This window comes from Camellia sinensis, chromosome 1 (genome assembly GCF_055761805.1).
Source record: "Camellia sinensis isolate YWXY chromosome 1, ASM5576180v1, whole genome shotgun sequence".
Classification (NCBI taxonomy): Eukaryota; Viridiplantae; Streptophyta; class Magnoliopsida; order Ericales; family Theaceae; genus Camellia; species Camellia sinensis.
In genome coordinates, this window is record NC_138961.1 from 221414033 (window position 1) to 221486121 (window position 72089).

Below are 72089 nucleotides of genomic sequence, written 5' to 3' on the forward strand. Positions count from 1 at the left end.
ATCATTGCCTCAGTTTGCGTGCCCGCGTGCACACATTTCGAGACACACATCATTTTCTCAGTTTGCGTGCCCGTGTTCACGCACTCCGAGGCATTTCATTTTCATAGCATTCTGCATTTTCTCGGTTTGCGTGCCTGCGTGCACGCATTTCGAGGCATCTCATTTCATAGCATTGTGTACGTTAGGATTGTATCTTAGTTGAATTTCATGCATATCATGCATATTGCATCGTGTCCGGAATAGGAGTTAGCCCAGGCACGGGAAACGAGGTACATTTCGTACTCCAAGTGACGGAATGTGTCTCAAATTCCCCAGTCACCGACACTCCGGATTATCCATGATGGAGTTAGGTTTTAGCTGTAGTTTCATGTGCATTCATCCTATATTGAGTTGTGCATTTCGACTCCTCGGCCATCATGCCTCGGTATGCGTGATTGGTGCCACGAGGATCGAGACATGCATATATTTGTGCAAATACATTGCTATGCCCCTTTCCTGCTCTCTGTTGCAGCAAAACCAGGAATCAGCAACTTTCCGGGACTTGGCACGCTTTTCAAGAATAACAGGTGTAAACAGAGGCTAATTGGGGCATTCCGGTGGATTTCCGTGCAAGACAGTCCGGACATGCATCATCCACCAGAAGCAAGGCAGTCCCTGGCTTGCACGCCAGTTTTATTTGCTTTCTAGTTAATTCATTAATTAATTAGAATTCTGTAATATTTTGGACTGTAATATTCTTTTATTTTGGGGACTGTAATATTTGGACTGTATTACTTATTCGGACCCTCCGAGTGAGGGCACAACTGTAATAAGTGTGGGTGAGTGTGATGTATGTCTTCCAACCCCACGTCTTTCTCCCTTTTATTTATCCGCTTTTGATGGTTAGATTAGGGCATATTTCAATTAGCATACAGTATGACAGCATGTTTGCATCATTCATCTGTATTGCATGCATCGGGCTCGGTGCATCATACTAACTGCATTGTACTTTCAATTCCAAGTTGAATACATGTTAGTTGTAGCATTTCATATGCCATCTTAGAATAGCCGAGCCTACTATAGTTGCATTTTGCATGTGTTGCATTAAGCATTTTTGTATACTTAGGATCATGCATGATTTCTAATGTAGTTTCTGTTTTTGGCTTGGAGTACTCTGTAAGCTTTATGCTTTAGCATCCTTGCATGCGTGTGAGTGAATGCCATGATAGCATGCTTACCATGAGGTTATGTGCTTATCTGATATATCTGCCTGAATGCCTGTGGGTGAAGGTTGGGTTATCTGAATTGGAATGAATCATCAAAATGTTTCAAGCCTACCTGCGGGTAGCAAACCATTTTCAAAAACAAACATGAAATGTTTTGTTCCAATTCGGGCGACCCGGTCTATACTTATATGCCGTGAGCATCACATAGTAACCTAGGCTAATAACCGGAATAAGAACTCACAATGTTTTCAAAAATTGATATCATGGTTAGTAGAGGCCGGTCTATGACCGGGCGAGCGGGGGTGCTCACGAAGTGACCTTCCCCAATCGTACCCAAGTTCCCGAGTCGAGGCAACTTTGGTGATGACGGACACGTGGCCTTTTGGCACCGAGTCAGGGTTTCCTAAATTTCCCAAAATAAAATATTTAGGTGGCGACTCTGTATCTGGCAAAGCAGTCCATGTTTGACACTTCTTTCAAAAAATCAGTTTTCCTAAAACGATTTGCCGGATTTGGACTCTTTGGTTCAGATTTAGAACCGTGACTGCGAAAGTCGAGTCCGAGCTGTAGCGAGGTCCCCCGCGGGCTTGTTACACTTACGTGAAGAAGTGTGAACAATCCCAAAGGTTCGCACCTTTGATACATCAGCCAGCTGCTGACCTAAACCCAGTGTCCAGCTCTTGGCCGTTCGCCCAATGGGGCATGGATCTGGTTGGAAAACTTCCCCAGGCAACTGGGCAGAGAAAATACTTGTTGATGGCAACATGTTACTTTACAAAGTGGATAGAGGCAGAACCTCTTGCCAAAATCCGAGGTGTGGACGTCAAGAACTTTATATGGAAAAACATCATCACCAGATTTGGGATTCCAAGAGCAATAGTTGCCGACAACGGAACACAGTTTGACAGCAAACTCATCAAAAACTTTTGTGCCAAATTTAAGATCAAGAACTACTTTTCAACACCAAGTTTTCCCCAGAGTAATGGCCAAGCAGAAGCATCCAACAAAGTAATTTTGGATGGAATAAAGAAGAGGCTGCAGGAAGCAAAAGGAAAGTGGGTAGACGAGTTGCCCAACGTGCTTTGGGCATATCGGACTACGCCGAGAAGATCAATAGGGGAATCCCCCTTTGCCATGGCTTATGGCACAGAAGCTGTCATCCCATTAGAGATCGGCATCCCAGGGATCAGGACCTAGGGAGTAGAGAATGGCACTAACGACATAGTCTTAGCCCGAGATCTGGACCTTTTGGAAGAACGAAGAGAAAAGGCTGCAATTCAGCTAGCAATATACCAGCAACAGCTTGCTAGAGCTTACAACAAAAAGGTCAATCCAAGAGATTTTCAAGTCGGTGACTTAGTCTTGAGAAAAGTCGTCGGCAACAAAAAGGATCCAAGAGAGGGCAAGCTTGGCCCAAACTGGGAAGGACCCTACAGAATTACTTCGGTATTGGGCAATGGAGCCTATCGGCTTGAAGATAACGAAGGCAAAGCACTACCAAGACCTTGGAACACTTGTAATTTGAAATTCTTCTATCATTAGATGTGCAGTATTTTTTGCCGATGTCTTTAATAAAGTTTTCTCAAAAGTTCTTTCAAACACATATGGCTGATAAAATTACATACTGATGTTTTCGGAGACATAAATAATAAGAACCCAAGTAGAACTTAAGTTCATATTGGGGGCAGAAAGAAAAAGAATGTGTTTATCACTTGTTGAAATTTGTAGCAATTTACAAGTTGGTCAAACCAAGATAATGTTTAAAACTGAAATTAGACCGAGATGATGCTTAACCAAAGAGAAGCCGAGGTGATTCCTTGTCTCCACTTGTTGAAATTTGTAGCAATTCAGTCAAGCTGATTCCTTGTCTCCACTTGTTGAAATTTGTAGCAATTTACAAGTTGGAGTCAAGCTGATTCCTTGTCTCCACTTGTTAAAATTTGTAGCAATTTACAAGTTGGAGTCAAGCTGATTCCTTGTTTTCACTTGTTGAAATTTGTAGCAATTTACAAGTCGGAGTCAAGCTGATTCCTTAATTCACTTTGTTGAAATTTGTAGCAATTTACAAGTTGGAATTAAGCTGATTTCTTAATTCACTTGTTGAAATTTGTAGCAATTTACAAGTTGGAATTAAGCTGATTCCTTACCTTCACTTGTTGAAATTTGTAGCAATTTACAAGTTGAAGATAAGCCGAGATTACTGTTTCCTTTCACTTGTTGAAATTTGCAGCAATTTACAAGTCGAAGTGAAGCCGAGGATATTGTTAAACATTTGTAGCACTCTACAGGTTGGTTAAACCAAAAAGGATGCTTAACACTTGTTAAAATTTGTAGCAATTTACAAGATAATGTTAAACCGACATATGATCATCTGTTGAAATTTGCAGCAATTTGCAGGTTGAGGTAAAAGCTAAGTATGTTGTTTAAATACTTGTTATAACTTACGAACAGTTTACAGTATATGATTAACACTTGTTGAAATTTGTATCAATTTACAAGTAGGTTAGACCGAGATCACTGTTTAAATACTTGTTAAAACCTAAAAAGTTCGAAACATTAACATTGAGTAACATATGTTTTACACTTGTTAGAAATTATGAAAAGCTTTCAGGTCAGTATCTTGCCGAAGTATTGAACCCCGAGAAGATTGCACAAAGGAAGCAAAATGGAAAGGCACGCAAAAAATTCTAAGTATAGAACTATGCAGAAGCAATCAACAGAAAAATACAAAGATTGAAACGTCTATAGAAAAAGCAGTTGCAATTACATATTGAAGAAGGCACTACGGCCTACTAGACGTAAATTGTTTTTACAGGAAAAGGCACTTCGGCCATACAAAGAAACTCATATTGACCACAAAAGAAGACAAGCACAAAATAGGGAAGATTATGATTATTCGGCTTCAGAAATGCTTCAGGACTGGACCTCGTCCGATTCTCGAAGAACTACCTCGGCCGATTCCTGAGGAACTACTTCGGCAACCTTTTCCGCTTCAATCTCGGCATCAATTTCAGCCAGCGTTTTGTCCAGATTTCTTTCAGCCAATAGAAGGTCGGATGACAGTTGCCCGATGGCAACTTCCTTGGGTACCTCCCCAACCTCATCACCCTCCCCATCCAAGGTTAAATCCATAACTTGCTCAGCAGGAGGAGGGGACTTGGCTTCAGCAGCATCTTTGGGTTTCCTCACCAAGGCCTCATCATCATTTTTCTCTTCATCCTCATCCTCGACATCAGCCTCAGTCTCTAATTCATCTTCAACCTGATTTGGAGGAGGAAATGGTAAAGGAATGGCATCGGCATTACGAAAGGGCGAGTCAACAGGGAGATCAAGCTTTTTTATCAGGGACATCCAACCTAGGAAAAATCCCCTGTTGCATGCCTACCTGACTTGAAGTTTATAATCCTCTGTGACGTCGGCCATACCCTGGGCATAAGCCTTTTCATCAGGCTCTTTGACTTCGGCCTCCTTGGTGGCCAGAGCCTGCTGGAGCTCCTTCTCAGCCTGGGCCTTTTTTACTTCGGCCTCTTTCTTCTCAGCTTCAGCTACTTTTCGGATAGCCTCAGTAGACTCCGCTTTCTCTTCGGCCATCTGCTGGGCCTTAGTAGCAGCCTCGGCCTGATCCTCCAGTTTTTTCATCTTTGATTCAAGAGATTTAACCTCCTTCTTCAGGGAAGACGCTTCCCTCTTCATATCAACCAATCTTTGCCGATTTTCAAAAGATTGCATTGAAAATGAATGGGCGCGCTGAATGGCCTGAAAGAAAGCAGAAGTACTACAGAATCTTCTAAAAGTGAAACCGAAGGAAAAGTTACAAGTTCAAAGCAGGAATACTTACTTGAACGGAATGCTGGAGCATTAGCGCGTAGTTCTCATATTCGCTAAGCCCAGCATTTCGCTCCAGATCCTTTGGAAGGAGAAGAGCAGTGCTGAGGGCAACACCAACATTAATATCGTCGGCACTTTCACTTGACATGATAGGCCTATCCTCTAAAGTTAATTGTGGGGCCCAGGGGATGTCGGATTTCTTGGACCCGGAAGTGGTAGCTGAAGCAGACCTTGGCCTCTTTGACTGTGTGGACCCCGAGGGTTGGGTCTCAGCGGATCTTTTTGTGGAAGCAGAGGCAGCCTTTTTGCTCTCAGCCAGTTGAGAGATAGGCAAAGCATCCTCAGCCTCGGCGTCAGTAGCCTTGGCTTTGGGCTGAGCCTTTTTAATTCTCTTCGGCTTTGGTGGGGGCATAGACTGGGTTGGTACAACATCAGCATCAGTCGGTAGATCGGCTAGAAGATTTTGGGCAACTGGCTTTGCACGACCCATTTCAGCAGTTTTAACAAGGCGTCGGCGACGTTTCCTTTTAGGTATTGGGATCAAGTATGGGGTCGAAGTAGATGACAGATCGGCTGGATCAGAAGTGGATCCTTCGTCTGCTCGTGATATGGAAGCAATGGAAGGAGTTGTGGCAGAAGGTGGAGAAAGACTCTTTTTCTTCCTTTTTGGGACGTCGGGTAAAGTGGATTTATATGTCGAAATGAAGTTCAGCAACAAGGGAGCCTTGCGCTTATGGATTGGAAAACCAAGAAGCTTCTTTAAGTCTTTCCCAGGGAAGAAGGATTGACGGAATTTTTTTGGTGGTTGATGAAGATCTGCAGGACAAGCAAACAGACATTAGAAACAGACAAAATTTTGAAAAACTTAAATAAAAACAACTAAGTGTTGGCACTGGGCTCTTACCCTTGCCCTCTTTAATTGTTCGAGGAAGAGGGTAGAGATGGACATCTTCATCTGGGCCAAATTCCCAAATTCCCGAAGCGATAACAAAGTCATCCCCAGCCCCCTTATTAGAGTCTGGGAGGTCGGCTACAATTTTGAACTCGGTAGACCTCGGCTTAAGGTAATAAACAAAGCCTCTTTCCTTCAGGTTGAGGGGGCACATTGTATAACAGTACTGAAGGTCGGCCAGGGTGATCCTAAGATTCTCTTGCCTAGCTAAAACTATAATACCGTTAATCACCCTATAGGAGTTGATAGTAAGTTGCATGGGGTTCAGCTTGTAGAAATAAAGAACTTCACGAAACAGGGGATTAAGTGGAAGCCGAAGTCCACATTCAGTAAAGGCTACTATAGGAAAGGGCATCGTATGGTCTGTGGGCATGATGGTATCATCATCCCCAGCTAGCTTAAGGTGAACATCGGCTGGGATAGAGAATTCCTGCCTAAAGTATTCGAGTTTTGTTGGGGTATTTACCCTATGCCTCCACATACCCATTACGTCAACCTAAACAAAGAAGAATGTGTTTCAGAAGATGGGCGTTTAAAGAAGGGTTGCAAGAACCTCGGCAAAGACCTAGGAAATGGCTGATAAGGCTTGTTTCAGTTTTCCCTAAAAAATTGAAGGTTCTACACACAAATCCCAAGCCAAAGAACTATAAAGGTCAAGATCGAAGGCACAGATCTGGAACAGATACGAAAAAACAAGAAAACAAAGGAGAAGTTTCAGATTCAAGAACAAAGATGGGCTATCAGAAACATGAAGAATACAAGGGGTTAAAGGTCAAGAATTATGGCAAGAAAAGTGTTGAAACAGTGCAAGTGTTCAAAATATAAGTGAAATCATGAATAGACACATCCAGATAACAGTTCAGTGGATCCAAGGTTTGAACAAAGCAGTAATGGTAAAAGCATATAAAAGAGATTGGGTGTAAAGGGAACAGGACCTTACCAGAACAAATGAAGTCGGAAAGAACGACGCCGAGAAATGGTAACGATTGCAGGCACGACGAGACGGAGGAAACTTCACTAAGGTGAAGGGACAAAGAATCGCAGAACTTCGAGTTAAAACAATGGCGGATTTCAGAAAGTTAGAGAGAGAGAGCTATAAAAACGAATGTGTAAAGCAAAGGGAAAAAGATGGAAAGAAAAGTTTTATCAAAACTTGAAACGGCGGTAAAAATAGGGCATTTATTACGCCTGGAGCAACGCACGCGTCAGACGGCGCAGACGAATGACAGGCAGCTTTCAGGCGCGTCACAGACACGCTCCAATGAAGACAAAGCATGTGAAAGGAACGGTTAGACGTGCATGACAGCTCATGCGCGTGATGGAGTACATTTGAATTCTTGTTCTCAGAAGCGAATACATCGGCTTGGAAAAGAATTATCTCGGCCAAACAGTTTCTTAGCCACTGTGCAAAAAGAAATATCGATATAGGTTCCATCACCTCAGAATGCCGAGGTAATAGAACCTAGGGGGCAGTTGTGGGAATATATTTCTTGGATACCAACACGTGGCATGATGAAGCCGACATATAAGCCAAAGTGTCACATATCATGGTAGTTACGCCGAGGTGATCTCGGGGTTGCCGAGATTATCTCCGAGGATATCGGAATCCGAGATAAGCGGAGAAATGGATAAGGGGCAAGAGTCCTAAAGAGAAGAAAAGACTTAGCCAAGATAAGGATAAACCTCTTAGGGAGTTTATCTTTATCTCTTGAAGAATCCAAAGTCAGTATTGAATTGGAGTCCATAGAAGTCAGGCTTCTAGTGGGATTAGGATTGAGTAAACTATAAAAGAGAGGCACCCCCATGGGTCTAAGGTACACAATTCTATATTCAAGCTTGTGAGTTTAACACTTGATTATCTTTGAGAGATATACTGACTTGATCGTCGGAGTGCCCCGGGTGGAAGAGCCACCGCCGGAGCCTTTTTCTTTCTGTTACAGGTTACTGAAGCCATCTATTCTGGCTGTGCTCTCCAGCTGGTTACTAAGCGAGCAGTGTGGTCGGAAAATCACCCACACACATGGCATGCCAGAGAAAATTTCCATTCCATAATATGAAAATGCCAAAGAAATTTACAGACAACCAGAGAGAGTTAAACATGTTAGACACACACAAGGGAGAAAAGTGATGTGGCTAGAGAAAATTATAAATGCCAAAGAAACATAGACATAGACAAGAGAGTAAAATTACATATATATGTAAAATGTAGCCAGAGAAAATTCAAAAAAGAAACATAAATCTAACAAGCACAAAAAATGAAAATGATACATGCCAGAGAAAATTAAACATGGAAAGCTAGAGAAAATTTCCATTCCATAATATGAAAATGCCAGAGAAATTTACAGACAACCAGAGAAAATTAAACAAGACAGACACACACAAGGGAGAAAAGTGATGTGACCAGAGAAAATTATAAATGCTAGAGAAACATAGACACAAACAAGAGAATAAAATTACATATAGATGTAAAACATAACCAGAGAAAATTCAAGAAAGAAACATAAATCTAGCAAGCATAGAAAATGAAAATGACACAGAAAATTACACTTGCCAGAGAAAATTAAACATGGCAAGCTAGAGAAATTTATAGAGTAGAGAAATTTGAATGAATTATATTTGAAAATTACATAGAGAAATACAGAGAAATTAACCATGCTAGAGAAAATAAGGGAATAAACAGAAACAAATGGAGAATAAATATGCCAGAGAAAATTCAAAGAAGAAACATAGATCAAGCCAATACCAGAGAAATCTATAGACAAAATCACACAACATCTTTAAGAATAAGTTCAAAACTTAGAGAAATAACATTTTTCAAATTTATGTAGCTTTTTATTACGAAATTGAAATCCTAATTAATGGAAGGCTAATATAATATGCAATTAACTATGTTTCCAGAGAAAAACTCGTTGGATTGTAGAAAACTTACTAGAGTGATGATGAAACCCTAAGTACGAACTGATATGCCCTGAGATGAAAATGAATTGAGATGACGATGAACAGTGAAAACGGGTCAAAGAAATTTGTAAAGAAGGAATGGAAAAGATTTTGGTAAAAGATAATGAAACCATAATGTCAATAGTGAAGATGATTGTGAAACCCTAATTCTCCTGTTCTCTTACTCGTGAAGATGGTTGGATGTTTGGAATGGAACGGAGTCATCGGAATCTAATGGAGTGTTCTCAGTTGATTTGTAAAGGGTGTTTTGGTCCAAGAAAGAATTAAAAATGCGCGCGTTCTAGTTGAGGGACTTGATGTCTCATCCATTTTTTTGGTGTCCTTTATTTTCTAAATTACTATTATTGGGAACTTTAAAAAAATTTTCCATGATTTTATATGATATATATATATATATATATATAATTATAAGATTGTAAAATAAATACTCTTAATTAAATTAAAATATCAACTATATAAAAAAAAATTCGACAATGACTAACCAAGAAAAAATCATACAACAACATCTAAATCCAAAAAGAAAAAATAATGAAAACATCCAAACGGTAGATACATCTTAGTGTGTGAAGTGATTAATCATTTGTAATATAATATCAAAACATAAAAGAAATTATTATTCAACAATTGAAAAAGTAACTCAATTAGTAAATTTAAACTTTAGAGGTTCTTCCAGAGTGGCCCTGTTTGGTAGAGCTGTGGGAAAGTGCTTATAACTTATGTCTTAATAGCTTATACCTTATAACTATGAAAATAAGCTAATTTCTGACTTATAAAAAGCTATAAGCTGCATTGTTAAGTTAAACCAAGCACATCAAAATAGCTTAAATTAAGCTGAAAGCTGAAATAAGCTGGAAAAAAGCTGTACCAAACAGGGCCAGTATCTTTGTTGTGCAAATTTTTCCTCTTGTGAGTTGTAATTATATAAAATAATGTAGCAAAGGAAGTATAATTTTATACATAGAATCACTATAAAATTTAAACAACAAATTCATAATATATAATTAATATTGAATATAGAATAATGCATGAGAAAATAAGAACAAAAAAAGTAATTTCACATTAAAAAAAATTCTAATACCCTTGAAAGAATTAAAAAGAAAAACGTGGGGTTTGTGAATTATCTCAATTTATCATGAAAAATATATGGAAAAGAAATATTTATTGTTCATATAAAATAAACAAAGTTAAAATAATTTAAATAAAGTTTAAGTTTGTACAGAACTTATATATAATTAAGAAAATACACACTGACGTGACTTTTTTTTAAAAAAAATACTCTTATAATGTGCCACTTAAACATGAGAAAAATACTACTTTTAATAATATATATATATATATATATATGATATTTTTTAAACACTAAATTATGTAATCGATATCAAAGCATGATTGCAGCCCTCAAGATAAAATGAAAACTTTTTTCACTCATTTTGAAAATTTTAAAAATTTGTCGTTATTTTTTCATCATTTGTCTAGCTCTATCTGTCCGAGCCGCTCAACTTTCTCTGTGAGAATAACCACATTTTTTTCACAAGGAATTCATCTCTAGCGAGCCCAACAATCCTGCATGATCTAGTTTGTCCATTAGTTATCTAATCTAATCCAGTTATGACAAATAAAAGATCATCATCATCATCATCATCTTGGCATTGTAATGGCTAAATCTATCAGTTTGACAAGGAAGATCAGGCAATTTCCATTAGTTCCAAGATTTACAGTTGTTCTGAGCCTAATACCACCACTTTGAACAATATAAAGAAGTGGTAAAAGTTGAACAGAGATCCAATAACTAGAAGATACATATATAGAGCACATCAGATGATACAAGGCAATTTCAGGCACTAGAGGCCAGTCCAATATGTCAGTGAAAAAACAACAAAAACCCAGCAGGTATGAAAGTCTGTAAACCAGTTGTGAAATATTTCCCATTTTCATCTCCTTTTCTTTCTTTTGAAAATAAAAAGGGATGAAACAAAATAAATCCAACAGGTCCTGCAATTGAATACAAATCTGACTACAACTTTACAGTGGGAACACATTCTTGTGCTTCATTGCTCAAATGGCACTACGGTCATGTCACTACACCAAACCTCCCCAAGTGGAAACAGTGCATACGAGCTCATGCTATACAAGATGAGGAGTGCTGTGCCATGTTTGCAACAGTGGAAAGGATTAAGAAGTGTCTTAACAGCTTCTTATCAGGCATTTTTATTGCCAAGACAACAGAGAGAAGAAACCAGTAATTGAGGGCACTGTATGGTCATATGATATTATTGAGCTTTAGCAACGGACCGGCTAGACACACCATGCAACAACTTGACAAACCCAAGGAAACTTAGCTTCCCATCCGTGTGCCTAATCCAGTCATGAAGAACAGCGTGAACGGGAACAGATGGGCCAACACCTAGTTCCTGATACAATTTCCAAAATACCATTTGACAGTCTAAGTTTGTGTCTGTTGACATGATGAACTCAAAAAACTTCATCTGTAATATAGCATGAACATTACAGTAATGCATGTAAAATGTATGCTCTGTTTGTTTCGGCTGAAAATGTTTTATGTACAAAATGTTTAATTTTGTTTGATTGCATCCTTGAAACTAATGTACTAGTCGTTGTAGTAGTGGTGGTGGAGGTGATGGAGGTGGTGGCAGTGCCGTGGTGGTGGTGTGGTAGAGGTGACAATGGCTGTGTTAGTGTGATGGCATTAGTAAAGACTTTAGTCCAAAAATATTTTCCAACCTTCTAAAAGTGAAAAACATTTTATGTCCAAATAAGCTTGTTTTTTTTGTTGACTATCATTTTCATTTACCGTTGCACCAAAAGCCAGAAAATGTTTTCTGGCCAAACACAGTGGTAATGTATACAATACTTAGGTCTTGCATTAATTGAGAGAATGATTAAAAAAATGGTGCCCAGGAACATGAACCAACTTACAGAAGCCAGTTCCTCAATGACAATAGCCCTGTTTCCATCCATCTCAAAGAGTTCATAAGCTTGACGAGCATGTTGCTCCCATCGATCAAGAGACTCAAGCTGATAGACACTTAATGAAGCCGCACAGAATTCTTCAAAGTTCATCTTTCTGTATTGAAGTGCATTAAGCTGTCACAAAAGAAGAGAGAACAATTTCACTCCAAAAATTAGAACACCATAGAGAAAACAATTGTTGATTGCACATCCACCATCACAGTCAAAGCACATACTGATGTAAGAAATTCAAGGACGTGAGACTCCTTCATAGCATCTGTTGCACTTTTCGTCAAGGCCTGACCAAATAAAAAATATTTTGGAGCAACATATACATTAAATACAGCAAATAAACAGTTTTCCTTCAACCAACCACTTTAATATTCCTTTTTTTTTTTTTTAGTACTCTTTCCAAAAAACAAAAAAGAAACCAACCGCTTTAACATTGTCCAAGCTTATGGTGCCACTTTCGTTTGGTTCCAATAGCACAAACTGCTCCTTCAAATAACTTAGCTCATACACTGTCAATGTTTTGGCCAAAGCCTGTCACATAACATGAGGAAAAAAAAAAAATAATAAAATTGGGAAACGAACTATTAGAATGTTTACAAGAAGAAAATAACATGTCAAATGGAAAACAAAAATTGAATAGAAAACAAAACAAATGCAAATTAAGCATCACCAGAAAATAATGTCAAAACATAACTTCAAGGGAGCATAATTTCCGATGGTCATTAGAACTACATCTCACGATCCAACTGGGGGTATTTTTGCAATCAGATTACTTTCATTTAAGTGTTACTGTAAGTTTATAACCAATCATTGCATAATAATACTTCAGGACCTTGTGGTAATATTTAAAGTGCTTGAGCATGAAATTTAAGTGTCCTTCGCAGATTTAACTTCTTTGATATAAAAGCAATTAATGCCTAGTATCAAAAGAATCAATTCAACAATGATTTCCAACAAATTCTAAGACAACATGGCAGTTTAATCACTAACAAATTACCTACCTGACAATAATTGAATGAAAAACCGTTTGTTTCAGAATTTAGATTGCAATCAAGAAGAGGAGAAAAAAAAAATGCACCACTTAGATTGTTCAGGTCGGAAGGATAATTCCGTTGTCATGATAGACTACTATGTATGAAGCTGCCAATAAAAAATAAAAAGACTACTAAGAAGATTACAAAACTAATGTGCATCCAGTGGACCTGAATCTCTCTTCTATAACTAAATATAGTAAGGTATTTAAAACACATAAAATCACATAGAAGTAGATAGATTCTCAAGACAGCTGTTGTACCCTTTACACTGTTTTCAAGCAACTTCTTGTTGCAATTACAAAAGGCAAAGCTAATGAAAAGAATTTATTTCAGTTACTAGGCACATGAATTCAAGCAGAAACAGGAACTGTAGCAGCATATACATACCCGCAAAGCAGCTTTTCGAAGAGCGGATGAACGCATATAAGCCTTCATGAGTCTGAAGATTAGTAAATCCAGGGGCACTTTTATGTCATTGTTATTTTTAATCCACGGATGACCTACAAAAAATGATTTTTAAGTAGTGCTTCAGGAATATAACTAGGAACTTTTGACGGGTTGAGACACTGACTCAAGGCTTGTGCAGCTGTCATTCTTTTCCGTGGGTCCTTGTTCAATAAGCGCTTTATAAAGTCTTTTGCCCCAGAAGATAGAGAAGGCCAAGGTGGTTCATCAAAACTTGGATCCGCTTTTAGAACGGCCCGAAAGATCCCAGATTCAGTTCGAGCCCAAAATGGACGGCTGCCACACAATAGAATATATGCTATAACACCTATACTCCAGACATCAGCCTCTGTACTGTAAGACCTATGCAGCACTTCTGGTGCAACATAGTATGCGCTGCCAACGATGTCATTAAGCCTCTCATCTGCAAACAAGTTGGAAGGTTAAAAACAATCAACTATTTAAGCCATGCCAAACGAATACACAGCAGTGCTACAAACATAATAAGGAAGTAAGGACAAACCCGGCTTCACAAAATCTGACAACCCAAAATCTATGGCCTTTAATTGCGAGTCTTCATCCTTAGATGCAAACAAGAAGTTCTGATCCAGATACCAAAAAAGATGAATGCAAATTCCAAAAACGTTAAAAGAAAGTGTCACCATTATTATAAATACTGCTAAAATAGGTGTCTTAGTCAATAATTAACATCATGTGTGCAAATCTTTTTTAGCACACATTTGCAATTTTAAACACTGGAACAATTATGAGGAAGAACTGTCATCAATGTTATCAATTATCACCAAACACTCATTTTTTCCATAATAATAAATAAATAAAAAGAGGAAGGAAGGAAAGAAGGAAAGAAGGAAAGAAGGAAGGGGGGGAGATCTCCCCAAAAAAACAAATCATTTCACCTTGCTCTGGCTAAAAAAACTCAAGCAAATGACTAACGCATGACACAATCAAGCAGGTTTTAATCTAATGCCAGTAAAATAAACTTGAGAATATCTCCCACCTCTGGCTTAAGATCCCTGTGCACCACTCCCTGGAGATGGCAAAAAGAAACAACATTCAATATTTGAATCAGAACAACCTTTGCATCATCTTCTGTGTATTTGCCACCCCTGCAGAATAAAAGAAACAACTGTGCATATGTTATTTAACTACTGGCCAGTTGAAGCATCTCAAAATTCTCCTTTTTTTATCCACCATAGCATCAATATTAAGAAGATGCGAAAACAAAATATTTCAGAATAGCAAAAGATACCTTGACAGTATTCTATCCAAAAGCTCCCCACCTTCACATAACCTAAAGAATGTAATTCATCAAAGCATGTTAGAAATAAACTTTGGTACAAGCAAGCAGTGCACAACTTTAGTTAATATAAGCACAAATTCAGTTAGCAGTAAGAAGATTATTTCCATAGTCATTAAAATAAAGCTGTTAGCTAAAGATGAAAAGGCATGCCATTGAGATGAAGTTCAATAGTGAAAAGATCAAAGCTTACTCCATCACTATGTAGACATTTTCATTGTCTTCAAATGCATCATAAAATTGGACTAGATTGTTATGTCCTGTCAAAGCTCTTAATATTTTCACCTCCCTTCTTACATCCTCAATGGCTATGGCAGTGGTCATCTAGTTTACAAGAATAATAGATCAGGAGTAACAAAGATAAAGCAAAAACAATTGAAAGAAACACGCCATGGTACACACTGTAATCTGGCAAGAAATGAATTAAAATTTATCATGCTTCTATAGAAATGGAACATTTAAAGAAAAATGAGCGGGGGGATCAAATGTCAACTGACACAAAAAGGAATTCAAAATCAATCCAAAGATTTCTTTACCCCCAATTTAAAAAAAAGAAAAAAGAAAAAAGAAAAAGAAAGAATAAGAAGAAGAAGAAAGGAAGTAATGGAGTGGACCATATTATTAGCTAATGATTCTTTCACAGCTTGAGCTACACCACTATACCATCTTATCTCAAATGCATTTCAAAACAGCTAGAAGCATGGAAACTTCTAAGAAAGTGGTGTGTCATGTCGTGTTGGACACTGTTGTACACTGATATGACATGACACTCATCAAACATATGTCCTGCTATTTTTATTTTACTTTTTTGAATTTTAAAAATTATAGATTCGGACACACTTCACTCACTTGGGAAACATGCATCTATCACTTGAATTGTATATACTTTATAAATTATCCATAAAACAATGAACAAAAGCCCATCCTCCAAAAACTTGCCTAGTGACGAACTGGGAATCCAAGTACATCTAGGCATAGATCTTCAAGCAACTTTGAAGTCTTTCATTTGTGGAAAGGGGGAAGGGCCTTCGGCGGGCAGTGGTTCTCATCGGTTTTGAAGTATGTTGGTTCGTGACGAAGCTGAGGATGGCATCGCAAGCACCAGACAATATGAAATTCTTGGGTCGTCCCAGCGGAGGTCGTCGAAGTCTAGCAATATGGGTTCGTGGGGAGGTGGGAGGAGGGTCCTCAGTGCAAGTTGTGGTGACGATGGGCTCACGGAGGGAGCAAATTTTCATACCCATGTCCACTTTTGGTGATGGTTGGGAGGGAGTTGCGTTGGTGTTGAAGGGGTTCAAACTGGGGGATGGGTGGGTGTCCCGATCTGTTGGAAGGCACAAATAGACGGTTCCTGTGAAGGCTATATTATCGGTGGGTCAGTGTGTCATTGACAAGGAAGTCGTAACACCTACCTCTACGGTGGAGTGGTTTAGGCTACTTGATAGGGGATGGAGGAGGTGCAAAGGGGATGGGTTTTGGGCCAATGCGCGGCTGGGTCAGTCGTTGGTGGAAGTTTTTAGGCCCGGTGGAAGTGCGATCGGTAAGGGGGCCAAGCTTTCTTGTTTGTTTTTTTGACGCGGCATGAGGCGGACTCTGTGTTGAAGTGACAATGGACGTTTGATGGGTGTGATCTGAGTTTGGAATAGTGGTCGCCTCTGGCTCTTTGTGTTTTAAGTCAGACGCTGGCTTTGGCGAAGAGTGTTTGCATTCATCTGATAGGCTTGCCTTTACATCTGTGTGGTGATGCGGTTTATCGTGATGTTGGCGATCGGTGTGGAGGCTTCGTGGAGGTTGATGAGTCCTTAGTTGATTTGGGCTGTGTTCGATTGCGTATTCGAAACTCTGAATCTACTCTGTCGCATATCTCCGTCCGGTGGGGTTCGTGGCAGTTCTCATTTCTGGTGTGGGTGGAGGCAGATCTGTCGGTGGGGTCGTTTTCGCAACCAGTAGGATTGTCTGTTGGTACGTCATTGGATTTGGTAGGGCGTGATTTGGGGAGATCTGATCAGACTGAATCGCGCAATTTGGGGGTGGAGGTATATCTGCGGAGATTTGGGCAGTTTTCTAAGGGTAAAGGCCAGCTGGGTCGGTCAGCTTTTGTGAGGCCCATTTGGGAGAAAAAAGGAGTGGGCCAGCAGATCTGGATGAGCGCAAATAGGCTTTGGCTTGTAAAAATGGTCTAGGCGTCTTAGGCCTTGGGACCAATTTGGAGGGCCAGCAGACCTCCGAGGATGGCCTAAGGTCTTTTGGGTCGGGTCAATCAAACCCGAACACATTGGAACAAATTAACCCGGTTTTGAATCTTCTCTCCACGAGGGAGTGTGACGGTTGTGGGTTTCAGCCGCCGATCGATCTGCAAGGGTCTTTGTTGCAATAGCCTTCGGGGCGTGTAGGGTTGACGTCGCCTGACTTTCGTCAGGCAAATGATGCTGGGAGTGTGGATAGGTTGTCGAGTCTAGGCTCGCCGTCGTTGGAGGGCGAGTTGGGAGATTGTCGATAGGCTGACAGTGCTGGAAAGGTGGTTTTGTTGACTGGTTGGGATGGGCGCACAGACGTGATGCGGGTTAAAGACACTCGTTGGGCACATATGGTAGCAGAGTTGGCTATGGTGGTTCGGCCAGAGGCTAGGTTGGCGATATCAGATGTGGTAAATGTAGTGGATGTTGATATTGAGCCTGAGATAGCAATGGACTTCAAGGGAGATGATCCTCTGCAGCCAGAGGAGGTTTCGACATGCGTGTTGTCCCGTATTTCTGAGGTTAGTCAGTACCTAGGTGTTTCCTTTGAAGGTCATGAGGTTGAGGCTTTAAATTTGTTTTCTGCAATAGAGGAATCCTGGAGAGGGGGAGCTCCTTTGGGACAGCAGGTGCGATATAAAGGTCAGAAACAACAGAATTCTACGGAGTTGCATAATTTGGAATGCTCTATAAATCATGATCGAGACAAAGGAGGGGAGGGCAAGGGTGGTCGAAAGGGCTGTGGAACTCAATAATTGTCACCATGCAGTTAAAATTTTTGTCATGGAATGTGCGTGGTTTGAATGATAGAGGGAAAAGGGTCTTGGTTCGATCTCTGTTACGTAGTGCCAGGGCGGATGTAGAGTGTCTTCAAGAAACAAAGATGGAGTGCATTAGAGGGGAGACTGTCAGGGAGCTTTTGGGGGGAGGGGGGGCGCTTTGTGGATTGGACTTTTTTACCAACTTTGGGGGTGGCAGGGGGTGTCCTATGATGGGATCGGCAGGTGGTGGAGAAAGAAGATGTGGTGGTGGGGGCTTTTTCGCTATCTTGTTTGTTTCGCTGTGTGGCGGATGATTATTGTTGGGCATTCACTGGGGTTTATGTCCTCGTTAGACGCTCGGATCGGGTTACGTTTTGGGAGGAGCTATAGTCTATTGCTTTTCGGTGGAGGGTTCCTTGGTGTGTGGGTGGGGATTTCAATGTGGTGCGGTGCATGACGGAGAAGCATGGGGCGACCTCAGTGTCTGGTTCTATGCGAGCTTTTTCTTCATTTATTGATGAGATGGATTTGGCGGACTTGCCGCTTCAGGGGGGTGGCTATACTTGGTTTGGGGGCAAGGCGATGTCTCGTCTTGATAGGTTTTTGGTAATTGGAGATTGGTAGGGTTATTTTTCACAGGTGCTTCAACTACAGTTGCATCGTCTTGTATCAGATCATTGGCTAGTTTTGTTGGACAGTAGGGGAATTAGTAGGGGACCGTCACCATTTCAATTTGAAAATATGTGGCCTCTGTCTGACGGCTTTGGGGAGAGAGTGAGGGGGTGGTGGAGCAGTTTTGCCGTGTTTGGGAATCCTAGTTGTCGTCTAGCCCAGAAATTGAAGCGTCTCAAGTTGGATTGGAATAAGGAGGTGTTTGGCAAGCTACAGACTCAGAAGGTGAATATTTTAGCAGTATTGCAAGGGCTGGATAAGAAAGAGGATAGGAGTATCCTGTCTGAGGAGGACATGGCTCGTTAGGATGCGGCTCGAAAAAATTTTGGTCATGTGGCTCGTATGGAGTAGATTAGTTCTCACCAGAAATCGAGATGTTTATGGTTGAAGGATGGGAATCAGAATACGAGCTTCTTTTATCGTATGGAAAATGCTCATTTGCGAGTGAATCAGATAGGGAAATTGCGGGTGAATGGGTGGTGTTATCATCCTCGAAGAAGATTACGGGGGCCATAGTCGATTTTTATGAGTTTCTATTTCGGCTTGTTGAGGGTGTTTGGTAGCCAACATTAGATGGGGTTCCATTTAATGTTATTCCAAAGGCAAATTGTCTGTTGTTAGAGAGAGCGTTTTCGGTCGAAGAGGTGTTTGAGGCTCTGCGGAGTATGCCTAGGGATAAGGCGCCTGGGCTTGACGGTCTTTCCATCGCTTTTCTCCAGCGCTGCTGGGGAGAGATGAAGGAGGATGTGATGGCTATGTTTGAGCAGTTTCACCGGACGGGATAGTTAAGAGGAGCTTGAATGCCACTTTTATTGTGTTAATTCCCAAGAAAGGTGGAGCAGAGGATATTCGGGATAGGTAGTGTGTATAAGTTGTTGGCCAAGGTTTTGGCAAATTGGCTCCAGGAGGGGGTGCTAAAGGGGGTGGTGTCTGAGTCTCAAAATGCTTTTGTGCGTGGTAGGCAAATTCTAGATGCAATTTTGGTGGCCAACAAATGTGTGAATTTGAGGTTGCGGTAGCGAAAGGCGGCGTTAATGTGTAAATTAGATATTGAGAAGGAATATGACAATGTTAGTTGGGAGTTTCTCTTGTATATACTGGAGAGGATGGGTTTTGGGGCTAGATGGCGACGGTGGATACATTTTTGTATTTCTACTGTGCAGATGTCTGTGTCGGTCAATGGCTCTCCAACAGGTTTTTTCCCCACATATAGAGGCCTTTGGCAGGGTGATCCTCTATTTCCATTGCTGTTTATTCTGGTTATGGGAACTTTGAGGCGTTTGTTGTCGAGGGCAGTTCATGGCGGTCTGTTGCAGTATTTCGAAGTGGGCTCTGGACCATCTTCTTTGGTCGTCTCCCATCTTTTTTATGCAGATGATGCTCTTGTATTTTGTGATGCGGACGCTGGTCAAATTGGACACCTTTGGTGTGTGTTGTTGTGTTTTGAGGTTGTGTCTGGTCTTCGAGTTAATCTCTTAAAGTCTAAATTAATTCCGGTAGGAGAAGTGGTTCGGCTTCCGGTGTTGGCAGCGATTTTGGGTTGTAAGATGGCGTCTCTGCCAGTTTCGTATCTTGATCTTCCTTTGGGTGCTTCTTTCAAGGCCTTTGGGGTGTGGGACATGGTGTGGGACAAAGTGGTGAAGCGTGTGCAGCGGCGGTTAGTAGGGTGGAAGCGTCAATATTTATCTAAAGGCGGGAAGATTACGTTGGTCAAGAGAGGCACGCTTAGGCGTGAGCCTAAGCGCGAGGCGCAATGAGGCGCAGCCTTGCGCTTCAAACAGATCGAAGCGAGGCGCAACACGCAAGGCGCAACTTAAGCGCTAAGACGAAGGCTTTTTTTCAAGGCGCAAGGCGTGGGCTTCATGAGCTTTATCCATTTTTTTACTCCAATTATTGATTAAGTGCTTTTTTTGTGGACATACCCACAGGGATTCAAAACTATTCAATATAAAATGACCAAATGTAGTCATAAGAGAGAAAAAAGTGATAAACGATTGAATGTTATACTTTATATATTTTGTTGGATATTATATTTCTAATTTTTAGAAAATTGAATGTTATGTTTAGAGATTATTAAAAATGATTATGATTTTTTAAATATTATATATATATTTGTTATATTGAAAAATTTACCTATTTTATAATTTTGCTTTTCTTCTATTACTTGAGCTTCGCTTTGGTGAGGCGCGCACTTCGCCTCGCGCTTAGGCTATAGGAGACCTTATCGCCTCGGTGCGCCTAGTGCCTTTTAAAACACTGGTCAAGAGTGTCTTGTCGAGTATCCCGACTTATTTTATGTCGGTTCATGTGATCCCAATGGCAATTGCGAAGCGGATTGAGAAGTTGCAGCGGGATTTTCTCTGGGGCAATGCAGGGGAGGGTTCTTATTCTCATTTGGTGGTTTGGGATCGGGTCTGTCGTCCTAAGGAGATGAGGGGTTTCGGGGTTAGGCGGTTGGTTTTGTTTAATTTGGCGTTACTGGGTAAGTGGTTGTGACGTTTTGGGGGGAACCGAGAGTATCTCTGGAGAAAGGTGGTTGTGGCAAAGTTTGGTTTGGGGAGAAGGGGGTGGTGCTCAGGTAGGATGGGACACTCTTATGGTGTGGTGTCTGGAAAGGGATTTGGTTGGGTTGGGCAGAATTTTGGCGGAGGATTCAGTTGAAGGTAGGGTTAGGCGATAGAGTTTGCTTTTGGCATGACGGGTGGTGTGGGGCTACCTCTCTAGAGCATCAGTTCCCTTTGATTTTTGGGATTGCAGTGGATTGCGAGGTTATGGTGGAGGTGGCTCGAACAAGGTAAGGATAGGCGGTGGTATGGAATGTGCGGCTGCGTCGTGAGATTCAAGATTGGGAGATGGATCAGTTAGTTGAGCTATTGGGTTTTTTATACGGGGTTGCAACTTGGGAGTGTAGAGGAAGATTCTATGGTTTGGGTTTGTCTCGGTTCTCGGGGCCTTTTCTCTATGTCTTCCTACTATGGTGCGCTCGTTCATGTTGATGCAGTTTTGTTTACTTGGAAATGTATCTGAGTGTCGGGCACGCCTTCCAAAGTGGCTTTCTTTGAGTGGACGAAGTCTTAGGACGTATTCTTACGATTGATAATCTGATGCGTCGTGGGCATATACTGGTGAATTGGTGTTGTTTGTGTGGTAGTGCTGCTGAGTCGGTGGACCATTTGCTCGTTCATCGCCCAGTTACATACCAGCTCTGGATGCTTATTGTGGGGATTTTTGGATTGGTTTGGGTGCAGCCCTGTTCGGTGTTGGTTGTCTTGCAAAGTTGGGCTGGGGGGAGGGTTGGAAAGAGACGTTAAAAGGCGTGACTGATTGCCTCTCACTGTTTAATGTGGCCTACTTGGTTGGAGCATAACATGCATGTATTCCAAAGGGTGTCTCAGTCGATTTCTTGGTTGGAGAGACTGGTTTTTTGGTGTTCTATAATTGAGTTACGGAATCGGTTGATCCAGATGTCTTAGCTTATGCTAATTTCATAGAATGTACCAAAACCTACCACTACACCTACTCCACCCACTTCACCTACTCCACCTACTACTCCACCTACTACATACCTACCTTCTTTAATCTTCTATATATAGGACTCATTGTAAACACAACATACAACAATCAATAATACAATCATTTCTCTTTATACATTAAATTTCTACATGGTATCAGAGCAAGGTTAAGAACTTAGTATTTTTCGCTTCACCAGCGGGCGGCTACCTCGCCTTGGCCGCCCGCCGGACCTCAACCTATTCCGCTTATTTTCTACACATACCTTCCCATCATTGGTGACCTGAACCATTTGATTTCTGCAACCATGAGTGGGGTAACTTGCTGCCTGAGGTTTCCTGGCCAGCTCAACTCTGACCTGCGAAAGCTTGCTGTGAACCTAATCCCATTCCCACGTCTTCATTTCTTCATGGTCGGCTTTGCACCACTCACTTCTCGCAGGTCTCAAAGTTATGTATCTCTCTCAGTCCCAGAGCTGACCCAGCAAATGTGGGATGCAAAGAACATGATGTGTGCTGCTGTCCCACGCCACGGACGCTACTTAACAGCCTCAGCCATGTTCAGGGGAAAGATGAGCACCAAGGAGGTGGATGAGCAGATGATCAACGTGCCTCGCGCTGTGTTCGTAGATTTGGAACCCACTGTCATCGACGAGGTCAGAACCGGAACCTACCGCCAATTGTTCCACCCTGAGCAACTCATCAGCGGCAAGGAAGACGCCGCCAACAACTTTGCCAGAGGCCATTATACCATTGGGAAAGAGATTGTGGATCTGTGCCTGGATCGTATCAGGAAGCTTGCTGATAACTGCACTGGGCTTCAAGGGCTCTTGGTGTTCCATGCTGTTGGTGGTGGGACTGGATCTGGCCTTGGATCTCTGCTTCTTGAAAGGCTTTCTGTTGATTACGGAAAGAAATCGAAACTTGGATTCACTGTTTACCCATCTCCCCAGATCTCAACCTCTATTGTTGAACCCTATAACAGTGTCTTGTCCACTCTCTCTCTCTCATCTTTCCACTTTCAAACCCACAATCCTTTTTTTAATCAACCCCTCTTTCCCTCACATGGGCTTGTCCCCTCTCTCTCCTCCGTTTGATTTCAAAATCCATTATTTTTATTTATTTTCTCCAAATCATTTTCCTTACTTCCCTCATCTTTCATTTTGATTTCAAATATATTTTTATTATTTCTTTCTTTATTTTTCTTTCACATTATTTTTAATCTTTTTCACATTCCATTCATACCATATAACTTTGCACACCAACCCATATTTTATTCATCTTAGGGATCAACCCCGATCACAATTGTACACAAAAAAAAAAAAAAAAAAACAACAAAAAATCAAAACACAACACCAAAAGATTTGTTTTCTTTTCTGCTGACGGCCACCCACCGACCTCACTTCTTCGCCTATTCCGCCGGTCTTTTCTTCTTGCCTCCGTCCTGGGTGGCCCTTGACGGTGTTGCCTCCGTGTTTCCCACTCCACTGGGCACGATCACTCCACCCTACTCCTCCACTACAGCATATGGCGGACCTCCAAATCGGAACATAACGGTGGCCTTCCGCTTCAGCTCCTTATTTTCCGCCTTTAGCACACTTATCTCTGCTCGCGCATCCTTATACATGCGTTGGAGCAGAGCCAGCTGGGCGTTTAACTGCTGCACCTCATTTGTCCTACTCTGCAGCCGGTGCGACAAGTTTGTGACCGCAGTCATAGTTTCAACACATGACTTCAAAGTATACTGATTGGCCTCAATATCAGTTTGCACCGCCATTTTTTGCTCCACAGACCGCATCGGAAAGTTCAACGGAGCAAAACCAGAGGTGTTTGGTTGAGGTTCACTGGCCACCGCACCAGTTATTTCTCTTGTGGACTCGTTCAGGTCTGGAAAGAGCGTGAGCAGACCACGGGAAGAGGAGGCCATGTTCTGGGTCGCTGGACGGGAAGAAGAGGCCATGTTTTTGGGTTGCTGTGTGTTTCAGCGAAGCAGCGATTTCCGACTGGTACTTTCAGAGAAGGATTGGCAACAGAGTGTTACAGAGTATCTCTCTCAGAACACAAAGGGTTTTTCAAAGGATTTTCGCAGGTTTTTTTGTCTCAGCCTCTGCCTTCGCCTCAGCCTCCGTCTTGGTTAAATAGCCAAGGCAGACACGCGCATCGCGCGCCACTTGACGCCAGATGACAAAACGGGCACGCAAGCCAATGTGGTGACGCGCCTCGCCATCATGTCCGACACACCTTTTTATGACTTGGGCTCGCCTTTTGATGGCACATCTTTTTATGGATTGGACACGCTTTTTGATGGCACGCCTTTTGAAAGATTGGGCACACCTTTTGAGGGTGCGACTTTTTAAGGGTCCGACAAGACTCTGTAAACTGTCCCGACATTGATTCCGGTTAGCTCCTTCATGGGTCCGACAAGACTCTGTAAACTGTCTCGACATTGATTTCGGTTAGCTCCTTCATGGGTCCGACAAGACTCTGTAAACTGTCCCGACATTGATTCCGGTTAGTTTCTACAAGGGTCCGACAAGACTCTGTAAACTGTCCCGACATTGATTCCGGTTAGCTCCTTCATGGGTCCGACAAGACTCTGTAAACTGTCCCGACATTGATTCCGGTTAGTTTCTACAAGGGTCCAGCAAGACTCCGTAAACTGTCACAACAACTGTCACAACATTGTCTGCTACAACGGTCCGACATGACCCCATAAACTGTCGTCTACATCGGTCTGCCATAACCATACAGTCTTCTACAACGGTCTGACACGACCATACAGTCTCCTATCCTCTTTTATTTTATGTATTCGTCTATTTTCTTGTTTTGTTAGTCTCTCCAAACTCAAGTTGGTTAGTTCCTATCCCCTTTGAGTTTGCGGGGGGCTGTTAAAATGTACCAAAACCTACCACTACACCTACTCCACCCACTTCACCTATTCCACCTACTACTCCACCTACTACATACCTACCTTCTTTAATCTTCTATATATAGGACTCATTGTAAACACAACATACAACAATCAATAATACAATCATTTCTCTTTATACATTAAATTTCTACAGGATTTGATAGCTTAGCATTGTTTCATTGGAGGTTTCAAATTTGTATTCTTTGCATCTTCTTGATACTTTTCTAATAAATTTACTTATTTATCACCAAAAAAAAAAAAAAACAAAAGTAATGAACACTGGACAATAAAGTTATCTATGTATTACTTTCTAAGCCCCAACCATGAATTTGTCCATGTACTGCTCCGGCATCACACGAAAGAAAGAATAAATCAATGAAAGTAAGCACCATGGAAGATAATACCACACTTCTTAACCTCCAAATAACCTTATTTATCAGTCAATTTCTAAATTAGAGAAACACATAACCTGTCATCTATCCTAAAGTTGCAAAAGAAAATGTAGGTCAACAAACTAGCAATCTAGCACCATTCTCATTGTAAAAGTATGGAGCTTTAATACAAAAGGATAACATACCTTCTAGTGAACAAATGGGCATGACCTAAGCCCAAAAAGAATGATAGTTTGCAAAAAGCACATTGAATGGTTGAACTATTTACTACCCCTCACAAAAACTTCAAACTATTTATTGTAATTATTCCTAATAGAGGCCAAGAATTTTGAGAGTAGTCCATCATATTTGGAAACGGAACCGTATACTTCTAAAGATTTGATACTGCCAAAAAGGGCTAAACTTCTAAAGATTCAGAATCAATGAATATGAGCCAAATTTTTAATGAAAAAAAAAGTGAATTGACCTTTTAAACTGCCCATCCACGAACAAAATTTCAATTTTCACCATGATTGAGAGCGGTTGTGACGAACAAATGGTCCGAGCTAAACCTATACGGTCCATGATGTAGGGCCGAGTTAGGCATGATTTGGTCTGTTAGCACGAGCCAGGCCAATGCAAGTCTAAACTGGAGTTGGACCCGTGCCTTTACGGTTGACCGAGCTAGGATGGGTTTGGGCCATAAGCGCAGACCGGGTTGTGTGTAGACCGAGCAATACTTTGAATTGTGCCTCGGTCATGAGCCAAGTCAAGTTATGAATGAGCCCGCCACATATGACCGAGTTGAAGATCTTTGACCGAACTGAAGATCAGTGCTATGATGGTTTAGGCCATGCAAGGAAGTCGGTCGAGGTGGCCGACCTATGTTAGCTCAGCAAGGGGATTTCTAGAGCTAGTATGCTTGAGGATAAAAGAAGTGACTGCTCGACTAGAGCATTCCACGTGGCCCAATGAATTACGGTGAGGAACACACTTGAAGTATGCGTCAATACTGTTTGGCGGTTTGTCCAATACTGTTTGGCAATATTGAAGCGCACACGTGTAAAGAAGAGAGAGGCCAGTACAACCACGCATCCAGCAAATGACAGCAGAAGTAGTGCACGCACAATCTTGGGCTGCAAGGCTAGCCTCGATAAAGTGCACATGGGCAACTTGAGAAGGGTAAGCAAACTTGCAAACTTTGGCCACACTCCCTTTCTCCGCATTCCTTCTTCCTCAAGTGAACTAACTTGACCGTCAGAGCAGTTTTCCGGCAATACACCTGCTAGGTAGCTCACCGCCGTTGCGTTTTCAGGCTGTACGACGCCGCTCAGAGCATTACAAAGCTTGGTCGCAAGAGTACGAAAATAGAGAATATTTGCTCCCGTACAATGACCATTTACACTGATAAATCCGTTTACTATGCCACTACTGAACCTTTATCAATTTAGCCAATCTACAAACTGCCCAATACCAGAAAAATGTAGCAATGCGTTGGAATCAATTACAAGATTACTTTTTTTTCATGTTGCCTTATCTCCTCAAAACTTAGCTATTATAAATCAACACCCCATTGTTTGGATATATGAATTTCACATATCAGCACTTATTCTGATTATAACGCATTCCTGAATGACAGTTTCAGCATACTTGCATGCATTAAGTCTAATTACACGAAATAACTAAAAGGGATTTGGGTTTTAATCGAACCAACTACCAGTTCATAAGACCAAGATTTATCTCCACCTACAGATCTGATCTCCACATCGCCAAAACCAATCCAGCTAAAACTGAACTCCAACAAATACAAAATCACATATATTTGACCAAGAAAATCTCAATAATTCACATGATATCGATAGAGTAGGAAAGAAAAATGTCAAACCTTTGCTTTTGGAATGATCTTGACCGCAACATCTTGTCCCTTAAGCTCACCCTTTTTGAACTTTGCCTTGCAAGTATACCCAAAATGCCCTCTCCCAACCTCCTCCCCAAGCTCATACTTGTTCCCAAAATGCTTCGAAAACCCAAAACTCTTATCCAACCCCGCACCACCACCCTCGGGTATCCCGGACTCGTTAGGCTTCACCGACCCGTGCCTCCTCGCCAACACCGCCTTAATGTGCCTCGCCGGGGACGGCGGCGGGAACGGCATCTTGAAGAACCGTTTTGGCGTCGAATTGGAGCTCGGATTCATTGGAGATCTCGCCGGAGACTTCTTCGAGAACAAGTAGTGCGCCGGACTCGGGCTGGTAAACGGAAAGAATGGCGATTTCTTACCTACCTCCACCTCCCTCTCCTCCTCCTCCTCCTCTTTCTTTGGTTGGTTTTCAGGGTTTTCCACATTATTAGATGGTTTAGCGTTGTCCTTGGCAGGAATAGCGTTGTCCTTGGCCGGAATAGCACGACCATCGCCGGAGTAATTGGGTTTGGAGGTGCAAATACCCATGGTGGTTTTCACAGGGCTAGCTCCTCCAAACACAATCTGCGTGAAGCCCTAGCTCAGAATCAGAGATTGAGCATTTCAAATGAGGAATTGATATTCAGATTTTGATTTCGTGATTAGACAGATTTTGAAATTTTCTTCTTGTTTTTTTCAAGGGTTTTACTTGCGATTTTCTTTTTTTGTCTGTGGTGGCTCTGACTTGTGAGCCCTAGGCTAGAAGTAACGGAAATGGTGCCCCGTTCTAGAGAGAGAAACAGAATGAGAGAGAGGGAGAGAGTGGGTATCTGAAAACGACGATTTACGTGTTCGCATTTTTGTTTAAGGCCGTGGATTCAATTCATCATTCTCGAATAAAATGAAATTAAATTAAAATAAAATAAATATCTTTTTCTTTGAATTTTTTTTTTCCTTGAATCATCAATGTGTAGCAGTGGGTGGTTCAGTACGGATAAGGGGTTGTTTGAGATGATCTAAATAAATATATTTTTTGTCTTTTTACGAAAAGATTTATAAAAATATAGAGAAATGATGTGATGAAAAAAAAATAAAAAGATGAATTATATAGGGGATGACAAACCACCCTTTAATGTTCCAATCGAGGTGGCAACAATGTATATTCTTTTTTTCTTGTATAAATAGATGAATAGGAGTATACTTGACATTTTTCATTCATTTTATTAGAAAAATTATCAACTTTATAATATTTTTTTCTTTTTCTAATATCAATTTTAAAATACTTTTTATCAAGAAAATTATAATATTCCTTTATTTTGTCGATATTTATGACACTTTTCACCACAATCATAATACAAATTATTATTTTTTATATATCAATATAAGGGTTATTTTGATTATTTTGGGTATAGTTATAAGTTGATTATTTATTTATTTATTTATTATGAAAAAAAACATGTAAAAAAAATAAGGATTAATTACAAAAAAAATCCCAGGATTTTGCACTTTTGTCAATTTAAACCAAAATTTTCAATTTCGACAATTTATACCCCATCCTTTCACTCGTGTTTCAATTTGACCCCTCCGCCCATCACCGTTTTTATTAGTTAACGGAAGATTGATTTGGGTACCAAAGAGTGAAGCAACTTCAGTGAACCCATTCAAGATCGTTCGCCCCTGAATTCTCTGCAACTATTCTTTGCTCCTACAATCAAAGGAAGAATTACGACACTCGGGTCTCTTCTATGAGCTCTTCATCTTCCTAATTCCCAGAGGGGAACTTGGGAGAGGGCTCTTGCTATCGAATGACAAGCATGACTCCATTCTAAGGGCCCTGATAATACTTATGCACTCTAGACCAGCTATGTAGTCACATCTCTTGTTTTCAGTATACAAATCCATTACAAAAATTATTCAGAAAATTCCTACAAAAAAACTTTATTAGTTTTTTTTTTTTGCAGGCAACCTTTCACCCTTTAACCCTCTTCAATCATGCAATCAAATCCAATTAACGCAATCCGAGGTTGATGTAGAAGAACACTGCAAATTCAATTCCGAAATCTAGAAAGGAAAGTACTTTCAATAAAAAGATAAGCACAAAAATAATTATTATATCAAACTCCACCAACCGTTTCCCTTTGCCTTATGAAAAAAGCTAATGGAATGGAACAGAGATCTATTTAACCTTTCCTTTCTATTCTCTAAAAGCAAAACAATCAAAATCCCTATTTTCCCCCCTTGAATGAATGCAAACCCAAATCAAAAACCAAAAATCACCACACCCATAACCAATTAGGCGGAGTTGAATCAAAGATCAAGTACCCAAAATCATTAACTCGAGAATTCGTCGCTTGGGAATGTTTCGGAAACACTCAAAATTCCCCAATTAGAGAGAAATCAACACTTCTTTAGCAGATCGAACACCAGTAAATCCAACAAAACCCATAAATAAACACAAAGAAGAAACAAGATATAAACTTGCTAGTAGAATGTAAAGTAGAGAGAGAGAGAGAGAGAGAAAAACAAAAACACAACACAGAAGAAGAAGAAGATGAAGATAGGACATTTTTCTCTGTTTTCTCTCACTGGGCCATATGAATGTAGTATTGTTATCAAACTTGTATAAAAAAAGGGTCATGCTTAAGTGTGCAACCCCCTTAAGGTTGCACACCATATGCAACCCAATTGTTAGCCGTTAGATTACAATAATTGATCAAGACCATTGAATTGTTTAATCCTGAAAAAGTTGAAACCGGGGCAACCGGTTAATGCTTGTATTTGCATGATTGCATCCCACTCACTCTCTGTATTTCGTCTCTATCTCTCTCTGTTCTCCTCTCTGTGTAAGGTTGAGTCAGTGTAACCGTTGATTTCCATTACAGGGAGAAGCCCCTGTTGGGTTCGTTCCATTGACGAAGCTCTGTAGGGAACAGTATAACGGGCGATTTCCAACAACAACGTAACTAGAAGGCTGTGTTGGTTCCATTGCTGAAGTGAAGCCCTTCTCTCGAACTAGATATGAGGTATGGAGCTGTGTCCCTCTCTCTGTCTCCCTCTCTGTCTCTCTGGCCCGTTCACTTCAGCTATTTTCCCTCAACTAAACCCCCATCCTAACTTCAACCGCTCTACGCTTCGCTCCAACGGAAACCCCTCCATTGGCAGCTAACCTTTCTCTTTCTGTTTCTCAAGCGAGTGTTTGTGTTTGCACAAACAGGTAACTCGTGTGAAAATGTCATGTTTGTGTTTGTGTTAACAATTTTCGGTCATCAAGTAATTGTTGGTAGTAATGTCATGTGCAGTATGGCCCCAGCGGAAGTTAAAAGGGAAGGTGATGATTATGACATTCCAAATGAAGCAGATGACATCCGTTTGATGAATGAAAGTCGGGCAGAACCTGATCATGGTTGCGAAGCTGGTCCGAGCAATGAAGAAGCAACCAACATGAACGTTGAAGATGGCGGAGCCGATGTGAAAAAAGAAATGGTTGACGATGCTCATCGCAATGACATGGTTGGTGATGTTGAACGTGCTATTCTGGAACAGAAATTTGATTCGGTCGAAGATGGAGAAGATTTCTACAATGCGTATGCTAAAGCCAAGGGATTTAGTATACGAAAATCCAGATTTAACACAAATAAAGAGGGAAAGGTCGTTAGTAGGCTGTGGTTGTGTTCAAGGGAAGGTCAGAGATTACCAAAATACTTGGACCGTGTTGCTGAGAAGAGTAGAGCTCCCAAGGCACTAACAAGAGTAGGTTGCAAAGCCCAATTTCGCATACGGTACGATGCGGATGCTGGTGAAGGGGGAAAGTATGTTGTGACTCACTTCGTCGCAGACCACAACCATGAATTGGCGGAACAACACTGTGTGATGTATCTGAGGTCACATCGCAGTTTAAACAGCGGTGACAAAGCTCAAACAATGGCTATGCGCAATGTCGGTGTGAAGACTAGCCAAATCATGGACTATATGGTAAATCAGTCCGGGTCTTATGAGAATGTTGGTTTCATCCGCACGGATCTGCACAACCATATTCAAGCCGAACGTAGAGCAGAAGTTGATGATGGTGATGCGCAGGGTGCGTTGGTTTACCTATGCGCAAAACTTGACGTTGATGCACGTTTTTTTTACAAGTATGATGTGTGTAACGATAACAAGTTACAAAATCTGTTCTGGGCAGATTCGAAATCGCGGGCCGACTACGCAAAGTTTGGTGATGTGTTGATATTTGACTCAACTTACAGAACCAATGCATACAAGAAACCGTTTGTCATGTTGGCTGGTGTGACTAGCCACTTTAGGACCACGATATTTGCATGTGTTTTGCTAGCTAATGAGACAATTGAGACATACACATGGGTTTTGGAAACATTTATGGAGGCGATGGGCAATAAAGCACCTGTGTCCGTACTGACAGATGGGGATAAGTCGATGCGAGAGGCAATCAGAAGAGTATTTCCAGATGCAAGACATCGATTATGTAATTGGCATCTTGGGAAAAATGCTGTTTCAAATGTTCACATAAGTGGCTTTGCACATGCTTTCAAGCAGTGCATGGACATGGAAACGGATGAGACAAAGTTTGAGCATGGCTGGACGACAATGGTCGAAGAATTTGGACTTCAAACCAACAGTTGGGTGTTGGAGACATATGAGAAGCGTCATATGTGGGCTGAGGCATATATGCGTGGACATTTCTTTGCTGGGATGAAGAGCACTCAGCGCTCGGAGTGTATGAATGCTTATTTCAATCCCTTCCTCCAACACAAATTGAAGCTATATGAATTTGTTAGGCACTATGATCGGGCTCTTGCAAGGATAAGGTATAACGAGGCTGGAGATGATGCTGAAACAAATAACACTTTTCCGGTATTGATTACTCCATTGCGAGATATAGAGAGACATGGAGCTGAGCTATTCACCCGAAATATATTTAGAATGTTCCGTGATGAAATCTTAGAAGAGGGGAAGTTGAATGTGAAGGATGTGTTCCCTTTGCCGGATGGTCAGAAATGCTACTATATTCATAAGTACAGAGTGAAGGACAGATCATGGATAGTAACACACAGTCCAATGGATGCTGCAATGAGATGTTCTTGCATGAAGTTTGAGTCGTTGGGGCTACCTTGCTGCCACATGATATGTGTTATGAAAGCTAAAAATTTAACGCAAATTCCCCCAACTTGTGTGCTGCATAGATGGACAAGGGCTGCAAGCAAGGATGGCCAGCAATGGCCTCAACCCTCAATTGATAGCACTACAACACAGACGGCCCGGTATGGGATATTGTGTTCTTCCTACAACGAAATGTGTTTCTATGCCTCGCAATCAACGGAAGGTTTCAAGGATGCTAGGGATGCATGTCTTCCAATGACGACCCGGATGAAGGAGTTATATGAGAGGAATTTGAACGGTGGGAATGGAGACAAAGGGAAACATTCATTCTGTCGACAATTTGGAGTAGAAGATCCTGATGTTGTGAAGACAAAAGGGAACCCAGGACGGGCCTCGTCCAACTGTCGAAGACCAAGAAAATGTGGGAATTGCAAATGCATTGGGCACACAAAGCGAACGTGTCCTAAGGTTCGGTTTAGCCGAACAGTGGGTAATAACTCAGATGCAGATACACCCCACATAACTGACCGTGAGTACAATGCGGAGTCATTGCCCGTTCGCTGCAAAACTGGGTTGGTGGATCCAAGTACACCGCACATTAAGCAACGGCGACTATTTTTTGATGTTTCTCCTGATTCCAAGCAGCCTGTGGGCCAATACGGTAGTGTTGAAGCAGCAGTGTGGAAAAATGATTCGAACACAATTGATGAGGTGAATCAGGTAATTGTATAATTTGTATGATTTACTTATTCCCTTAGCTATTGAAAACACATGGAAATAATGTATGTAGTTTTCATTTTGCACGGATTGCTGTACGTAACATGTAAATAATTGGTTATGTACAATGCCAGGAAATGGCACAACGTTACTTATGTACAAGGCCACGAGTTGTAAATTTCCCATATTGTTTAGAGTGATGTTGTCATTTGTGTTTGCAGTGACTTGTCATTTTCAAAACTAACTGAAGGTGAGGTGAGATATATATGGGTTGTCTGTGTGTTGTTTTGGGTGGGAAATTGGCTTATGTCTGTATTCCAAGATTCCTATTGCGGGTTGCTTGTTTCTGTTCCATATTTGGTTGGATCTAACTGAAGGGTTTTTTTGCGGTGTGGTTTATCAACTAACGATGTGTTTCGCTTCGTATTGATTTGTTATGACTTGTGTCTGTAAATTAGTATTATATTTCGAGTAAAATACGAATTTTGTCCAAGTGGGTTTGCAAAATTACATACCAGCACATGCATTTTGTATATAATCCAAGTGGCAGTTAATTTTGGGTGTTACTTGGAGAAAGTAACCCAACGAACTCGTTACTTTATCTCCATGCCGATCGGTATATGAATTACGAGTTACGAACAGGAGTTGTGAAATTATTTAATGTTTACTATGGGTTTATTGTTAGTAAAATTATGGTGGGCCTATATGGACAGCAACGAAGCAGTAATTTAAAGTTGACAAGTTCAAGAAGAAAATCAAGCAATTGTGGTATTGGTTCAAATGCCTGAAATGGATGAAGACTTCTTTCGATGAAGTGATGGTAACAAAGTAGAAAGTAACAAAGTAGAAAGTAGAAAGTAGAAAGTAAGTTGTTGTGTTGTTGTGTTGTTTGTAACAAAGTAGAAAGTAGAAGGGAAAAAACTACACAGAAGTTACAATGTAGAAAGTAAGTTGCCACCTGTCGAAGTGCATATAATTGAAGTTACCACCTGTGCCCAGGTCCTTTTAGCCTTTCCTCGACAGATACAGACTCCCAATTCGTTCATGTTTCCTGTTGGAGGGTGGCCACTAAATCCATGAGCACTGCCAGTAACTGCTCCAGCGTGTAAGTCAGGTGGCATGCAAGATTCAATGTTAGTTGAATGGAGCAGCTGTTGGGAGGATGTGGGAAAAATAGGTGCAAAGAGGAATTTTTAATCTAATATCCAATCAGAATGTAGGTGAAAATATGAGTGAACTTTTTTTTAAAAAAAAGTAGTTCCCATTTTTTGGATTATAAACCCGAGATGTATATTTTGTTTTTGATATAAACAAGTTGTGTATTTTCGTTACGTAAAATGTAGGACAACAATTGTGTTTAAGTCATTACAATACAGAAAAAGGTTATTTCAAACGTATTTTCAAGTTTACCGACATTGAATATATTTTGATTAAATTACAGGGAAAATTCAATATTTGGCAGAGTTTGATGATTCATAGTCAGGGGCAGTAACTGTGAGTGGCCAAATGTTGCGGTTCATTGACCCAGTTTGCAAGGACTGTGGTTGTGTTTAGTGGACAATATTCTGTCGATTTTTGTCTCATAATGATGAGGGACATGCCCCACAATGGTGAAAAGGAAGGTCGACAGGGAAGAGTCAATATTTGGCAGAGTGGACTTGAAGATTCGAAGTCGGGGCAGTTACAGTGGCAGTTATGGTGTAGACGTGTAGGATCATGCAATGATGGGCCACAAAAACAGTATACGGATATCAATACTAAACCTCCACTTCTATCTGTCGAGCTCCCTTTTCTTGTGTTTATTTCATGGACACCAACTGTTTTAAACTTCTGTCGACAGAGCAAGGCTCCTGCTTTGTCTCATGCTTCCTCCTGAAAGTGTGCCCGCTAACTCCGTGACTGGTGGTAAAAACTTCCCCTATCACTTCTAGGTGACCCACATGCAGAGAGCCCACTTTCAGGTCGTGGATATTCCTTCAGACTTGGCCACATGCCCTCGATTAAGTGGACCATCTGTCGACAGAGACTGGCAAAACTTGGTGCAAACAATGGCCCCCATGTTCAAGTTAAATATTGCGGAAGTGATTGAGACCCCCCCAATCACCACCACCACCCCCCCCACACACACACACGTGGGGGCTGCTGTTTGGAGAAGGAAAAAAAATAAGAAATTGAAAAAAAAAAAAAAAAGTGGCCAATCAGAGAGAGGGGGGGTCATGGGGGTCCAAGTCATATGATATTTAACTTCAACGAGGGGGCCATTGTTTGGGCCCAAAACAAGCATAAAGTACAGCCCAATATAAGAGCTTTTAAATATACTGGCCCCATCATAAGCTATAAAAGACCCACCCTTTCAACTTCAAACCACTTCATTTCCCTCTGATTCGAACTCCCCAGACTATACTCCTTCTTCTCAACCATTGCCGTTCAAAACCAGAGCACCACAAAACCCTAAGCCATGGCACCGAAAAAATCTCAACCATCTCCATCTGAGGAGAACAATGAAGACCTACTCCGCTTCCCGGACCCTATCAGAGCACTTATCGCTCCTCTAAAATTTGCTGCAACCCTATTGCCCAGCCCAAGCTCTGTTGCTAAGGCTACTCTAGGCCCTACCTTCGCGTCTTACTTCCCAGACGAGCTAGCTCCATACTATCCCCTTGGTAATGGTGAGAACCTTCTTCTCAACCAAGCTGGACTCAAGTGGACTAACTGGAATGTCAGCAAAAACCCACTCAGAGGGTGGAGGTCACCAGACTCTGATTGGCGAAGCTGGGCCAGGAGAATTGAAGGTCACGACGCCGAAGTATGGAAGCACCAGGGCATTGCTGAAGCAATTAGACTGTCGACTAAAATTTATGACGTGGAGAAAGGGCTGATTGCTGCTGCTGCATGCTTTTGGTCGCAGTCTAGTAACTCCCTACTCCTCAATTTTGGTATGATTTCCCCTACCATCTTAGATGTAGCTCACTTGACTGGTCTGCCAATCTTGGGCAATCCAATTCATGCTCTCCTTGAGCCTCCAAAAGTGACATTTACTTTAAACACTGACATGTGCTATACAGATTTTGCCAAAAAATACCAAGGCAAGCGTGGTTCCCCTGTCGATGACAAAGAAAGAACTGCTTTTTACTTACTTTGGCTTTGTGAGTTTCTTTTTTGTGTCCCTGGGTACAAGATCACGAAAGAATACCTCCCCCTTGCCTTGTGTATGCAAGACGGCCAACTTATGGCTTTAGCCCCTTATCTTCTTGCCACCCTTTACAAGGCCCTATTTTCCTTTGTCGACAAGAAGATTTCTGGCAACTGTGGTGGCCCCTTCTGGCTCTTCCAGGCCTGGTTGTATGCCTATTTCCCTGAGGCACGACCCCCACCACCTAACACCTTGAAACCTGTTTGCCACTCCTATGCTGAGCAACTGCTCACTTATAACAGCCATTCAAAACTCACTTTCACAAATCATCTTACCATGTTTTACAACCTTCCTTCCCAGAGACCTTCCAACCTGTACATGCCATTTCAAAACTTTGAATTCTCCTCCAGTAGACTTCGCTTCCTCTTCACGGACCCTTCTGATTTACACAATGAGCAAGTCCAAGAACAAAATGAGAGTTGGAGACACATTCTCACCTGTAGACATGTCTTGGTTGGCTGTTCCATATCCTCCGCCAAGCTATCCAGCTGCAGTTTTGAGACATACTGTCCCAATCAATGGTCCAGGCAATTTGGTCTTTCCCAGGCTATCCCTTATCCTTATTTCCACCCAACCATCCATGAGGAGATTGGGTCCAGAATCCACTTGAAAGATCCTACACAAGCTGAATCCATTCTGACAGAGAACACCAAACTTTTCCAAGATTTTGGCCCCTTCTTCTTCAAACCTGCTTCGGACTGCTCGGCTGCTTTTGACCATTGGTGGGGACTTATGACTGCCATTATTTTCTGCAAGCCACTTGAAAGCTGCCTTAACGATACTTGTATTCATATTCAGGGCCGCATATCCTCGCCTTCCAAGCTTAAGGCTACAGGTATCCTTCCTTCATATACTTCATATCCCTGACTGTGTCATGCAATTTGTTTTGTTTTTTTCTCTACAACACTAACTTGTTTAACCCTTGACAGCCAAAATTGTGCCTGCTGCTGAACCATTGGTTAGGGACCAACGTAAAGGCAAGGATCCAATGGATGCAACTACTCAGACAAACACCCCCTCAGTTCCGAAATTAATGGCAGACTCTTTCGCAGCCGCGCAGACACAAGCACAGAGAGGAGCTACCACCCGTACCCCTGCTGAGACAGAGGTCACGGCGAAGAAGAGAGAAGAGCCTTCCACTGCTCCTGCTCTAAGCACAGACCTAAGTGAGTGGGATATCCCTCTCAGCCAAATGGTTGGCGAAACAACATCAAATCCTTCAGGGCAGCTCTACCAAGTAAGCCTTCACTTTACATATTTACAGCATCTGAATTTGCATTCACGCCCGACTGATCACTTACTTTTGTGCAGAGAAAAAGAAGGAGATTACTCCTTGCTGCTGCTGATGATGACGATGCTTCCACTTCTCCTCAACACATTCATCAAATTCCCAGTCCAATCAGTAATGTACCCACAGAACCCACTGTACAACCAACTCCACCACCACCTGAAGCATCGCAACAAACTTCCTTACAACCTGCTTCACAGTCTTCGCCACAGCAATCCACACAGTCTGCATCACAACATCCTTCCACTTCTCCTCAACACATTGTCCCTTCTGTCTCTAGCCCTCAACCATCACTATCCAACCCCTCCAATTCCTAAACGTCAAACAAAGAATCACAGAGGATTGAATTTGACATTTCAATCAACAGCCAATCCTCTCCAACAGATGACAACGCAAAATCCCCTCAACCAGAAGTTCACCACAACCAAGGTAAATAGAAATACAAATGTTACTGTTCGTTTGGGAAAAAAAAACTTCTCTTTAAGTAACTGGTATTGTTCTCCAATTTACAGGGATGGACATAATACAGGACTCATCTCCACGACCAATGGGCGAGACAGAACTTGAAGGTCCTCATGACTTTCCCCTGCTAGCAGAACCAGAGAAACACCCTCAAGGCGCTGATGCTGCCATCTCATCAGTACCAGAAACAACTCATCCTCATGCGACAACCACAGCTGAACAAGGCCAACCGTCTGCGTGCATGTTATCAGGACAGGTACTACCATTTCCAACCTCATCCTATTTACTCTTTATTACTTGCAAGCATATATTCTCACCAAACTATTAATGTTCACAGGCCGTCGGTCCATGCCAGGATATTTGGGCCAAAGTTTCTATTCTTCAACAAGATCTAGACGAAATATCCCCATTACCTCAAAGGCTACATCTGTTTGATGCTGAAACTCAACAAACCTTAACCACCTTCATCAACCTCATTAACACCCCAGTTGAAGAAATCATTCTCCACAAACCTGATGAAACCTTGGCCTGTCTTTCTGCTGTTGTAAACCTCTCCCCTAATCCTTTCAACCCCATTCAACTAAAGCAATTGGCCAAGATCATCACAGAATGGCCAACCCTTTCAGAGATGGTTCAGACTTGCTCGAAGGATATTCAAACCAATAAGGATTTCCTAAACGAAGCCCACACCATATCTACTTCACTCAAACTCAGCCAGCAGACCTCTGCAGCCATTCTTCAGCAACACTCAGCACTTGAACTTGAGGAAGCCAAACTCATGGCAGAACTTGCCTCTGTCCGGCAAAGAAAGGCTCATCTGCAGCAGCAACACGACCAGCTTAATCAAGAAGCAAGGATGATGCTCTCCCAAATTAGACATCGTTCTGCATCCATTCAGACAACTAAAGCTGAGTTGGACCAAGCCCAAGCCATGCTGGCAGATGCTCAATCAGAGTGGGGTGTTCTAGGCGTTCTGTTCCCCAAATCCTAGGCTAGTTTATATATGTATTCTTTTGTATTGCACACCTAGGAATGATTTGGAAAGGTAGGAATGATTGCCTTTTTAATGATAAGATTGTTGATGGGCCTGAATTGGCTGAGATGGTGAAAGTGAGGGTTGCACTTTGCTGTAAGCAAAGTTATAGAGGCCTACAGTATTCAGTGGACGACATATATTGTATTCTGGATAGTATCAAAGTCTCATTTAGGGGGTGGTGTTTGGTGTTTTTTGAAACTGGGGTGCAGGAGTTTGGTCAAGCTGTGGTATGCAGGATTTTGGTCAGTCTGTGGTATTACCATATCTTCTTGGTGGCTACTTTTGCTCTGCTGTGCTTCAATGTTGCTATGCTTTGCCTTATTTTTGGCTTGTTGCTCTGGCTTAGTTTATGGGGTCAAGCATGCTTATTTCTGGTTGCTGCTCTGCTGTGCTTCAAATCTGCTCTGCTATATATGTACTCTGCTGCTGCTATATGGGATCAACGAATAGGCTTAAGTCTGCTGCTGCATATTGGCCTTTTTGCAATTGTTTGAATGATGTTTTGGTGTGCTGTATTGGAAGTCTGCTGTTGGATTGGGGAAAGTTATTGGAGGTCTGCTGCGGGCCTTGTTGTAATTGTTGGTCTGCTGCTGTACTAATTTTTTTTTTTTGGAGGTTGAAGGATCAGGCTCAAGTCTCAATGGAGGTTGAAGGTTCAGGCTCAAGTCTCAATGGTGGCTGTATGGTCTGAAGTTTGTTCATGCTGCCTTGGAGTTTCATCTGGTTGCCCTGTTATGTGGTTTTGTGAGGATGGGCTTGGAGTTACATTGTTATTGTTTTCCTTCTGTTTTTGTTTCTCTTCGTTGGTCTCCAACCTCCTCTTTGTTGATGTATCATTGACACCTTGTATGTGCTTTTCCATCAATACAGTTTTTTGTTTTGCTGAACAAAAAAAAAATTGAATATCAATAATCTGTGTTTTTAATGGTCTGTTGTATGGTTGTTTTTATTTTTTGTGCAATTTTTCACCGTTTGTGCATTTTTATGAAGTAATCAATTCCCCTTCAAAGTGCATTATAGTCACCGCCATTTGTTTCTTCTGTGGGCTTTTTTTTGCTTTGTTTTGGACAAAATCATGGCATTAAAAAAAATCGAACAAACATAATTCATGTGGTAAAAGCGAACAAACATTACTACTTTCAACTTGCATTGTTTGTTGGACAAATATCACATTGCACTGGACAAACATTAGTATAGTCATTTGGGCAAATATGACATTGCATTGTTTGTTCTGTACTGTACCCATAACATTGGAATTATGTGTATCACATTACGTACAGGCCACGATAAAACCAAACAAACATGACTACTTTCCCTCGTTTGTTCGAGTCCCAAACATTGGAATTATGTGTACAATCAATACGCGTGGGAAATTAGTATTATCACAGCTGCGACCTAAAAAGTTGTCACGACAAGCTGATGCAGTAATCCAGTTGTGGTTGGGCATCGAAATTACACTCGTACTGGCAGGCCATGATAAAATCGCTGCACTATTTGTTGTAATTGCAATCAATCACATGCACGAACGATACTCGCCCATCTTTGTATTGTTCACATCCATAACGAAGTCAAGCACCAACTTCCGGCGCACAGAAGGATGAAACTATGTACAGAAAGCGAATAACACAAATCAGGTACGGTTACAGCGGTAGGGAATAAACGGATTTATTTCGCAATTGGAAATTAAGCGGTACAATGTACCTTGTGTGGACCGCTGGGTATATCAGGCCGCTGCATGTACTTGATCACAAACATCCCACAGTCGAAAGTGCTACAAATGAAATGTAACATTCAGTCTCTCGTAAAATATAAGCAGGTTCGTTAAATGAGTGATTCAAGAGTGAAGTCAATGTGACGCAGGGTTTGTGGATTACTCGTCCAGCTGTTGTAATGGCCTTTGTTCTAACATGCGCACCTCAAAGGTACGCATGTCTACAGCATATTCATTTCCAAACTGTAGTTGCAGTAAGGCATGCATTGTTTGAACCTGTTGCAGAATGAGACGGTTAGTTTATGTGAAGGATGTGACAGTGTGGAAGTAGATTTGTGAAATTCAGCACGACATACCAACATTTTTGCTGTGTTCAGCTTGTTGGTGTCCAGTGTGGCGGATGCCAATGAGTCAAATAGGTACGCCACACGGTCTACCATATCTATTTTTAGGCACACCCAATGTACTCCTCGATAATTGAAAGGCATGTAAATCTACACATAAACATAAACACAAGCGAAGACATTGTTTAGAGGGCATGCGAACATGTACGCACTTTCATATTTACATTGACATTCAAGTAAATGGGATCGACATTCATATTACCGACGTCCATATTAAATCTACTCGCTTCAATGGGATGGACATTCATATTACCTTCTCACATGCATCAAGCACCCCAGTATATCTGTCATGTCCAAAATATGATTTGACCATATTTTCATGGTTCAGAGGTTGAGTTTTTTGATTTAGTATCAAAGTCTGCATGTTTAGTGTGTAAAGTTCAGTCAGCCAAAGTTTTCTGAAAATATGTCTTCTGCAATACACAACCGACCTAAAACACTTACTTACCGACAAATATACTGGAAAGAACCACGCAGTATGCCTACCGTCTTTGTGTACTTGCCGCTGTCCGTTAGTCAATTGAACCGCGACCAAGTTGATTGGCTGGAACATTGTAACAGATCAGGCAACTTGCGAAATAAGGTTTGCCATTTGTTTAAATGTAATACGAAATAACAATGTCCCTACATGGATATGTCCATCATGCAAATATAGTGGAAATAACATTGTCAGATGCCACGACTTACAGTGTCGGATAGCCATGCCCCTGGTTTCAGCGTGCGCATGTCACGTCGCGTAGCACATTCGCAAGGCATTTCATGCAGATTCATAGACACGACAATGTCCCTACATAAAACGTATACATCAATCAGTAAGAAGCAACCTACAGCCTAGTAAAACTTAAACGTATCTGGCTTAACTCTACAACATAAGATTAGTTTTTCCTGTTGTACAACTATGGCAGATATTCCTGATTCTACTAGGCTCCAATCCAATGAAGATTAGTTTTAAGTTTTTAAAAAACAAAATGAAAAGACAAAGTTTTAGATATTACAACTCATGACATGTCCAATAGTATTTGCTAAAATAATATGTGAAAATTGAAATGCTCATTTACAGGTCAGCAAGTTAAAAAAAAAGAAACACGTTTTTTACAAACTGGAGCCAACAATATCCCAAAATGATCAAAATGGAAAATGTAAGCAGAGTAGAAGAAAATAGGTAGGGAAAATTGCACTTCATTATAAGTTCTCAAAAAAATTTGCAAATCATTGGTAAACTTTATTAAGTTTCATAATTAAAATTATAAAGGTTTCCATGAATGTGTAAATATTTTTGTGAAAATATCAGTGGTTTGCAATTTTCCCAATAGGTACATGTGTGCAGGATAAGACCAAAAGAAGAAAACTTCAGACAGGAAATTTAGCCACTGATCTTTCCGTAGCCCACTGCATTAAATTCAAAGAGAATCCTACATACGACATGGATAAACCCATCATAAACCCATCAAAATCATAGAGAATGAAAAATTAAAGAACTGATACCTACAAGAATCAAATAAACATAGCACGACACATGAAAATTGTGGAATTCAAACTTATTTCACAAATACTACGGAACAGGTTAATTGCGAGTACTAAACTCATCCGTACCTTTCATTGTTTCTGTTGTCAAGTACAGAGTCAGCAACTTCGTCTTGGGCCGCTGATAAAACCTCTCTGCTCTCCAGTGTTATCAAGTCCTTCTATCAATATAAACAATCAAGTAACATCAACTCCTCCTATTAATATAAACAATTAACTAACTCACCACTGTTCAGAAATGTGATTTGCAAAGTACATAACACATCCTTATGCATCTAAAATTGGTGAAGCGATGTCTAACCTCTGAACGGAACCGCTTGTCCAACCTGTGCAGTTTGGACAGGAGTTTGTCCGAAATCTGTAAGACAATTGTACAACATTTGTTACTGCAAACTTGCAGTAGAATGACAAATATTAAAATACAACACAAATAATGGTTCTATTATGATCAGTAATGCTGTCGGCATCAATTGGTAATGAAACATACGAAAGGTGAAGTGATGTGGCGACTTGGGAATTTTTCGGCAGTAAGTCGAGTACTTATTTTGCTATCGTTGCACGAATGCATATCCCCTACGTCTGTCGCTTCAACACCTCTTCCTCTTCCTCTTCCTCTTCCTCTTCCCTTTCGTGTGGCTGTTACAATTTGTCCCGCTCCCAATGTTTGGGCAACCTTACCAGCAGAAGGATGCACATTGTCTGCTTCTCCTCGCATTGGTGGCAAGGTTTGCAAATCATCAAACGAAGATAAACTCTGTTTTGCAACGTTCCTCATGGACAGAAACTGAACTGAAAGAGATTTGCTTTCTTCGCTTGCGTATGTCTCCTCCAACGCAAGGCGACGGTTGTTGTGCATGTCCCCAACTTCTTGGACGGTACGCAACTGTCCAACGTGCATATCAATTATCTCATTGGACAACATTTCATTCACATAATTGTCCTCCCAATCCACGCCCTGTAAATCTTGAACATTACCCTCATTTGGGCTACCATAATAATTTGGGAAGACCACGCCGCCATCATGCAACTCGACTCCCATGGTAGGGTCAACACCCTTTTCCTCTGAGCGAGCCAATTGTGCTGTTTCCGATAAACTTGCCAGCACTTGCTGCATCATTTGCTTCATTTCAGCAATGTGTGTCTGTTCAGTAAACGGTTGTTTCCCAGACAATATAGCTGCAACCAGTTCGTTCAGCATTCCTTTCAGTTCACCAATGCTGGAGGATATGTTAATGTTACAATTTCTTTCAGTGGACTCCACCTAATCACACAAACACATACATTAACCTGGTACGATATTTCATCTTCAAGTAACCTCTGTGAACTGTGTGAAGCATGTGTACTGATTGCTTTTGCTTACCTTTGCATTGTGAACAGCTTCCTTCCCTCGGAAATTGAGCAACATCTCCCTTATTTCCGCATTGCTGTGAAGCACTTGCTTCATGGTTTCCTTCAGTTCACCAATGTCAGTCTCAACCTTGCTCAAACGAACATCATCAATCCGTGGTTTCTGTTTGTTATTGACATGGTGTGTGTCAATTGCGTCATCAATGTCGTTGCTTTCCGCTTTTGTTGGATGAAACTCCACCTAACATAGTTGTCAAATCGGGATTCAAATCATAAATAAAAATGGTAATGCACTGAATCGTTAATCGAGCTCAACTGTGAATCGTAAAGTTTCCGTCTGCTTTCTTAAGTTGCACACAACATATGTGTACACACTTTACATATTAAATATATCTAATAAAAATTAATTACTCCATTCGTCTGAAATGGAAAAAAAATGTTGTTGTAAATGATGCTCATCTGGTGTGGATAAAAACTTCACAGTCGATCCCATGTTTACCACTTTACCTTTTCCCAATTACATAAACAAAGAGAAACTTTCAATTACAAACTAACTAACAATAACTGAACGACAATGTTTTGACCTTTTTACAAGGTTAAAAAACCAAAATCTTCAAGCTTTTCCAAAAATCTGACTTCAGGGCTTAACGAAAATTCATTTCGTAACAGAAGTAGTACATAAAATTGAATTTGTAAGGCTACAACATCGTCCACATGGAAACTTCATGTTTTCCCCCCAAAAGTTCGAGTATTTCAGAGTAAATAGGGAGGGACAAACTGAAAATATGACGTACGCTAAGGAATGGGTCACTGTTTGTCGGTGCTTGTCACCTAGTCATAGGAACACATATTCTGTCTGTCACCGTTATCCATAACACAGGTGGGGCAATGCTGTCAAATGTGCAGAACGAATGGGTTGATTACCTCATGTTGCTGCAACATTTGCTTCCTTCCCATAAGTCGCCTCGTCTCCCGTATTTCGGCATCACCCCAATCATTTAGCCGAGGGATGGAGCGTGTAGTAGCCGACGTACTCTTGCAGGGAGGGGCAAAACGATCCAAGTAAAATAGCTGCATTGTAAGGGGGAAAAGATATTTACTATACACTTCCGAGCAAAGTAATCCGTATTCGCTAACAATGCATACAACTTACAACACAATCATATGTATGTGTTTATGTGTCTCGATGGCAGAATCCCCATGCAGCTTTCCGGTTCAAAAGATAAGCTTTTCGTGGTTACAAAAAATGTGGCCCGTACAGGTATATTTGTCATGCTGTTCAATAACAGGTAAGTTTGTATTTCGCAACGACTGCCATTTTATTGAACCATATGCACAGCAATGGATGAAATATGTAATCGGCATGGTACAAACAAACAACGGTCGATTACGTTACCATTAGAAGGAAAACACATCCAGTTGCCTGGCGCTGAAGTTTCATCTTATACTTCCGAACACCTTTCACAAGGAATTGCAGTGTCACCTTTGCCCAATTACATGCCCCCATACCGGTCACGTCCTTCACGGCATGAACGAACGACAGGCTCAACGCGGTCATTGTGGTAGGACACAACATGGCCCCCAACACGTACAGCGCAAACTTCCGCCGAAACTCGTCATCCGCACCATCACTCTCAGTCAGATAAACTCTCAACTGGTTCAAAGGAATGATTCCTTTAACAGCTCCAACCTCTTCGTAGATATTGGGATATGCGTCTATTGAACCAGTGAACTGCACGTCATTGCCTTCTGACCGTATACCCAATAAGACATGCACTTCCTCACAGGTGAGCCTCAGGTGACGGCCATGAACAGTCAACGAACACGTGTCGGGATCGAAGTTCTGTACCAACCATTGGCACATGTTGTGATCTATACGGGTACACTTTAACCCCAGGAGGCCACCGAACCCAATATCAATGACTGCCTGCTTTTGTGCTTCGTTACACCGGTTCACGATATCAAAAATTGCCTTCAATGATATGCGGACTTGCATTTTACTCTGCAATGTGATTAACGTGAACATTAATACAAAAAAGTAACCAACATTGTGTCGATAGCAGGTCCTCCCCAAATGCAGTTACGAAAACACTAAGCACGTAAGTACCTTTGCAGATTTCTTTGCAACTTCTTCGCCCAATTCCTTGGCACTTGCCTTAGCCATGTCCTGAAACCTCTTCTTCTCATCACAGGGGAGTTCCTTCCACCTTTCCCCAATATCCTTTCGGCTCTGTAAGTGTTACACCAACGTGACGCACATACAGGACAAATAGGAGCTGTAAGTCCAAAATAATTGTCAGCAAAAGTTGTATCACTCGCAATGTGTGCACATTTTCTGGTATTTACATATGTTTGCACATACAAATTACTATTTCGCACACAGTTGAAATAAAAACGGACATGGAATTTTACAAATAATCGGAGTTTATAAGAACATGCAATATGGCTTCTATGACTGCTGGAAATCGCTGAATGCGACACAATGGAAGCACATGACTGGTGCGCGCATGGAATAGAAGTCCATACTTTGCTATCACAGCAGTCACGTGTTTCCATCACGGTACTCTACTTACTACATGTCTGCACACTAACCATATTCGGTCCGGGGTTGTCTGCTTCTCGTCTTTCCTTGAATTGTTCCTGGCTGCAACCATTGTCAATTTCGGCGCAAGTATATGTTAGATATGGATGGATATATATACATATACGTACACAATTTGTGACACAAACAAATTTGGTCCCAACTACATAATAATGCATCCGTAATGTCCAATTTTGGTTGCTAAAAATATAATAACCACATCATTTCTGCAACAAAAATTATAAATGGTCCAAATTATTTTGGCCCTTACTTTTGGTCTCTAAAATCTTAATTTCTTGTGAGTACAAACTGAAATCTGCACAGGCGCAAGCTATGAGTTCAAAATATGTAATGCAGAATTGTGCAAAAATACTGTCACATGTTTCTGACGAGAGGGATTCGTACTGTGAGCCGCTTTGAAGGACACGGATCGAACCTGTAAAAAATAAATGGCCCAAGTGGCCGCTTTCGACGAGGGGGCTCGGTAATGTCAACCCTTTCCATTCCTGAACCTTTGCCACTTGCCTTCAATGTTTTCCTTTGCCTGTAACAAATATCAGCGTAAATGAAATTTTGTTCAAGGCCAAATTACATCGGTGGTATGTACGTTTTGTGCATCCTATCATCTTCGTCGGTTAACTTTCAAGTTAGTCAATCTTGCCTTCCCATTTCAAAAGTTGTGCCATTTTCGTGAAATTGGTAACGTCGTTTTCCGTTGTCACCGAAAATGATGAACCGAAGTGGTTTAGTATAACTCAGTGAATTATGGATTTCACAAATGCTCTCCGCAGAATACGCGACATGTGCCGTATGTGCACATATTCTGGTAAGAAATCGACACAGTTTTAATCCATTACACGAAATTCATGGTGCAATTTGAGGCTATCGCAAATGTGTCAAACTCAAATCGCACAACCTCCTGATGGCAGTACATAACGGCACAATATGCCATACACGAACAGACCGTGGTATTTAGTAGGTACAGGAAACATAACCTTGCAAACCTAAATGTATCAAATACTGAACGACATAAACTCACAGTTGCTTCGCATTGTCTGACATGTCGCCCATATCCAATTACGATAATTCCTGCAAAGAATTGCATGCAATATTCATAAGGATGCAGAAAGAACGTTACTCCCACATTGTAACAAAACGAAATTGACTGTTAACAACTTACAATCAACGGACCATTGAGTCGTACGTGCATTGTACGAGTGGTACTTTTCGTTTATTTTCAACTACGATATGTTGTCGTTAATTTATGCAGATATGGCATGCCACTGTTTTACGAAAATTAATTGGCCATATGTTGTACTCGTTTTATAGTATTTACGACTTGAAGCCCGAATCAACAACCAATGCGCACACTTGAAACAGGGCCACACCGGACATTCAACCCAACAGCACCCATACGCAACTTACCTTCATGCAGAGAAATAAAAACCCGACTACACTGCTCAACGAAGACCGTCTGTCAGTTTGGAACTCCTCAATGGCAATATCAGTTTGTCACCCGTGTAGTTTGTATACCTAATCGTACGTATGGTTTCAATTACCTAAGGAGGAACAGTTTCATAGTTCATAAATGGTAATGTCGTGCGAGTGGAACACAGTAGGTCATAATAATAATGTGCTCCGAAATAAAAAATAGACAGACTCACACATGCCGGAGAAAATGGTGACTGTTACCGTCGGCGACCTGGCGCAGTCGAAATGGAGACACAGAGAGAGAGTGTGTTACTGGAGGTGGACAGCAAAACCGAAATGGAGAGAGAAGGAGGGACAGCAAAGTAGCCGAAATTTGTATGGGAAATGGAAATGAGTTGGTGAGATTAGAAAGGCTACGGCATGTGTGTCATCATGAAAAGTACTGCGTCTGTGGGATTTCAAAAGCGCTGTCTGCCGACTTTGGTTTTTGTTCCAAATTTGGGAGGGAAACGGAAACGTACGTGACACTACATATTAAGGCCAAGTTTGGCAAGTTGGGAAAAAAAACCAAAAAGTCAAAAAGTTATTACTATTCACAGGAAGTCAAAAATTAGGCCTACACAATTCCGAATTCTAATTTTGCCTTACACATTAATTTATACAATTTTTTAATACACATTTTTTTATAAAAGTCAAAAAGTTAACCCAAACATCCACATTTTTTTCATCCACAAAGACAAAAATTGCACTTTTTTAGTCCAATTTTTTTCCTCACTTTTTAAATATAAATAAATGTATTTTTTCACTTTTTGTAAAATATGAGTTCCGTTTGGGTTAGGGGTTGAAATGATGTGTGTGACAGGTGATGTGACTTAAAATAATGTGATCAAAGTAAAAATATTGACTTTTTGACTTTTGGCTTTTTGTAAACATGCCAAACCAGCCCTAAAAGGTGGTTAGGAAGTTGCTATTTTTATGTTATTTTAGTATTTTCATATTTTTTAAATTTAATTTTTTGTGTTTTCAAAGTAATAGATTTTGTTGTACTTGGATATGATGTTTGTGACAGGAAATTTGCACTGATTATGTGTTAATGTTGTTCGTCCCAGTGTATGGATCAGACAGGTCTAAGCTCCTCCAGGCCGTGTCCAAATGATCAAGCCCACCAGATAACTTGCAGGCAAGTTCAACGGGGAACGGAGTAGTCCCCCAGCGAACTCTCGGACGAGCAAGTTGTTGGAAAGAAGCAGAGTATATGGGAGAGGATTCCAAATAGAGAACTTAACCTTTTTCTTGTCTACAACATTTGCTTATATCCTTTTCTCATCATTTCGTTGTCCCTTCCGACCTGCTCTCCTTGCCGAAAGCCTATGTTGTACCTTACCTTGCTCAGGGTAAGGGGGTCCTGTTCCGACGGAGAGGTGTTGTCGTAATAAATGCTTGCCTCAAAGGTCATGGAGGTGGTGCCAGTGGTGGCGGCGATCGCCGTAGGGGGCGCAAAGGTCGTCCCCGAAAGGCAAGTGGAGGATGAGGCTGTTGGCCCTGGGCCAAGGAGGGAGGGACAGCCTCAGGGGGGTCTTCTACCTCAAGAAGGAGGAGTCGGTAGGACCGCAGGGCGGCTGGAGGGAGAAGAAGGCCCAGCCAGAGCAGGGGCAGATCGCCTTGTAGGGATTGTAGAAGAGGCAGCCTTGCGCTCGGCCTCCAGATTCAACGAGGCTGAGCTGCTAAGGGGGTTATACTTCGCTCAAATGGAGGTAACCACCTTAGCAGGGGCCCTGCTGAGGAAGGCGGGGGGTGGCAAACTCAAGGCAGATGAAGCCAAGGCCCAGCTTGCAAAGTTGAAGGAGAAGAGTGCAAGTTGGGAGAGTGCCCACACTGAGCTGCAAACGGTTCAGGCGGAGCTGGAGGACACACGCCGCCAGGTTGTGTCGCTCGAGTTCCAACTTGCTGGCGAGCAGAAGAAGATCGACGAGGCCCAAAGAGCCTGTGCCGCCGCGGTCGAGCGACATGAAGAGGCTATGAGCAATAATGAGGAGCTGGTCAGGCAGAAGGACGAGGTGGATAGCAGAGTAGGCGATCTCTAGAGGGAATTGGAGGGCGAGCGCACCAAGGCAGGGAAGAGAAAGGGAGGCTCCATAGGGACTTGGAAGCAGAGAGAGTGAATATAGCGATCCCGGTTTCCCTTTTCTTTACTTGTTATATATAGACTTAGGTTCTGTGGAGCTGATTGTTGAGAGTATGTTGTTTGCACCCTTTAATCCTTATTTTCAGTCTTGGGTTGTGTTGGGAAGATTTGGAGTAGGTTGGTTGAGCTTAGGAACCCAGTCTGGTTGCCCAGATTTTGGCTTGTCCGCTCGAGCGGGGGTTTGGACGCTCGAGCGGGGAATACACCCATCCAGTATGTCCTGTGTAGTGTTGGCCGCTCGAGTGGGGGATTAGACGCTCGAGCGGGAAGTCGTGAATAACGCTCGAGCGGGGAGTTGGGAGCTCGAGCGGGGACATGTCTGCAAAAACTTCTGCGAGTGTGCATTCGCCGCTCGAGCGGGAGTTTGGCCGCTCGAGCGGGAGTCTGTGAGTGGCGCTCGAGCGGGGGTTTCCACGCTCGAGCGGGGCGACTGGTATAAAAATCCGAGATCCGACTTTCTGGATCATTTTTCATCTCCTTTTTGATTTTAAAACCCTAGAACCGTCTTCTCCCTCTCCCTACACACCTTCTCTCTTAGGTTTGATCTACTTAGAGTGTATTTCTACCCTAAGTCCTTTGTTAAAAAGATAGAGAGGGTCAAGGGCTTCCGTTTAATCTGAACAATCGTGGGTTTGGAGCACCTTGGTTTTCGTCATCTTTTTCATTCCAGTTATTTTCTTCAAGGGTAGGGATTTCCTACTCCATCTTATAAGTTTTGTTCTAAGTTTTGGTATTTTGATATGTTGGAAATGCTTTGGTAATTTTGGGAAAAACCCTAGTTGTAATAATAAATTAATTTGTATAATTAATTTCAGGAGATTGGGGAATTTTGTTAAATTCATGAAATTGAGGAATTCATTGATTAAATGGAGTAGTTGTGTAATTTAAATCACTCACCTATTGAATTGTTGATATTGATATATTTATTTGCAGTCTAGAAATAACTGTTTTGGGCTATCGGTGGAGGATAGTCGTGATTGTTGTAGACATTGCATGTGGATTAGGAATAACTGAAACTAATCACATTGGTTAAGTCATTAATTTTTGACTATTGCATTGATACAGAAAATACGTGTATTGATTGAGCATTGCATTTGCATACATTGTTTTGTGTGGGAGGAGATAGGGGATGTACTCCACGGTTTAGGGGAAGATAGGGGATGGACCTCTAAACCGGATTTTGTTTGGGAGGAGATAGGGGATGGACTCCATTAGCATCACTTTTATGTGTGCTTATTTATATAGAAGTGTTTTATTGATACAACACTAAAATGTGTATCAATCTGGAAGTATGAAGTGTTTTGATTTGAGCTTGAGTCTCATTTGTTTGTTGATATTGGAAGAATGTGAATATGATATATATAATTCACTGTTGTAAGTTTGGCCAAGTTCTGAGCCATGTTGATAAAGTTGGAAAGTAAAACGTATCTTAGACAATAGTGTCATGAGACTGTAAAATGAAGTAATTGATTATCTTGGTTAACCATCTGTTGAACGCTATTGCTTTATTCATTGCTTATATGTGGTTTAGTATATTTCTACTGGGCTGTGGCTCACCCTTTATGGGAACATCATTTTCAGGTTCAGGTGATAAGCTACCTCCAAGGACTTAGCTTGGAAGGACTTGGACTTTGAAGACTATTTCTAGTTATTTGTTTTATTTTATTGTTAGTACATGTAAACACTCAAGCCTAGGGCTTTATTTATATTTGAGTTAGAACTCATACTTTTGTGTCCAAGTGTTGGCTTGGAAAGATGTAAGCCGTTAGGGCATTAAATTTGATGTTACATGTAATGTTTTTGTTTAGTAAGACTCTGATGAATATTATAATGAATTATTGAAGTGTTTTCTTTAAATAATGCATGTCATTGATATATATATAATGGGTAAATTTTTAGGGCGTTACAGTGAATAAATCAACTTGATTTTTTACAGGTATGATATACTGAATAAATCAGAAAATTTGAACGGTTTGGATTATCAAAATTGGGCCTAAAAGTAGGCCCGACGGCTCTGCAAGGACGGGCACAAGGAGGGGCTTGCAAGGAGAGGATCCTTGTACGGGGAAAGGGGGTCCCAGTCTTAATTCATTCTGTCTTTTGTTAGTGATTTTTTGGCTTATGGACTAAAAATTAAAATGAAGACTGTTTGGTTTGTTTTTGGGAGAGTTGTTTTTGAAAAAAAATTTGGGGAGAGAGTTTAAAAATTTTTAGGTTTGTTCTTTTAAATAACAACAGGAGCTCGACAAAATCAAAGCATATTGATATCAAGTTCCTAGTTGTAAAAGAAAGAGTGCAGAGTGAACAGATTTCCATAGAGCACATTGGGACAAACTCCATGATAGCGGATCCACTTACGAAGGGACTACCACCCAAGGTTTTTCATGAGCACACTGCTCAGATGGGTGTTGTTCTATTTGAGAACATTCTGGTTTAGTGGGAGTTTGTATTTATATTACTGCTTTATGTCAGCCTCGAGTTTTATCTATGTAATTGGATTAATTTCTGCAGAAATGAAATATTCTGTTTATTACGCTCTGTTACGTATTGTGAAGTATTGATCTCAATAAAGTTAAGTAGGACCAGTTGGAAATAGGCATGTATGGATCACATCACATGTAATTTCCATGCTACGCATCCATGATTGATCTATGTCATTTAGCTGTATTAGTATACGTGACCATTGGTGGGTCGAGTTACGATTGATGTAATGAAGACCGCTTTGATCCTATATTAATATAGTTAATGGACAAGATTGTTTGGATAACCTCAAGTTATGATAACAAATTTCTGAGCTCAGTAAAGTTAAGCACATTTTTCAGGATACATATGTGGTCCAGTGGGAGATTGTTAGATAATGTCTCAATGGGACCACATAATTAAATGTGGTGTTATCATTTATAAGAAGCCTACAATTTAAGTGATTCAATTTAGTTAATAGGCTTAAGGGTATATGTGTTATGGACCTAATGTGTAGATACTAGCTAGTTGTATAATTTCTATTTCTATGACAGGCAGAAATAGAAATTAAAACATATTGGTTAAAATTGGTTTTCATTCCTTTTGAACTTCGACAACCTTTCAGTTTTGAAAACCAATAAATAGAAATTAAAACCAATAATGGTTAAAGTTGGTTTTCATTCATTTTTAACTTCCATAACCTTTCAGTTTTGAAAACCAATTACAACCTTTAAAAGGTTATGGTCCGTATTCCTTCCCAAGTGAAAAAGGTGAAAAAAGAAGAACACTGCCATTTTATTTTCTAAATCCTCTCAAGGAAAAACATAAGGCACCAAAGGGGAAAGGATTAGAAGGCAATAACATAATCAATAACAAAGAGTTCATTGATAATCACGCTTCCGTTTAACCGTTCATCAATGGATTCAGGTATGTCATTTTGTCTTGATTTCTTGATAATACACATGGTAAATGATCAAAAGTGTAAGGTTTATGTTCTGAAATTTATGTTAACAATGGTTGTGTATTTTGGGAGAGTTGTTTTTTTGGGAGTTTGGAATGATTTGATATTTTGGGAGAATTTGAGTAGATGTGTGTGAGAGAAAAAGTGATTGGAAAGGAGAGAGGAGAGAGAAAAAGTGATTGATTGATATGTAAGTGAGAGAAAGTGATTTTGAAATTTTTTTTACAAAAACTAAAACCAAACAATTTTTTAGAAATTTTTTTCTTTAAAACTCGTCTCCCAAATGCAAACCAAACATAAATTTCCGTTTTCCGGCTCTGCTATACAGGTTATACAGAGTATACACCTCAATCTCATTCTCACTCCCCCTCACTGTCACACTCACTCCTCCTCCACCGAATCACTCCTCCTCCACCGAACCCAGCCTCACCGGCGACCACTCCCGACGGCCACCCACTCGTAAACCCAACCCACCGCTGTAGCCCTCATTTTCTCTGCTTCGCGAACCATAGCTCGACCGCGACCACCATCGGCTGTAGAGAAGGAATTTGTTGACGATAACGTGGGCTTTCAGGCCATAGATGAACCAGGTTCGTCCTCCAAACGCTGAAATAAAAAAGTTAGGGCTGTGATTCACAAAATATATTTGAAAATTACTGTTATGCAGATAGATAAATGGTATGCTTGAAAAATGCGGCACATATTGTGACGAACATTTATGCATTTACCTTTTAGAGTTAAAGTATAAATTTTGCAGAACGTAGTATGAATACGCAGAAACTGATCCAACATAAAATGAAAGGATCATATCTTTGCAGAACATAGTATGATTATGCAGATTGATAATTAGTTGAACGAATGCATATAGTTGTGTAATTTTCAATGTGTGATTGATAATGTGATTTTGCTGAATTTGTTGTCAATCACGCATGAATTGTTGTAATGAACTGCTATCAACTAATGTGTTAGCTGCGTGACTTGAATTAACTATTATCAACATTGGTAACTATTATCAAACTGAACTTAAATGTTCATAACTATTACTGATTTGTTGATAAGTATTTCAGTGTGCTTTGTTGAAAATCACATGTGTCATTTGTTGATAACTATTTCAGTTTGATAACTACTGAATCACAGTCTCCAACAATCTGCCCCTAATCATTTCACTTCAGCATGATTTGTTGATAATAGTTGTTTAACATGTGTGATTGATAATTTACTTGACATTGACCTGATATGTTTGTAAAACTGCCATGTTTGTTCAGATTGAAAATGCTATGCGTGTAACATGTGTGTAATTAATCACAAATGCTATGTTTGAAACTGCTGTATTTGTTCAGTTTCAAAATGCTACGTATGTACATTGAGCTGCGATGTTTGTTCAAATGCTATTAACAGTTTAGTCTGTGTAACCTCTGTGCAAATGCTATTAAACATGGCAGTTTGAACAAATAGATGTTTTCAGTAAAGACACACTCTGTCCCTCAAATTAACCTAGACCTGCTATTAACCCCATCAAACAGAAGCATAGCAGACCACTACAAATTTCTCATGTATGCGGATTTTAAAAATGGCTTCTTCTTCTAACATTAGCAACATAAGATTACAAACGAGGCTGTGCAATTGTGGAAGAACCGCTGCCATACGTATTGTCAGAACAATAAGAATGGAAATGAAGGGCGTTTGTGCTTTGTTTGCCCATCAAAATATGTAAGTATGTATTGGAAATTTTAATCCTTTAGTAGTCACAGTAATATTTGTCGTATTCAACTAACTGATTGTCATGCATTGTAGAGTACCACTCCCACTCCCCATTGCAATTACTTCAACTTCGTGGCTGAAGATGATGAAGGCGTTATGTCCACAATCCCTTCCAACACTAGAGCTGGTGATGCTTTAACAGTAGAACACTTCAACGATGTAAGGACGAGGCTTCATGACTTGGGAAATGACCATGGTCGAAGGCTTGAAAGGATAGAAAATATAATCAAAGCGATGGTGTATTTCATTATTTTTTCTAGGGCCTTGCTACATGCCCCTAATTTTTGGCCCCCTAATCCCCCTAAATTTCAAACCAAGGCAAAAAAAAAAAAAACGGTAAAAAAAAAAAAAAAAAAAAATTTGCCCAAAACCACGTCGTTTGGGGCATTAGGGGGATTAGGGGGGGCATTTTTAGGGGGACAAATCATTTTCCTATTTTCTATCATTGAGAAATGATTTGTCCCCCTAAAAATGCCCCCCCTAATCCCCCTAATGCCCAAAGCAACGTCGTTTTGGGCATTTTTTTTTTGCCTTGTTCTGATTTTTCGGGGGATTAGGGGCCCCCAAATTCGGGGGATGTAGCACAGCCCTTCTATCATATTTGTACTTGATCATGTAACTTTCGTACTTGTTTGTATTTTGGGAAATTGAATGGAAGTTTGTACCAGTTTTTGTTGTATTGTACTTCATTATGTAAGTAATGTTTATGGAATGAATTTTATTATGATGTAACTTATGATGGTAAGACAAAACATTTTGTGCCCATATTGATGGTAAGAGTGTATGAGACCGTTGGCTGGTTGTGCACAATTTTTGTTTGCAATTACAGCTTGTGATTCCAGGCAATGATTCCGACACTTAAACCTTGTTGTCCATATTGAACGATTCACAAACATGAAGTAATCAACAAAACGTAGGTTAATGATAGTTTCTGATATCGGTCATTGACATTACAAAAATATTACCTTGTCATCGTACCAACAAAAATCATAAGACAGATTTTAGTCGAGGACGGTGACCCAAAAAAATACCTTCAACAAATCATTTTGATGAAGACGTTAATGCATGCACCGTTGCAATGGTTAGCAGAGTATGACGGTCTGTTAGTTTCTAAGTCGTTTATTTTCGCGCGACGATGCCATCTCACAAGACTACGCTTACTATGTCATACACATGTCCAGGTAATCCTCGCTCAAATCAACAACTTCGGAGTCTGAGTAATCTGAAAGGTCAGGGTCCGACACCAGTGCAGGATCCTCCATTATAGCCTTTATCGCAGATGCCGGGTTCGATCCATGTATCTTCGACTCTGCCTTTGCGTCCTCTATCTGTGAGTTCCTAATGAGTCGACGAGTCATTTGATCAACCTCACTTTGCAAATGATGCCTAAGTTGGGAGTCGCTGACATGAGGGAATTGCCGCTGCATTTCAACCGATCGGGCTTTTGTGACCTTCAGGAAAGCACATCGACAGTGGTGTTCACACTGAACTCGTTTGGCAAACAGTGAAACTGGAATTCCAAAATACTTCCCCAGGCAAGCATCTTGTATTGGGGTGCAGTTGTAATCCCGTAGAGGTTCAAAACTCCACAGTGGGAACCCTGTTTCAAAGAAACGTCGATCACCGAAGGAATCAATATACCCACCTGCATAATCCAATTCTGGTGACTTCGGTCGGGAGCTGCCAGCCGTTGCAAGTGATTGTCCACGACCACGTTTACCGTGGTGTGCATCCATAGGTGTGAAGCTTCTTGATTGAGTCCAACTTTGTTTTCGCAGGTTCACGAAGAATATATGGACGCAAAAACAAACCCAAATGCAAAGGAAACAACACTGGTTGCAACCTTTTTGTGGTTGGTTGTAAATGTTAAATTACCTTCAACCCATAGTCATTAATACGTTGGTGGTAGGTTTAAAGACGTGAACACACTTATTGTTGTTTGGTGGCAACAACTACCCAAACTGCGTAAAAGCAACTTAATGACTGCGGGTATTGCATTTAAAGGTTCGGTGCAATTGGAACGGCATATGTATCTGATAAGAGCAATTTTGCTAACCTTTATGGATGAGTAGACATGTAATTGGCTTGGGGCACAAATACAAATGACGAATGTGACTGTATGATGAACTGTGGGTGTGGAAATCAATGACAGTGGGATAGTACTGATGGAAGGTACAATGCATGTGTGTTGGAAATGCCAAATAATGGACGATCAGGGGTACTGAACGGATGACTTGGTGCATGCAAGAAGGAACGAATTTTTGCAAGATGAATTCGGCCAGTTTGAGAAATTAATACGATGTATGTCACAATGCATGAGGTCTTCTGCAAACATACAAGTCATGTACCATATATTACAAATACTTACAGCATAGTGTTGTGTAATATTATGAATCTGTACATTCCTTTAAAAAAGTAGTCAGTAAAATAAACCATACACATATTCCTACAAAATGTCCGATTCGAACAAGATTGAAGCTATTGTTGAAGCTCATGTTGCTCCTGTATTCCAGCAGTTGCAAGCTATCTACGAAAGGCTGAATGAAGTGGACACACGGTTGTCAAGTTTGGAGCGGCAAGTCGGCGCTATCAAGCAGAACGTTGATTGGCTGACCGATGACAAATTGGCGGCGGACGAAGCGAAGTCTGATAAGACAATGGATGAGGACAGTCAGTCAGACAGTACGGACAACTCTTCAGAAGACGCTGCTGATGATGCAGCAGATATGTAGATTTGATTTATTTTTTTTTTATCCTTCCCTGTAAGCCATGAAAGTTTTTTTTTGGCTGGAGTCATATGTGCTAATGGGCTGATATATAACTTACCTACGAAGAGTATTGAGTTTTCATTCATAATGTGGTTTCTTTCATTTTTGAAAATTAATTTTGCCTTTTTTGTAATTAAATTATAAATTAACTTCGGTAACAAAAGCAGCCGTAAATTATATACAGTTACAGTCGCATTCATCCGAACAAGAAACATGCGTAAACAAAACAGTACTAAGTCAGCAGCCACGTCGACATGTTTGATCCATGTTTACATCGACATGTTTGATCCATGTTTACAGTTGGTCCATATTTACATCGTCCAGCAAAAACAATACTGGGGACCCATAATTAACATCCATATTGAAATCAAAGAATAAAAAATTAGTTAAAGTCCTATTGCCACCCAAATTAGTGGCGTACTGGCAGCCCATTCCCATCACTGGCCTAGCTTGTGGCATTGCTCATATGAAGGCAGTCCCGGTACTCTGCGATCTTTGCATTATTGACATCCATAACGATGTCAACCAACAACTTATGACGCACAGAGGGAGCGAACTTTGTCCACAAAAATCGTAAGACAAATCAGTTAAAATTGGAGGACGTACGAGGAAGGATTTGATTGACAAATGGAAATTAAGCGGTAGAATGTACCTTGTGTGGACCGGGGCTTAAATCAGGTTGCTGCATGAATTTGATGACGAACATCCCACAGTCAAACGTGCTACAAAAATAATTTCACATTAAAGTTGTCGTCAATACGTAATAGGTTCATTAAGTCAGTCATGCAGCTTAGACATTAATGTGAGGGAGGGATTGTGGATTACTCGTCCAGTTGTTGTACTGGCCTCTCGTCTAACATGCAGCGGTGGAAGGTACGCACGTCTGTAACATAATCATTTCCAAAGTGTAGTTGCAGCAAGTCGTGCATAGTTTCAACCTGTTCCACAAGGTTGAAGTTGGTTTACGTAAAGGATGTTCAAGTTTTTTGTAGTGTTCAGAAATGCACCAGAAGGACATACCAAAATTTTAGCTGCATTTAGCTTCCTTTTGTTCGGTCGGTTGGATGGGACTGAGTCGAATAGGTAGGCTACACGGTCCACCATATCAATTTTAACGCACAACCAATGCACTCCTCTGTAATTGAAAGGCACGTAAATCTACACGAAAACACAACGGCAGACCTTGTTTAGAGGCCATGCAAACATGTAATGGCTTTCATATTTTCGTTTTAATATAACGGGATGAACATTGATATTACCCTCTGGCATGCATCAATCGCACCAGTGTATCTGTCATGTCCGAAAAATGATGTGACGATATGTTCATGGTCCAGAGGTTGCATATCTTTATTTAGAATCATAGTCTGCATGTGTAATGCGTAAAGGTCATTGACGGAAACATTTGTCAAAATATGTCATACACAATACACAACGTAGCTTTAAACACTTACTTACCGACAGATATACGGGAAAGAACCAATCAGTGTGCCTCCCGTCATTGTGTAAATCCCTCTGTCGATTAGTCAATTGCACCACCACCAAGTTGATTGGCTGGAACATTGTATGCAAGACACAAGGCAAGTTGATTAGAAAGGTTTCTGAGTTAGGGGTACTGAAAAACGCAGATTCATATTTGTGCAGCCAACACTTACAGTGTCGGATAGCCACGACCCTGGTTTGAGCGTGCGCATGTCACGCCGGGTGCCAACTTCACATGCCCGTCCATGAAGATTCATGGAAACAACAATGTCCCTACAAGCAATAAATGATCCTTAGAACGATAGTTATTTCACAGTGGACTGTCATTGAAAATTTGCAAGTAGTAAATGAAACAATACATTTCATTTTTGCTATCGTCAAATACATAGTGAAGAAGTTTTTGTTCCTCCGCCGATAACAACCCTTCGCTGTCCAACATCGTCAACGAGTCCTACAAAAATAAACAGCCAACTAACAGTACACATTTCATAAAAGTATTGAAGCTTATATTACAAGGTCTGTAGTCATAAAAAAAACGTGAAATGATGTAAAAACTGTGAGCCCCAGAGTTTTCCCAACTTGTGATGTTTGGTGCGGAGTTTGTTAGAAATGTGTACTAACATATGGCAGCAGTCATAACTGCAAACATGCAATTCTTTGACAACTAGTACAATACAACACAGATGATTGTAAAATTACTGATTCACATTATTGATGTGGGCATGAATTGGGTATTCACAACTTGTGGGGCATTAAAGGCAGTATTTGTACCTTGTTCACGTTGTCCACACCATCAACATCCACAGGTGAACTGCTGTCGTCAACTCCACTATTTGTTTTGCTATCGATGCACAATTGCATATCCCCGACCTCAGTGGCTTGAACTCCACTTCCGCACATTTTTCCTTTTCCTTTTCCTTTTCGTCTTCCCTTTGCACTTCTTCTAACGATTCCAGTTGCTCCCAATGGTTTGCCAAGCTTAGTAGGAGAAGTATGCACATCGCACGCCACGTTCTTCACGCCCACTGACTGAAGGTCAGGACTGTATTTATCTTCAGTTTCATATGTTTCCCCTGACTGAAGGCCTCCCTTCTTGTTGTTGTCGCCACCTTCTTCGATGTTCAGCTTGTGCCCATCATGCAAATGACTTTTGTCCCTTGCCAAGGTTCCCTTCAAAATATGTTGTTGGTGATCCACCCCTTGTACATCTGAAATATTACACTCCATTGGGTTAACTTCGTCCGATGGTTTGACCACGCCATCCTCATGCGCCTCGACTCCAACAGCAGGGTCCACACCCTGTTTGGCCACGCCTGCCGGTTGCGGTGTAGAGAATATACCTTCGATGAGGTGGTGTAGCATTTGCTTCAGTTCACGTAAATTGGTTTGTTCAGTGAACGGTTCGTTGCAGCCCAAACTGAAACGTTGAAGCAGTTGCTTCAGCATGTCCTTCAGTTGAGCAACATTGGAGGAGAGGTTAATGATACACACATCATTGCCTTCCACCTAATTATACATACACATTCGTGAACTTAGTCTTACAAACCATCTTCAAATGATGTGGCTCAACTGTGTGAAAATTGCGTAATGCTTGGATGGATTACCTTATCATTGCGAACAACTTGCTTGCCTTCGAAATGTCGCAACATCTCCATTAAATCTGTTTGGTTGTGGAGAACTTGCTTCATCATTTCCTTCAGTTCACGAATGTTGGACTCCAAATTGCTCATACGGACTTCATTGTACTGTCCTGTTTGTTGGTTCTCGACATGGCATGCATCCATGTCAGCATCATCGGCGTTACTGTAATCAAACTCCACCTAATCATAGAAACACATAAATGAAGTCTGACATTGTATGTTGAAGACAAGTGGGTCGATGGTGTGAAATGTGCACAGTGGTAGGAGTGCTTACCGCAATTGTTGGGAAATTTTGCTTCCTTCTGATACGTCGCAGCGTCTCCCGTATTTGGGTATCACCCCAATAATGAAGCCGAGGTGTGGACCACGTCGTAGTCGAGCTCAGACAAACACAATCAAGGTACAACAGCTGTGGACATTAAGGGGCATACCATAATTAAGTTGTTCTTCCCACAGAAATGAACTATATTCAGTAACAATGACATTCATTATTCTCAATTTTGCAGTGGAACGTACATAGCATACCGATTTTGTTGAGGATGCTGTCAACTTTATAGGCACATATCATGCAATGTTTTTTGGGGAAAAAATTGTACAGCACACCAAGGACTTTATTGATGAAACCAAGAAAAAAATTTTATGTACATGTTCCCCTCTTCGCAACGTAGTTTTAATTGGTTCCTCCATTGAGGTTCAGCATACTTTTTGCCCTGTACTCTTTGTTCTTAAATTCATGACGGTAGTCACACAAAATTTATTTCTGCAAGTACCATACTTGGTCAGGAAGAGTGCTGTTTGTCGTACTCACAAAGCAGGTACCATTGTATGTCCCAATCAAGGCCAATTTGTTGAACCATGACAGAACAATGCCTGAAACACATGAAGGGGGGAATGGAAAAAAAATTCAAGGTATTGGCATACCATTAGCAGGAAAACACATCCAGTTGCACCGCGATGACCTTTATACTTGCGAACACCGTTGTGAAGGAATTGCAGTGTCAACTTTGCCCAATTACAAGCTCGCATACGATTCACGTCCTTCACGGCATGAATGAACGATGGCTTCAACCCGGTCATTGTGGTAGGACACAACATGGCCCCCAACACGTACAGCGCAAATTTCCGCCGAAACTCGTCCTCCGCACCAGCAGTCTCAGTCAGATAAAGTCTCAACTTGTTCAAAGGAATGACTCCGTTAACAACTCCAACCTCATCGTAGATATTGGGATATGCTTCCAATGACCCAGCCAACTGCACGTCATCGCCTTCACACCGTATTCCCAATAAAACATTAACTGCCTTACACGTGAGCCTGACTTGACAACCATGGACATTCAATGAACTACTGTCAGGATCGAAGTTCTGTACCAACCATGCGCACAAGTCGTGATCTATACGTGTACACTTCATCCCCAGGAGGCCAGCAAACCCAATGTCAATGACTGCCTGCTTTTGTGCTTCGTTAAACCGGTTAACTAGCTCAACAATTGACTTCAATGATATGCGGAGTTGCCTTTTACCCTGCACATTTTTTACCCTTAAATTAATAAAAAAATACAACCAACAATGTCAGCAAAGCAGGACCTAGGCAAATGCATTTACGAAAACATGAAGTACGTAATGACCTTTTCAGACTTCGGTGCACATGGTACTACTTTGGCGTGTTCCTCAGTGCTCGCCTTAGCCATTTCGACAAACCTCTTTTTCTCATCAGAGGGGAGTGCCTTCCACCTTTCCCCAATCTCCTTTCTAGTCTTTAACCAAGAAAATGACAGACGTACAAGACAAGTAACAACTATGAGTCCGAAATTACTGTAACTACAACTTTATGCCAAACGCAATCCGCGTGCATTGTTGCTAATTAAATAAGATTGCAAATACAAATAACAGTTGCAGCAAAAAGTCAGCGACGAAACGTAGCTGGACTTTTACAACGAATTGAAATTTACAAAAACAATAGGAAGGTGACATTATTACATGCTACAATCCTACAAACGCGAAACAATCACAAGCCCACTACGACCATTCAATACAACGTGTGGATAGCAACCCAGCGATGTGTTTCCATCATACTGTATTATAGAGAATACAGATTTCAACACTCACCATTTTTCGTCGAGTGTTGTCTGGCCCTTGCATTTCCTTGAATTGTTGCTGGCTGCATGCAAGCATCGTCAAGCTTATCATCACTAAATGTGAAATATGAATACATATATATATATATATATATATATATATATGCAAGTTTTTATGTCACGCTGGCCCTGAAATCGGCATAAGACAGCTTTCGTACATCCGGGACTGAATCGACACCAAGTTAAACATTTTCAGACATGCGGAACAAAACCAATTTGAAACATCACAAACTGAACTTCGACGAGGCGCGTAATTTCAGTACGAAATATGTAATTCCAGATTGTCAAAATAAAGAACTAGTACCTGTAACAAATGAATGGTGCAACTGGCCGCTTTCGACAAGAGCCAGCGATAGTGTCAGACATTTGGATATGTTGTTCGGCAATTGTCTTCAATCTTTTCCTTCCCCTTATGAAAGAGCAAATCATACAAATTAGATTGAAGGGAAAATTACAGGGGTGGTGTACACATTTTGTCCGTCGTCTAATTTCGATCGATGCACTTTAAACTACCTAAATTGTGACAGTCCATCTCAAATTTCGTGGACATTTTCGGTCAAATTGCTAATGCCGTTTGTCATTTTTAAAACAAAGATTGTAATGTCAATTGATTCAGATTATGTAAGTTCAGTAAAGTTATAAGTTGACTACAACAAAAAATACAGTTGCCACGTATATGCATATTTTCTGATACAAAACAGTGAAGAGTTGAAATCAAATGGACGTAATTGAAACAAAAGTTCAAAATTGATGGTGCAAAGCGAGGCCATTCAAAATTTGTGCAAAACAAATAACACAAACACAAAAGTACAAGGGCTGCTGTAAGAATTGATCCGGAAAAAAAATCAGCGTATTCCTTGGTGATGGATTTCGTTTGTTTACAAACATATGTACGAAACCAACTGGTAGCAAGTCTTTAAGGAGAAAACTAACATTGTTGGTGCGAGGTGACCAATATCCATCAGATGCAATGACGACAACTCCTGCAAAGTATTGCAATCAATATTTACAGGAACACAAACAAACGGCTGCAACATGTGGCTGTTAACCTTAAAATTTTGCGTAAACACAGACAACAACACGCAGAATTTCCCAACACATACAGATTTTGAAACAGACAAAAGAAAGGGCACACATGGAAATTTTGCATTTCTTTCACACAGCTTACAATTAAAACAATTATGTGTACAAGCGATAAATGCATAATTTCACAAATATTCAAGAGGAAGGACTACATTGTGTTTTTCATTTTGGGCTGAAGGACTACACGCACATACTTTTATGAAGGCCCGCCTACAAATGACAAAGAAGCAACTGAACTATTTCATGACGGGGTTAAACAATCAGGACACGATTCTTCTGTGACAGAAATTGGTGCTCATCCTAGGCACAAAAACCAGATGAAACCCCATCCATCAAGTTGAGGGCTTCAATTTCCTACTGAGCAACTTGGTTGCAGAGAATCGAGGTGGCTGCATCGTGGCCCGTGCTCCATTACCTTTGGGTGGTCAGACAGTGGGCAGATCAGAGAAGAATACTTTTCTGTGGTTGACGTGTCTGTAGGTGAAATCTTTAGGAGGGATCTCAACTGTGCGTGCACATACAGTGTGCTCCCATCGCAAGTGATGTTCAACTGCTTAACGAAGTTGTTCAGTTCTTCAACTTCACGAACTGTCGTAAGGGTGAGGTGAAGAAATTCAGAGAAGTCAACAAGCCCAGGCAATTCACGAAGAAAATCTAATTTGTAGAAATGGACAACCTTGCCTGTCATTGCACGCAACTTTTGAATGACGGTTACCTTTCTGTTGAAGTTATCATCTTGCATATATATACAGCAGTTACATTTGAAGAGGAAGGTAGCTGTCATTCATGAGTTGCGGGCTGTTTGAACTTCATTGAGCGTAGAAATGAAATGCGTACTCTAATTTGTCTTTTTTATGACCTTCGTGCAGAATGAGAATGGATGGGTACGTTAGTAATATTTTTTGGCAGGCAGTGGCAGTCTTGCTTGTTTCATTGTCGCATACAATTGATGAAACTTGTTTGTCAACCACAGAAAAGTATTCTTCTCTGATCTGCCCACTGTCTGAGCACCCGAAGGTAATGGAGCACGGGCCAGGATGCAGCCACCTCGATTCTCTGCAACCAAGTTGCTCAGTAGGAAATTGAAGCCCTCAACTTGATGGCTGGCCTTGCCAACAACTTAAGCGGCCGGAGAGTGCGTGCACACTGTATGTGCACGCACAGTTTAGATCCCTCCTAAAGAGTTCACCTACAGACACGTCAACCACAGAAACAGAGGGCATTGACGATGCCCGGATGGACCACATCTTAGAAAAGTTGGATATTAGACAAGGACTGAAGGCAAACTTCTTCCTTAATCTGTTAGGGTTCTCCGACTCAGATGGGAAGAAGGTATTGGTTTTCAGCCATCGTCTCCGGCCACTTAAGTTGTTGGCAAGGCCAGCCATCAAGTTGAGGGCTTCAATTTCCTACTGAGCAACTTGGTTGCAGAGAATCGAGGTGGCTGCATCGTGGCCCGTGCTCCATTACCTTTGGGTGCTCAGACAGTGGGCAGATCAGAGAAGAATACTTTTCTGTGGTTGACAAACAAGTTTCATCAATTGTATGCGACAATGAAACAAGCAAGACTGCCACTGCCTGCCAAAAAATATTACTAACGTACCCATCCATTCTCATTCTGCACGAAGGTCATAAAAAAGACAAATGAGAGTACGCATTTCATTTCTACGCTCAATGAAGTTCAAACAGCCCGCAACTCATGAATGACAGCTACCTTCCTCTTCAAATGTAACTGCTGTATATATATGCAAGATGATAACTTCAACAGAAAGGTAACCGTCATTCAAAAGTTGCGTGCAATGACAGGCAAGGTTGTCCATTTCTACAAATTAGATTTTCTTCGTGAATTGCCTGGGCTTGTTGACTTCTCTGAATTTCTTCACCTCACCCTTACGACAGTTCGTGAAGTTGAAGAACTGAACAACTTCGTTAAGCAGTTGAACATCACTTGCGATGGGAGCACACTGTATGTGCACGCACAGTTGAGATCCCTCCTAAAGATTTCACCTACAGACACGTCAACCACAGAAACAGAGGGCATTGACGATGCCCGGATGGACCACATCTTAGAAAAGTTGGATATTAGACAAGGACTGAAGGCAAACTTCTTCCTTAATCTGTTAGGGTTCTCCGACTCAGGTGGGGAGAAGGTATTGGTTTTCAGCCATCGTCTCCGGCCACTTAAGTTGTTGGAAAGGCTAGCCATGAAAGTGAATGCTTCAACTCTTGATTCAGAATTGGGTGTGGGAACGAATAGCTCTCTACAAAATTTGGAAATCGTCATCCTCATTTCAACTCTTTCAATTGGCTTTCCTATGTTTTAAGTTGAATACCGTCAACTATGCATGAACTTCAGCACTGAAAGAAAGAGTTGTTTACTGTGTTACACGGACTCGAGTACGGGTCCCAGGTGCGGTATGCATGTACAGGTCCGACTCATTATATCTTAACCCTACATTCAATGGTACACGGTGTGGGGAAAAAATATCATATTTTTAATCTAATATGTGCCATAAAATGGTACTATATGTAACTCACGGTGTCAAAATCACATTTATAGTAATTTCACAATAATTTGCACATATAATAATTGTGTTTTATATAATTATATAAGAAGTGTCCGTTGAAAAGTATCCGACACATATCCCATACCCTTGTCCGACTCTCAGGTGTCCGACACGGGTATTTGATCTATTTTGAAGAGTCCGTGTACCACAGATTGTTTCTAAACATAAGTTCCGGCAATATAAAATCACCGAGTACAACAAAATTTAAAGCACAATTCAACCGAGTGTGCTACCTGTTGCGGAAACAAGATTAGTCATTGTTTGTTTATCGAGTTTCTTATTTTTGCTTTTTTGGCTACTCAAAAAGAAAAAAAAATTTGTTTTTCCCGTGCCAACATTACACAAATTTCTTTTAAAGTCTTCTTTCGTTATATATAACCCAACATAACAAGTTCGCCATGTAAATGCAGAACACCTTTTATGCTTGTTGCTAACTACTATCATACCTATGTTCAACTTGCAGCACTGATAGCAGAGGGAAGACTTCCTATTCGGAAGGGAGAAAATACAAAAAATCGAGTACAGAACAGTTCCTATTGGGTTCATTTCGGTTAGCAGAGGGAAGAGTTCCTATTCGAATAGCACAAAATACCAAAATGGAGTACAGAACAGTTCCTATTGGGTCGATTTCGGGTTGGGTGTGAAGGTATATGCGAATGATAGAAGACAAACAAGGAGACAGATAATGTACCAGCACGAAATAAAGGAAATACCAACCGGATCAGACGAACCGACGGTGGTGCTCGATTAACCCTTGCGGTTGTGCTCCACCGACAAAAATCAACTCAAAAAAAGTATTTACGCATCCACTTCCATGGCTAGCCTTCCCAAGAACTTAAGCTCAGCACTCAAATATTGTTCTCTGTAAAACCCTACAGCTACGGGGAAATGGAACAACGGAGAGACGGGCAGACAGAAAGACAAACAAAGAGAGAGGTCCGAGATGGAAGAGAGACGGACGGGCCGACGGAACTTACACCTCTTCTGAACACTTCGGCAATTTTTTAAGTTTTATACTTGTTCTGACAACCTACACCTTTTAATGAAAACTGACATCATTTATAAATTAATTTTCTTCATAAAAGTTACACCTTGGAACTTTATCTTTACATTACATTAATTTTCTTAGTAAAAGTTACACCTTGGATCTTTTCCAAAAACGAAACATTCAGCTTTAATTCGGATTGGTCTTCTTTGGGAACTTATATCTTTTGTAAAAACGAAACATTCAGCTTCGATGGTTGCCCTTATTTGGGAACTTGTACCTTTTGTAAAAAATCACAAAGTTTACAACTATTCCTAAAGTTTACACCTTTCCTAAAAATTTACACCTCCTCTCGGAAATATTTACAACTTCTTGAAAAATGACACATTTTGTGGAAAAACCTTTTTCGTAAAATTTACACTTATTATTTCAAGTTACACCTTTAGTAAAAAACAAAACTTACATCTTTTCTATGGTCATTTACACCTTCTACGGACAAACATACACCATATTTGAAAAGGTTATACCTTTTGTCAAATAATTTCTTGGTGTGTTTGGTAACGTTTACGTTTTCAGTTTATATTTACAAAAAATTTATAAACTAGTTTTTGTTTATTTTTTGAAAAACATAAACTACAAACGCGTTTCGTAATTGACAAAATGTTTTAAAAAAATTTAAAATATAAAAAAGAGTGAGAAATGGCGAGTGGTGGCAAGTGGCAGCGGAAGACGGTGGTGGAAAGTGGTGACGGTGGGTGGTGGTTGGTGGTGGTGGTGGTGGTGGGTGGGTGATGGTGGCAGGTGGTAGCGAGTGGGTGGTGGTGGTGGTGGTGGTGGTGGCGGGTGGTGGGTGGTGGTAGCGGGTAGGTGACGGGTGGTGGTGGTGAGTGGATGGGTAACGGTGACGGGTGGTGGGTGGTAGCAAGTGGGTGGTGGTGGCAGGTGGGTGGCGGATGGCGGGTGGTGGTAGGTGCTAGGTGGTGGCGAGTGGTGATGGTGGGTGGGTGGGTGGGTGGGTGGGTGACAGCGGCGGGTGGTGGGTAGTAACGAATAGGTGGTGGTGGTGATGGTGGCGGGTGGTGGGTGGTGGTGGCAGGTGGGTGGCGGATAGCGAGTGGTGACGGGTGGTGATGGTGGGTGGGTGGGTGACGGTGGCGGGTGGTGGTGGCGGCGAGTGGTGGTGGCATATGGGTGGCGGATGGCGGGTGGTGGTGGGTGGTGGCGGGTAGGTGACGGATGGTGGTGGTGGTGGTGGTGGTGGTGGTGGGTGGGTGGGTGGGTGGGTGACGGTGGCGGGTGATAGGTGGTAACGACTGGGTGGTGGTGGTGGCGGGTGGTGGTGGCAGGTGGGTGATAGGTGATGGTGGTGGTGGGTGGTGGGTGGTGGTGGTGGCAGGTGAGTGGCAGGTGGTGGTGGGTGGCTAATGGTGGCAGGTGGTGGTGGCAGGTGGGTGGTGGCAAGCAGGTGGTGGTGGCGAGCGGTGGATGGTAATGGCAAGTGGTGGGTGGTGGCGGTTGGATGGCAGGTGGGTGGTGGGTGGTGGGCAGTAGTGGTGGTGGTGGGGGTGGGGGTGGGGGTGGGGGTGGGGGTGGGTGGTGGTGGCGGAGGCGGAAGACAGTGGTGGAAAATGGTGGCGGGTGGTGGCTAGTGTTGGGTGGTAAAAAAAAAAAAAACTGAAAGCTCAAAATGGAAACACATTTTTTGTGTTTTTATTTTTTGGCCAAATTTATAAACTGAGACCACTGATTTATAAATCAAAAATTTTGCCAAACAAGTTTTTATTTGAGTTTTTTAAATTTTTGTAAATATAAACAGAAATTTTACTCCTTCTGTGTTTACGAATATTTTGAAATGAACGCTTTGTTACTCCATTTGTGGTTTTGAACACTTTGAAATGTTACTCCTTCATACTTTTCGTGAAAATACTTACACCATTTTTGAAAAGTTACTCCTTTAAGTTTGTGAGCGGCAACTTAAAGCTTCGTCAGAAGTCACTTATAGCATTTGTGATAAAAAAAACAAAAAATTTACACATTTAGCTTATGCTTACACCTTTTCGTGGCAGGGCTTACACCATTTTTGAAAAGTTACTCCTTTTGTGTAAGAATTTTTTTCATAACATTTATACTTTAACTTCCAACTTACACCTTTTGTGAAACCCCAACTTAAAGCTTTATTCGGAAGTCACTTACACCTTTTGGGGAAAAAAAAAATCATCAAATTTACACCTTTTTCTTAAGCTTACACCTTTTCGAGAAAATACTTACACCATTTTTGAAAACGTACTCCTTTTGTGTAAGAATTTTTGGCATAACATTTATACTTTTTCTTCCAACTTACACCTTCTGTGAAAGATTGTATAAGCACAGAGTAAATGTTATGACAAAAATTCTTACACAAAAGGAGTACATTTTCAAAAATGGTGTAACTATCTTCCCAAAAAGGTGTAAGCTTAAGCAAAAGGTGTAAATTTCATTAATTTTGTTTTTCACAAAAGGTATAAGTGACTTCCGAAGATGCTTTAACTTGGTCTTTCACAAAAGGTGTAAGTTGGAAGAAAAAGTATAAGTGTTATGCCAAAAATTCTTACACAAAAGGAGTACCTTTTCAAAAATGGTGTAAATATGTTCCCAAAAAGGTGTAATCTTAAGCAAAATGTCTAAATTTTATGAATTTTTTTTTTCACAAATGGTATAAGTGACTTCCGACGAAGCTCTAAGTTGGGCTTTCCCATAAGGTGTAAGTTCGAAGACAAAGTATAAATGTTATGCCAAAAGTTATTACACCAACTGAGTAACTTTTGAAAAATGGTGTAAGCACTTCCACGAAAAGGTGAAAGCTTAAGGAAAATGTGTAAATTTGATGAATTTTTTTTTCCACAAAAGGTGTAACTTCGGAGCAAAAGTATAAATCTTATGAAAAAAATTGTTACACAAAAGGTTTAAGTTGGGCTTTCACAAACGGTGTAAGTTCGAAGAAAAAGTATAAATCTTATGCCACAAAGAAATGTCAGTAACTTCGCAAAACGTCTAAGTTCGGTTTTTTCCCCCGAAAACCTATAAGTTCCTAAAATCGAATCACACTGTATTTGTCTTCTTCAGATAATGGCAATGTGAGAGAGAAGGGCGTTTCGGAGGGCTTGGCCTTTCTCCCAGTAGAACTCCGTTTCATACAAGACGAGTCTGGGAAGGATTCCAATAGCGACTCCGAGTCCAAATCCAACCAAGTATGTCAATGTAAAAGAGAACCGTTGATAGACTGAGGTCAGCAGACATAGAGACCTAGATGGACACTTATCGATAGAGGGACCGAAATCGACAGAGATCGACAGAGAAGAGACCCACGCTGGAGACAGACCGAGATAAACAGGGATCGACAGAGACAGACCGACATCGACACAGAGAGTCCAAGATCGATAGGCAATCTTTCAAAAAATCTTTGCTTTGCGGCGGCGGTGCAAGTGGAGTTGCCGATCTCAGAAGGCTGTGAGGACCGGAGCCCACCGACGCTTGGGTGGTCAGCGGGGGTCACGAACCCTTTGATTTGTTCAGTGGTTGTGTCAATTGGTTTATGAACACTTCGAAATGTTACTCCTTTTGTGTTTACTACTTTGAGATGAACATATGTTACTCCTTCTGTGTTTACGAACATTTTGAAATGAACCCTTTGTTACTCCTTTTCTGGTTATCAACACTTTGAAAAGTTACTCCTTCGTTAATATATTTACACCATTTTGGAAAAGTTACTCCTTTTGTGTAAGAATTGTTGGCATAAGATTTATACTTTTTCTTCGAACTGACAGTTTTTCTGAAAGCCGAACTTAAACCTATTTCGGAAGTCACTTATACCTTTTGTGAAAAAAAAAATTCATTAATTTTGCACCTTTTTCTTATGCTTACACTTTTTCCTGAAAATACTTATACAATTTTTGAAAAGTTACTCCTTTTGTGTAAGAATTTTTGGCATAACATTTATACTTTTGGGCTTATATACTCTTTCACAGAAGGTGTAAGTTTGAAGAAAAAGTATAAATCTTATGAGAAAAATTATTTCATAAAGGAGTAACTTTTCAAGAAAAATATAAGCAGTTTCATGAAAAGGTATAAGCCGATGCAAAAGGTGTAAATTTGATGAATTTATTTTTTCACAAAAGGTATAACTGACTTGCGAAAA

At 41.0% G+C, this 72089-nt stretch overlaps 4 protein-coding genes and 1 pseudogene across 7 annotated transcripts; 3 read left to right on the forward strand and 2 right to left on the reverse strand.

Moving 5' to 3' along the window:
- Positions 1-10614: 10614 nt before the first annotated feature.
- LOC114259687 (CDPK-related kinase 5) lies at positions 10615-28179 on the reverse strand. Its single transcript, XM_028199712.2, has 11 exons — positions 27068-28179; positions 14915-15045; positions 14674-14715; positions 14422-14530; positions 13927-14005; positions 13531-13827; positions 13347-13459; positions 12349-12456; positions 12150-12212; positions 11881-12048; positions 10615-11354 (listed from the first exon to the last, which is right to left on the reverse strand). The coding sequence occupies exons 1-11, from the start codon at positions 27629-27631 to the stop codon at positions 11214-11216; spliced, it is 1815 nt and encodes a 604-aa protein (XP_028055513.2). The 5' UTR covers positions 27632-28179; the 3' UTR covers positions 10615-11213.
- Positions 20548-23099, forward strand: LOC145802962 (tubulin alpha chain pseudogene; annotated as a pseudogene). Its single transcript, XR_014344853.1, has one exon. The product of XR_014344853.1 is annotated as a tubulin alpha chain pseudogene (transcript).
- A 1573-nt stretch (positions 28180-29752) lies between the features above and the next one.
- LOC145822561 (protein FAR1-RELATED SEQUENCE 5-like) lies at positions 29753-33289 on the forward strand. The gene is made up of 3 exons (XM_082919884.1): positions 29753-30105; positions 30382-31215; positions 33136-33289. Exons 1-3 carry the CDS (start codon positions 30101-30103, stop codon positions 33287-33289), a joined length of 993 nt encoding a protein of 330 aa, XP_082776010.1. The 5' UTR covers positions 29753-30100.
- A 2083-nt stretch (positions 33290-35372) lies between these two features.
- LOC145822562 (uncharacterized) lies at positions 35373-38038 on the forward strand. Its single transcript, XM_082919887.1, has 2 exons — positions 35373-36942; positions 37037-38038. Exons 1-2 carry the CDS (start codon positions 35373-35375, stop codon positions 37960-37962), a joined length of 2496 nt encoding a protein of 831 aa, XP_082776013.1. The 3' UTR covers positions 37963-38038.
- A 19358-nt stretch (positions 38039-57396) lies between these two features.
- LOC145790615 (uncharacterized) lies at positions 57397-61000 on the reverse strand. Of its 3 annotated transcripts, XM_082868821.1 has the most exons (7): positions 60277-61000; positions 59679-59956; positions 59286-59577; positions 59047-59184; positions 58852-58964; positions 58679-58748; positions 57897-58582 (listed from the first exon to the last, which is right to left on the reverse strand). In XM_082868821.1, the coding sequence occupies exons 1-2, from the start codon at positions 60949-60951 to the stop codon at positions 59816-59818; spliced, it is 816 nt and encodes a 271-aa protein (XP_082724947.1). In that variant the 5' UTR covers positions 60952-61000; the 3' UTR covers positions 57897-58582; positions 58679-58748; positions 58852-58964; positions 59047-59184; positions 59286-59577; positions 59679-59815. The 3 variants fall into 3 exon arrangements, with proteins under 3 accessions (XP_082724948.1, XP_082724947.1, XP_082724939.1); XM_082868822.1 differs by having other exon boundaries at positions 57397-57904; positions 59286-59956; XM_082868813.1 differs by having other exon boundaries at positions 59286-59956.
- Positions 61001-72089: the final 11089 nt, after the last annotated feature.

Coding starts and splice junctions, on each gene's coding strand:
- LOC114259687 (XM_028199712.2), bottom strand. CDS start 27,631: ATGGGTATTTGCACCTCCAAACCCAATTACTCCGGCGATGGTCGTGCT. Junction 12,049..12,149: donor TCCTTGAATTTCTTACATCA/GTATGTGCTTTG, acceptor CTTTTGTGACAG/CTTAATGCACTTCAATACAG. Junction 11,355..11,880: donor TCATTGAGGAACTGGCTTCT/GTAAGTTGGTTC, acceptor AAATTGTATCAG/GAACTAGGTGTTGGCCCATC.
- LOC145822562 (XM_082919887.1), top strand. CDS start 35,373: ATGGCACCGAAAAAATCTCAACCATCTCCATCTGAGGAGAACAATGAA. Junction 36,943..37,036: donor TTCCAAGCTTAAGGCTACAG/GTATCCTTCCTT, acceptor AACCCTTGACAG/CCAAAATTGTGCCTGCTGCT.
- LOC145822561 (XM_082919884.1), top strand. Junction 31,216..33,135: donor GATGCACGTTTTTTTTACAA/GTATGATGTGTG, acceptor TTGTGTTTGCAG/TGACTTGTCATTTTCAAAAC.
- LOC145790615 (XM_082868822.1), bottom strand. CDS start 60,951: ATGCTGAAGCAACTGCTTCAACGTTTCAGTTTGGGCTGCAACGAACCG. Junction 59,957..60,276: donor GTGTGGACAACGTGAACAAG/GTACAAATACTG, acceptor TTATTTTTGTAG/GACTCGTTGACGATGTTGGA.